The 72,089-nt window shown below is 42.3% G+C and overlaps 4 protein-coding genes across 4 annotated transcripts; 1 reads left to right on the plus strand and 3 right to left on the minus strand.

Annotated features, from left to right (window-relative positions):
• Window positions 1–1,212: 1,212 nt before the first annotated feature.
• Window positions 1,213–20,246, plus strand: LOC309493016 (uncharacterized protein). The gene is made up of 6 exons (XM_082162079.1): window positions 1,213–2,323; window positions 4,060–4,445; window positions 5,871–6,018; window positions 7,338–7,423; window positions 18,191–18,351; window positions 19,100–20,246. The coding sequence occupies exons 1-3, from the start codon at window positions 2,217–2,219 to the stop codon at window positions 5,951–5,953; spliced, it is 576 nt and encodes a 191-aa protein (XP_082018205.1). The 5' UTR covers window positions 1,213–2,216; the 3' UTR covers window positions 5,954–6,018; window positions 7,338–7,423; window positions 18,191–18,351; window positions 19,100–20,246.
• Window positions 20,247–21,435: 1,189 nt separating this feature from the next.
• LOC309493017 (AMP deaminase 3-like) lies at window positions 21,436–49,115 on the minus strand. Its single transcript, XM_082162080.1, has 4 exons — window positions 48,379–49,115; window positions 47,798–47,971; window positions 22,228–22,338; window positions 21,436–22,147 (listed from the first exon to the last, which is right to left on the minus strand). The coding sequence occupies exons 2-4, from the start codon at window positions 47,921–47,923 to the stop codon at window positions 21,977–21,979; spliced, it is 408 nt and encodes a 135-aa protein (XP_082018206.1). The 5' UTR covers window positions 47,924–47,971; window positions 48,379–49,115; the 3' UTR covers window positions 21,436–21,976.
• LOC309492898 (uncharacterized protein) lies at window positions 26,586–46,339 on the minus strand (the record flags this gene model as incomplete). The annotated part of the gene is made up of 2 exons (XM_082161938.1): window positions 46,262–46,339; window positions 26,586–29,650 (listed from the first exon to the last, which is right to left on the minus strand). The coding sequence occupies exon 2, from the start codon at window positions 28,254–28,256 to the stop codon at window positions 26,586–26,588; it is 1,671 nt and encodes a 556-aa protein (XP_082018064.1). The 5' UTR covers window positions 28,257–29,650; window positions 46,262–46,339.
• On the minus strand, window positions 34,330–38,938 carry LOC309492899 (uncharacterized protein; the record flags this gene model as incomplete). Its single annotated transcript, XM_082161939.1, has 2 exons — window positions 38,533–38,938; window positions 34,330–37,440 (listed from the first exon to the last, which is right to left on the minus strand). Exon 2 carries the CDS (start codon window positions 36,754–36,756, stop codon window positions 34,330–34,332), a length of 2,427 nt encoding a protein of 808 aa, XP_082018065.1. The 5' UTR covers window positions 36,757–37,440; window positions 38,533–38,938.
• Window positions 49,116–72,089: the final 22,974 nt, after the last annotated feature.

Here is a 72,089-nt window from a genome sequence, read left to right on the forward strand (position 1 = left end):
GTCATTATTGAAAATTGGCTTCCATAGTGATCAGTTGTCTCAGGGAATTTAGGAAAAACATCCGAGACAAATTTGGGTTACACTTTATTTTAAGGTGTCAGTGTTACAGTATAATTACACATTTTAATGCTGGGTAATATTAATTAACAACATGCACTTACATGGGATTAGGATTATGAATAGGTTGTGGTGTAAGGTTAGTTTCATGTAATTGTGCATCATTTACTGTTATGACTACAGTAAGTAGGCCTACATGTACAAAACTCAGGCACATTTTACCAATTACAAACCACATTAATTTTAATAACTACTATTCATTTTGTATTTAATCATTTATAAGTGATTATAATTGTTAATGTTAGTTAACACATTAACTACCCTAATTTTAACAAATGGACTGGCAAATCACAAATCACATTGCACTTGAATAAAGGTGTAATCTGCCGGTTGTCCTGCAGGTGACCTCATAACTCTGTCTTCTTATGATGCACTTAGAGATTCACGATTACTCCAGAGCACTCGTAGATCTACAATGATTTTCAAGTGCTACTTAAATTACAATGCTTTTGGGAAACAGACCGTAATATTACTGTAAGATCAGTCGTACGATCGTTTTTACGATGCTTTTGGGAAACGCAGCCCTGGATGATGACATCACTGTTTTCTGTAGCTGCTTAATATTAATAATGAAAATTAACCCTTTTTATAATTGATATAGGCTACTTTATACAGTGATTGAACAGAACTGAATCAACACTGAAGTGAATTCAGCAGAACAATGACACTATTTTATTTTTAGAGCAGATCTACAGCCAAATTGAACTCTGTTTGCATCATTGATCATTTTCCTGTTTATCCCTGTAAAGCTGCTTTGAAACAGTCCTTACTAGCCTATGGTGCTATATATTTAATGGTGACTTGACATTTGCAAAAGGAATTTATTTAGTGTTAAAGAGACTGAAAGAGAGTTTGTGTGTGAAAGAGAATGATGTTTTTCTTTTAATCATATATAGCCTACAGTAAATATAATTGACTTGTTATTTTGTGGTTTAAAAATTGTGTTGTTAAAGGTACATTGCGCAAATCTCTGAGTTTTTGCAGAACTATGCCCCATCTGGCGGCAAGCGAAACTATTTTTAACATGAAAAGTTGCGCAATGCACCTTTAATAATGTTACAGTTTTTCTCGATTGTTTACACACATTTTCTGAAAGCATGCCTCATATTCTCAGAACTCTACACACAAATCAAAAAAACACACACACCAAAACCCCTCAATTCTCCTGCAAAATTAAACTTTACATTCAAAACATTGTTATTTCTTATCAAAATGGTATTTGGTTTTCAAATGACACACACAAACCATCATATGAATAGACATTTATAAGAACCAGTTGAACACTGATGTGCTCAATGTAAAACACTATGATGAATGGAAAACACTTCTTCTCCATTCATCATAATGACTTAGGCCTTTTTTTTGTTCAGTGTTCACTTACTACAGACAGTACATACATAAGTGTGCTGTAAAATATTTGAGAATATTGTTTTTATACACAGAACACACAAATACATGGTAAAAAATACATTTTATTTTTCCCACAAAAACAATGTACACAGTGTACATCCCAACCAACACAAAGTTCTACATACAGTGGTCTACATACAAAACAACAGAAGAATTGAATGTATACAGTTACAGTAAAAAAAAAATTTTTAAATCCAATGTTGGCATCCATTGCTCCATTGAAGAGCTGACCTGTTGCCCTTTTATGCTAAAGCTCTGATTGCTAATTGTAAAACTGTGTGATGGGTGTTTGCCCATGTGATGAGTCAGTGTGCATATTTGAATGGCAGTGTGTTCCTTGTGAAAACAAGAGATTTTCTGCATGAAAATTGTGCCAAATGCAGAGAATTGTGTGTAGTGTTTTGAAAAAAGTGTGTTTTAGAACTGCAATTTGAGTGTAAAGCAGGAATTGTGCTTGTAGTTTAGCAGAATTGGTTCAGGGGGATGGTGAATGAGTTACATTGTGGTCATTGTGTCTCAAGTACCAGTATTTGATTGTAAACAATCGAGAAAAACTGCGCGGCCATGTGACGTCACAGGCGCGCCAGACAGTTCTGTTTATTACGTCACAGGCAGAGAGAAGGTCTGTCCAGCGATTATCAGAATTTGATACTTTTGTAGTGCAAACACTCTTTTGACACAGTAGTTAAATGCATTTTGAAAACGCAGCCTCGGAGATGGAGAGTACAGACTACGTGTTTTTGAAAGTAAAGCCCCGGACCCTGCCCAAGGACAGCGTCCAACGGTGTGAACCAAGGTAACTGACGTGAATGTCTTTTCAGCGTTTTTTTGGGTGCTCGAGCCCCTGCTCTTTTTCAAAATTAATCAAAAGTGTGTCTTGCTTCGGACGGGCGTCTAAAACTCCGGAGTAGTGTGTGTGGACGGCAGACGTGACTTTAACCGTATCAAAAGTTATGCGTTTTAAAATGAAAATGCTCTAACGTTAGTGTAAACGCAGGTATTCCACAGTCTGCTCGCGAACCGAGGCTCTCGAGCCAAATATAGTTATTTCAGTGAGTATAATGGCTCGACGGCAGGAAGGAATAACCAAACAATTAAAATAAAATTGTTTCCCCATAATATAGCCTATTAATTTCTTTTAAAAAAAGAAAGAAAGAATATTACTGACCCCAAATTGGAATGCATTTTCAATTTGCACACTGAATTTTGCTACATTCATTGCGGGACATTTAATGAAAATGCAATCGCAAGTGTCTTAACTGTAAGTGTAAATGCAATTTAAGAAAAATAACATTTAAATATTAATTTTGCTACAGTTTTTGCTTGACTAATTTTGTAACTTATAAAGTGTTAAAATATGTATTCAATTTACATATTAAAACTAGTAATATGTTTAATATGCAGATTTAAATTATATAATTGAAGTTTCATTTTGCACCAAACGTTGCACAAATGTAATGGAAAATGTAAATTTAAATACAGAAATGCATTGTCATTTTACACATTGCATTGTCATTTTGCATATTACATTTCAAATTGAATCCATAAAAATCAGAAGGTCTCCCTAATGATGTGCTCCATGCTCCATTCATTAGTGCCTTCGGTTTGATCTATCCTGGAGGAGATTTGCAAAACACCATTAATCTACTAGAAATAATGATTTCAGAATAATGCAGAATAATTCAAATATAACATTTTATTTGTCAGGTAAAAATGTATCATGCCAATTACACAAGTAAATGATTAAAAGCCAATTCAGAAATAATAAATACATGACATCAATTACTCAAAGATGACTCTTAAGAGTAAGCAATGCATTCCCGACAGAGACACAGTGGTGTGTGAGTGTGTTCCAAGTGTAAGACTTGGGAAAACACTGACACAGCACTGTATGGGCGTTTTACTGGTTACGAGTCAAGTCATCTTCATTTATATAGCGCTTTTAACAATGTAGATTGTTTCAAAGCAGCTTTACCGAGATAAACGTATAATTTAAGGTAACAGAGATTGTTTTGGCTTTATAGAGGTTCTTTAAAACCGCACATTAGAGTTACAGGTTTCCAAAGACTGCTCTGCCACTTACCATTATATACCCAGACCAAAACAAAAGGCTTGTACAAATATATATATATATTTTTTTGTTGTTTTGGGTCAATTCATGTACCCCGGGGGTAACACCTGGTTTCGGGGGAGAGGGGAGAATTATCAGATATCGTGAAGAGACACCGCCCAAAGAGGAGAACAGGATTCTCCTGAGTTTTCAATCTTTCTCGTAATACAGATGACTGCAATGAAATTAAGACCATTTTACCAATCGCACTGTGACATTTAAAATGATACCAAACATGAAAAGGAAAAACAATAGATTCACAAGTTACATCATATGTGATATAATATATAGACATTCTCAGTGAACTTTTAGTGACTTGAATCGGGGAAGGGAGTAGGGAGAGGGGGGATGCATATATGAACAAGGAGAGAAGTTTGGGCAATACAATAACCTATGCTCTTTCTTTGCGATCTTCTGTCCAGGTCTCATTGTATTAGTTTAAATGAGTACTTACCTGTGGAGAGGGAGATCAACGGCAGCGATGTGTTCGTGGACACATTAGAGCACTTGCCTGAGGAGAAGGAGAGCAGCAGATGCGATGTGTTCGTGGATGCATTAGACTACTTGCCTGAGGAGAAGGAGAGCAGCAGTGCGCTTGATAGTATGCTAATGCTTGATTACGCTCAACCATCGACCAGTGCTGCTGTGTTATCACAGCAGAGTCCACAAACACCCAGACAGGAGCCGACTCCAGCCACAGATGAGCTTGAGAATGAGCCAACGATCGATAACAATGCTGCTTATCATTTGGCCAGGACTTTTTTGTATTGTGACATCCCGGCAGATGTACCTGCGCAGAACAAACCAGGTAACTTAGGACATTAATACAAATCAAAACTCACATGTATGCAGAAATAAAAGTGGGACACGATTACTGGGTGACTTCTCACTCAACTCACACTTGGTAACAGTATGAATGAGAACTTAAGAATGCATATTTGTCATTTTAACTGAAATTAGGACTGGAATTGCTTAAGACATTGTCGGTCAGTGTTTCTGTAAAAAAAACCTAAAAAACAACAATAATACTGATAAGATAATAATACTACTACGAATTCTGCTACTAATAACAATATAAACCACACTAAGGATTGATGAGCTACCAGGTTCATGAATATTAATCACATCTTCATTTGCTCAAACTTATTTGCTGAAATCAAAACGATGAGATTGCCGTTTACGCATTAGTTTCTTGCTCATAAATGCTTAATAGTTTGAATAAATGAACTGCATTATTTTTACAGGACAATACAAATAATATAATTTACATGTAGCATGTCAATGGATTACTCGCGTTCTAGTTCGTACATATCAGGAGTTTCCGGTTAGAGAGTTCAGCGCACTTACATACACGAGAATGCAGATTATCACTGTGTTTTATGGGACACTCATTTTAGGTGGCGTTTGTTCAACTCATTGACCACAGTACATTGAAAGTAAACATAACCGGAAATAAGTGAGACGTACTATATCATTCAAATATTATAAAGTTGTTGTTGTAATAAAAAAATGCAGACGCCTATATTTAATATGAGTTGTTATTTTTTAACCTTTAATTATACCAGCTGACTGGGCTCTCTGTAGCCTATGTTTACAGCATTAGGTGAGATTTTCTTTCTTGAGAAAAATTAACATCTACTGTACCTAATGCGTATCCAAATTGAATCAAGATCGGAATAAAACCACAAGAATACCCCCCCCCACAATTCTCACTCCAAGCTAAACTCAAAAGTTGGCAGCCCTGTGTTTATATAAATGGACATAAATACAGATATTAAATAGAAGATAATAACTGTGTGACTTCTATGTAACTGCATATCAGGATTGTAATCTCTCTAGTGTTCTTGGAAATTGACTCAGCAGGAACATGAACTTAAATGCAAAACCTGCTCATTTTTCATAATAAATAGCAGCATAAAGCAGCTTAGGACAGTTTTACTAGTGAATCATTCAGCTGTAATCTGTGCTAAAAAAAAAAGATGTTTCGAATCAATGTTTGTTGACAGTGAGTCATTATTGCTTTGGTTCATGTTATTTATGCCATCTGTTATTTTCTCTGTTACTTTCGGTTATAAATCTGATTTGACATCACTTTAAGTAACTGCTTAAAATTCAGAAAATTATATTTGTTGTACTATTTTCATCTTTAATTGTATTGATTAGTACGTGCAGCTTTAATAGTCATTCACAGAGATGTTTCTAATAATTTGCTAATCGTTTTTCTTCATTTTAGAAAAAACTAAAGGAAGGAAGAAGAAAGCAGTGCGTGCCTTTTTCCGGAGATTTTGTAAGGCTGTAAAGAAGATCTTCCAATGATAGGACCCGAACAGTGTCCAGTATCTTGGCAAATCCCAGCCAATGCCTATCCGAGATGCAAAACGGTGAGTCATTATTACCTGGGCTCTGTTTATTCTTTTTCCAGCGGCTAGGACCACTCTGACTACCCTGAAATGTATGATATTTTTTCTGATCCCCTATTCTTGGTTTATATGGTTTGCTGCGTTTCCTGTTTTAAAAACGTCTTGCTCTGGGTGGCTTTTATTCTGTTTTATTATTCTTTTCTTTTTAACATGCTGTGTTCTAAGATCATACTCTGCTAACCTATGATTCATTTCAGCATGATATTTCTCTTGTTAGTTTAATTTTTCCGTCTCTACTCCTGTTGGTTCCTCACCTGATCTGCACAGATGTGTTCAGTCACAAACAGCTGCTGCTGGAGTTCAGTCTCATATATTAGCATGCTATATCAGAGCTGCCAACTCTCAAGCGTTTAGCGTGAGACTCACACCATTGGCCCTTTTCACACGCTCTCACAGCCACACATCCATTTTCTCACACAGAGAAAAATTGCGAACTAAAGAGGACACAACAGAAAAGACAGAGCCGGTTACTTTTGATATGACACAAATTCTCAGCTCTCAGATTCTGTCAATTTTATTACCAAATTCAAACAATGAATAGGCTACCGTTTTGCCGCTTTTAAATGTGACAGATCGCTGTACCGCCTCAGTTCAAGCGGCATGTGAACCGATCATCTCTCTTTACTAGCCTACTAGTTAATAGTAAATAAACACGAATGATCAATAGGTATGTTGAAAGATACAGTACAACTTACTGAAATGTATATGCCTCATACATAATATCGACCAATCAGTATTTTTCAACCGTGGAAAGAGGTCAATAAAATAGCTGGAGTAAGCTACGTCACATAACGTTACAATTACCTCAGGAAAGCCATTTAATGACCATAGCACGTAAGTTGGCTAGAAAAATTTACATGTATCTACTGTACCTAATACGTGTCCAAATTTAATCGATCGGAATAAAACCACAAGAATTAATTTGAAATTGTAAAATTTGTATCAAGCAATAATACAAGCAGTAGCCTATACCAATTATTGCACCATGCTGTCTCTAAACTTAATAAAATTATGTTTAGTTAGGCTACCAAATGTTTTGACAATCACAATAGCCTACACTTATTGTTTGTGATGCAAGTCTTTTTTTTTTTTACATCGCAAATGGATCCGAATGAAGAAACGTAAAAAAACACTTGACTGGTTTAATGCATTCGACAAAGCCAAACTTGCTCAAAGTTAATTCTCCTGTTTTTCTTTTTTTCTTTACATCTTCAAGCTCCATGTTAATAATAATAATAATAATACATTTTATTTATTTGACGCCTTTCTGGACACTCAAGGTCGCCTGAGGTAGATCCTGCTGAACCTGAGTTGGTGTGTCTGCCAGGCCAGGTCTGTTAAGATCTGGAGTGTCTGTGTGTCCCAGGTCCCTCCAGGATCAAGAGTTGCCGCCGGTGCCAGATCTCTCCAGTTTTGATGACAGTGAGTCATTATTACTTTGGTTCATGTTATCATGCCATCTGTTATTTTCTATGTTCTATTCTTTTTGTTATTACTTACAGTTATAAATCTGATTTGACATCGCTTTAAAGGGATACTCCACTTTAAAATGAAAATTCTGTCATCATATACTCACCCTCATGTTGTTTCAATCCTTTATGAATTTCTTTCTTCTGCTGAACAGAAAGGAAGATATTTTGTCATCGGGTCCAGGCGAAAACCTTGGGATAAACAAAGACACTAAAATTAGCGTAGGTGCCATTCTTATTATGATGTAACGAGTACATCAGGATTCATGGGAAGTGTTCCCGGTTCCAGGTGACCTAATCTATGCAGCCTAACATTGAATTATAGAAGTCTATAATGTATTATGTGAATGCTAGGTCAAAGAGATGTTTTTAGTCTAGCTTTGAACTGACAGAGTGTGTCTGCTTCCCGGACAATGTTAAGAAGACTGTTCCAAATTTTGGTGCTAAATAGGAAAAGGATCTACCGCCAGCAGTCGATTTTGATATTCTAGGTATTATTAACTGGCCGGAATTTTGAGATCGCAATAGATGTGAAGGACTATAATGCGTTAAGAGCTCGCTCAAGTACTGCGGAGCTAAACCATTTAGTGCTTTGTAAGTAATCAGCAATATTTTAAAATTGATGAGATGTTTAATAGGCAGCCAGTGCAGTGTTGACAGAACCGGGCTAATATGGTCATACTTCCAGCCACGTCCAAGTGATCTGAGGGCGCGCTGTGTGACGTTTGCGCAGACTGGTGCATAGATATATACACTAGATGTCGCCTTGGCTACTGCAGTTCATTGGAAAGAAACCGTAGCCAAGGCGACATCTAGTGTATATATCTATGCACCAGTCTGCGCACACGTCACACAGCGCGCCTCAGATCACTTGGACGTGGCTGTGTTCAAGAGGTAAAAACGATATAAATACTGTTCGTTTTCTCACACAAACCGCTCGTTTCGTGTCTTAGGTCATCAATGTGTATTTACGATGGGGAATTGTTTAATTTGGACGATGGGGAATTGTTTTAATTTGGACTCTGTGCATGCTCTTTGAGACAGTGACCACAGACCTGCATTATATGACTGACAGACAAGAATGGTTTGACCTAAAAATATCAAAATTGAAACTACTGCGGAAAAAAAGACACCTACATCTTGGATGCCCTTGAGGTAAGCTGAAACATACCAAAATTTAATTTCAAAGTGAACTATCCCTTTAAATGCACTCCCTGATGCGATACTGTAGTAGATGGTTGCATAATTTTGTCCCTGATATTATCAATCTTATAAGTGAAGAAGTTCATAAAGTCATTACTGCTGTGTTGCTTGGAAACTTCTGGGCTTGAAGCTTTCTTTTTAGTTAGTTTAGCCAATGTTTCAAATAAATACCTAGGATTATGTTTATTTTCTTCTAATAGGTTTGAAAAATAAGCAGATCTAGCAGCTTTTAAAGCCTCTCTATAAGTAATCGAGCTCTCCTTCCATGAAATCCGAAATACCTCTAGTTTTGTTTTCTTCCAGTTGCGCTCCATTTTGCTGGCTGCTCTCTTAAGGGTCTGAGTGTGCTTGTTGTACCACGGCGTTGGACTATTTTATTTAATCTTCTTTAAGCGCAACGGAGCAACTGTGTCTAAAGTGCTGGAAAAGAGAGAGTTAAAAGTTTCTGTTGCAATATCAAGTTCTTCTAAGCTATCTGGGATGCTGAGATGATGAAACTGATTAGGAAGATTATTGATAAAGCAATCTTTAGTGGCAGAAGTGATCGATCTAACATATTTATAACACGGAGTCGGCTTTGCAGCTTTGGCTAAATGTAATTTACATGAGACTAGATAATGATCTGAGATGGCATTGCTCTGCTGCAGAATTTCAACGGCATCAACATCTATTCCATGTGATAATATTAGATATAGAGTATGATTACGACAATGAGTAGGTCCTGACACATGTTGTCTAACTCCAATTGAGTTTACAATGTCTTTAAATGGCAATCCCAATGCATCTTTTTCATTATCTATGTGTATATTAAAATCACCAACAATTAGTACTTTATCTGCAGTCAATATTAATTCTGATAGAAAGTCCGCAAATTCTTTGATAAAATCTTTATGGTGCCCTGGTGGCCTGTATACAGTAGCCAGCACAAATCTCAAACGTGATTTATCGTTTACACTATATATTTTTACATTAAGCACCAACACTTCAAAAGAAGTATATTTAAAACTAGATTTCTTAGTGGTTTTGAAAATATTACTATAAATTACAGCAACACCTCCCCCTTTGCGTTTCAGACGAGGTTCATGTTTATAACAGTAATCTTGCGGGGTGGACTCATTTAAAGTAATGTAATCGTTTGGTTTTAGCCAGGTTTCTGTCAAACACAGCACATCTAGGTTATTATCTGAAATCATATCATTAAAGGGATACTCCACCGTTTTTTCATATTAAACTATGTTATTCCCTTAACTAAGACGAGTTGATACATACCTCTCTCATCTCAGTGCGTGCACTTAATCGCTCTGGTGCGCGGTGACACTTTGATAGCACTTAGCTTAGCCCAGTATATTCAATGGTATCTAACAGCAATGAATTTAGAAGTGACCAAACACATCAACGTTTTCCCTATTTAAAAACAGTTACACGAGTAGTTATACGACCAAGTAGGGTGACACAAAATAAAACGTGGCGCTTTTCTAAGCGGGTTAAAAAGGATAACTATAATGTATGGCGGAATAGCACTTTTGGGAGTACTTCGACTGCCCCAGGTCAGGTCTGCCCCAAAAACTTTTCCAATTGTCTATGAATTCTATATTATTACGCGGACACCAATTAGACAGCCAGCCATTGAGTGAACACAATCTACTAACTATCTCATCACTCCTGCGAACAGGAAGGGGGCCTTAGAATAATGATCTTAGAGAATTTACGATTAGCATTAGCCAGCACTTTTAAATTTGCTTTGATGTCAGGCGCTCTGGCTCCCGGCAAACATGTGACTATGGTGGCTGGTGTCTCTATTTTCACGCTCCGTGTGATCGAATCACCAATTACTAGGGCACAAGCAACAGAATTCTCAGTGGGTGTTTCAGTGAGCGGGGCAAATCGATTTGTTATGGTAATCGGAACGGAAGAGTTTTTTGATCCGCGACTAGAGCGATCCCTCACTGTCACCCATTTGCCTTGCTGCGCAGGCACTAATTCAGCCGGAACCACATCATGTAAAGAGTTCACTATGCTAGGCGCATCCAAAATAGTATCTAAAGCTCTAGCACTCTTACTATCCTCAATTAAAGTTTGGATGCGTGTCTCTAGTTCTGAAATCTTCTCCGTCAGCCTAACTGTCTCCTTGCATTTATCACATATAAATCCTATATTGCCGACAGAGAAGGCTATGCTAAACATGTGACATGAAGTGCAGGTGACAATAACAGGACAAGACATGACTCACCGTGTTTGTTGACTGATTCTTACTCACCTGGGCTTTTTATGAACTCAAAGGCGCAGGCGCGCGAGAGAAAAGATAAATAAATAACTGAGCGCACGGGTGGCGCGTTAACAGGCTAGCGAATTACTAGCGTGTTGTGCTAATAATAACGGAAGCTAGCGATGTCAGGTTAATTTGAGATGTTGGGTAAGCTGTATTTAGTAGTATAAACAACTAGAAATGATAGTAAATGATGGTTCAAAACAGAAAGAAATACGAGGCTAAGACAGAGCTTACAGCACCGAAGCAAACAAACTCACAGCAGGCAGCGAGGTAGACAGGAGCAATCGATCAGTGATGAGCAATCGATCAGTGAAAGCCTGATCTCCTTAGATGGAGATCAGGGGATGTATGGCCCCTCAACGGGTACCCGGGTGTCTCCCGGATAGGGTGCTGAAAACCACCACTGAAGCAAGAGCGCCCTCAACTAAGCGCCTCTACGCTCAGATATGGAGGGTGTTCTCTGGCTGGTGCGCTGCACGGAGCCTGGACCCCTACTCTTGCGAGGTACCAAGTATACTCACCTTTTTACAAGAGCTCATAGACACGGGTCACACCCACTCCACGCTCAAAGTATATGTGGCAGCCATAACAGCATTCCAAGCTCTTGTGGCCGGACAATCACTGGGAAGAAGCGACCTCGTCATCCGCTTCCTTAATAGCACTTTTGGGAGTACTTCGACTCGGCGCAGTAAAAAGTCACGCCTGATCCTCTTCCTCTCCCACTATTGACAGAAGTGAGAGGAAGAGGATCAGGCGTGACTTTTTACTGTGCCGAGTCGAAGTACTCCCAAAAGTGCTATTTAAGGAAGCGGATGACGAGGTCGCTTCTTCCCAGTGATTGTCCGGCCACAAGAGCTTGGAATGCTGTTATGGCTGCCACATATACTTTGAGCGTGGAGTGGGTGTGACCCGCGTCCATGAGCTCTTATAAAAAGGTGAGTATACTTGGTACCTCGCAAGAGTAGGGGTCCAGGCTCCGTGCAGCGCACCAGCCAGAGAACACCCTCCATATCTGAGCGTAGAGGCGCTTAGTTGAGGGCGCTCTTGCTTCAGTGGTGGTTTTCAGCACCCTATCCGGGAGACACCCGGGTACCCAAGAGCGCCCTCAACTAAGCGCCTCTACGCTCAGATATGGAGGGTGTTCTCTGGCTGGTGCGCTGCACGGAGCCTGGACCCCTACTCTTGCGAGGTACCAAGTATACTCACCTTTTTACAAGAGCTCTTGGACACGGGTCACACCCACTCCACGCTCAAAGTATATGTGGCAGCCATAACAGCATTCCAAGCTCTTGTGGCCGGACAATCACTGGGAAGAAGCGACCTCGTCATCCGCTTCCTTAATAGCACTTTTGGGAGTACTTCGACTCGGCGCAGTAAAAAGTCACGCCTGATCCTCTTCCTCTCCCACTATTGACAGAAGTGAGAGGAAGAGGATCAGGCGTGACTTTTTACTGTGCTGAGTCGAAGTACTCCCAAAAGTGCTATTTAAGGAAGCGGATGACAAGGTCGCTTCTTCCCAGTGATTGTCCGGCCACAAGAGCTTGGAATGCTGTTATGCATATTACCCTCCATATCTGAGCGTAGAGGCGCTTAGTTGAGGGCGCTCTTGCTTCAGTGGTGGTTTTCAGCACCCTATCCGGGAGACACCCGGGTACCCAAGAGCGCCCTCAACTAAGCGCCTCTACGCTCAGATATGGAGGGTGTTCTCTGGCTGGTGCGCTGCACGGAGCCTGGATCCCTACTCTTGCGAGGTACCAAGTATACTAACCTTTTTACAAGAGCTCATGGACACGGGTCACACCCACTCCACGCTCAAAGTATATGTGGCAGCCATAACAGCATTCCAAGCTCTTGTGGCCGGACAATCACTGGGAAGAAGCGACCTCGTCATCCGCTTCCTTAATAGCACTTTTGGGAGTACTTCGACTCGGCGCAGTAAAAAGTCACGCCTGATCCTCTTCCTCTCCCACTATTGACAGAAGTGAGAGGAAGAGGATCAGGCGTGACTTTTTACTGCGTCGAGTCGAAGTACTCCCAAAAGTGCTATTTAAGGAAGCGGATGACGAGGTCGCTTCTTCCCAGTGATTGTCCGGCCACAAGAGCTTGGAATGCTGTTATGGCTGCCACATATACTTTGAGCGTGGAGTGGGTGTGACACCGCGTCCATGAGCTCTTGTAAAAAGGTGAGTATACTTGGTACCTCGCAAGAGTAGGGGTCCAGGCTCCGTGCAGCGCACCAGCCAGAGAACACCCTCCATATCTGAGCGTAGAGGCGCTTAGTTGAGGGCGCTCTTGCTTCAGTGGTGGTTTTCAGCACCCTATCCGGGAGACACCCGGGTACCCAAGAGCGCCCTCAACTAAGCGCCTCTACGCTCAGATATGGAGGGTGTTCTCTGGCTGGTGCGCTGCACGGAGCCTGGATCCCTACTCTTGCGAGGTACCAAGTATACTCACCTTTTTACAAGAGCTCATGGACACGGGTCACACCCACTCCACGCTCAAAGTATATGTGGCAGCCATAACAGCATTCCAAGCTCTTGTGGCCGGACAATCACTGGGAAGAAGCGACCTCGTCATCCGCTTCCTTAATAGCACTTTTGGGAGTACTTCGACTCGGCGCAGTAAAAAGTCACGCCTGATCCTCTTCCTCTCCCACTATTGACAGAAGTGAGAGGAAGAGGATCAGGCGTGACTTTTTACTGCGCCGAGTCGAAGTACTCCCAAAAGTGCTATTTAAGGAAGCGGATGACGAGGTTGCTTCTTCCCAGTGATTGTCCGGCCACAAGAGCTTGGAATGCTGTTATGGCTGCCACATATACTTTGAGCGTGGAGTGGGTGTGACACCGCGTCCATGAGCTCTTGTAAAAAGGTGAGTATACTTGGTACCTCGCAAGAGTAGGGGTCCAGGCTCCGTGCAGCGCACCAGCCAGAGAACACCCTCCATATCTGAGCGTAGAGGCGCTTAGTTGAGGGCGCTCTTGCTTCAGTGGTGGTTTTCAGCACCCTATCCGGGAGACACCCGGGTACCCGTTGAGGGGCCATACATCCCCTGATCTCCATCTAAGGAGATCAGGCTTTCACTGATCGATTGCTCATCACTGATCGATTGCTCCTCTCTACCTCGCTGCCTGCTGTGAGTTTGTTTGCTTCGGTGCTGTAAGCTCCGTCTTAGCCTCGTATTTCTTTCTGTTTTGAACCATCATTTACTATCATTTCTAGTTGTTTATACTACTAAATACAGCTTACCCAACATCTCAAATTAACCTGACATCGTTAGCTTCCGTTATTATTAGCACAACACGCTAGTAATTCGCAAATGGGTGACAGTGAGGGATCGCTCTAGTCGCGGATCAAAAAACCACTCTTCCGTTCCGATTACCATAACAAATCGATTTGCCCCGCTCACTGAAACACCCACTGAGAATTCTGTTGCTTGTGCCCTAGTAATTGGTGATTCGATCACACGGAGCGTGAAAATAGAGACACCAGCCACCATAGTCACATGTTTGCCGGGAGCCAGAGCGCCTGACATCAAAGCAAATTTAAAAGTGCTGGCTAATGCTAATCGTAAATTCTCAAAGATCATTATTCTAAGGCCCCCTTCCTGTTCGCAGGAGTGATGAGATAGTTAGTAGATTGTGTTCACTCAATGGCTGGCTGTCTAATTGGTGTCCGCGTAGTAATATAGAATTCATAGACAATTGGAAAAGTTTTTGGGGCAGACCTGACCTGGGGCAGTCGAAGTACTCCCAAAAGTGCTATTCCGCCATACATTATAGTTATCCTTTTTAACCCGCTTAGAAAAGCGCCACGTTTTATTTTGTGTCACCCTACTTGGTCGTATAACTACTCGTGTAACTGTTTTTAAATAGGGAAAACGTTGAGGTGTTTGGTCACTTCTAAATTCATTGCTGTTAGATACCATTGAATATACTGGGCTAAGCTAAGTGCTATCAAAGTGTCACCGCGCACCAGAGCTATTAAGTGCACGCACTGAGATGAGAGAGGTATGTATCAACTCGTCTTAGTTAAGGGAATAACATAGTTTAATATGAAAAAACGGTGGAGTATCCCTTTAATGATATGATTTCAGATAATAACCTAGATGTGCTGTGTTTGACAGAAACCTGGCTAAAACCAAACGATTACATTACTTTAAATGAGTCCACCCCGCAAGATTACTGTTATAAACATGAACCTCGTCTGAAACGCAAAGGGGGAGGTGTTGCTGTAATTTATAGTAATATTTTCAAAACCACTAAGAAATCTAGTTTTAAATATACTTCTTTTGAAGTGTTGGTGCTTAATGTAAAAATATATAGTGTAAACGATAAATCACGTTTGAGATTTGTGCTGGCTACTGTATACAGGCCACCAGGGCACCATAAAGATTTTATCAAAGAATTTGCGGACTTTCTATCAGAATTAATATTGACTGCAGATAAAGTACTAATTGTTGGTGATTTTAATATACACATAGATAATGAAAAAGATGCATTGGGATTGCCATTTAAAGACATTGTAAACTCAATTGGAGTTAGACAACATGTGTCAGGACCTACTCATTGTCGTAATCATACTCTATATCTAATATTATCACATGGAATAGATGTTGATGCCGTTGAAATTCTGCAGCAGAGCAATGCCATCTCAGATCATTATCTAGTCTCATGTAAATTACATTTAGCCAAAGCTGCAAAGCCGACTCTGTGTTATAAATATGTTAGATCGATCACTTCTGCCACTAAAGATTGCTTTATCAATAATCTTCCTAATCAGTTTCATCATCTCAGCATCCCAGATAGCTTAGAAGAACTTGATATTGCAACAGAAACTTTTAACTCTCTCTTTTCCAGCACTTTAGACACAGTTGCTCCGTTGCGCTTAAAGAAGATTAAATAAAATAGTCCAACGCCGTGGTACAACGAGCACACTCAGACCCTTAAGCGAGCAGTCAGAAAAATGGAGCACAACTGGAAGAAAACAAAACTAGAGGTATTTCGGATTTCATGGAAGGAGAGCTCGATTACTTAAAAGCTGCTAGATCTGCTTATTTTTCAAACCTATTAGAAGAAAATAAACATAATCCTAGGTATTTATTTGAAACATTGGCTAAACTAACTAAAAAGAAAGCTTCAAGCCCAGAAGTTTCCAAGCAACACAGCAGTAATGACTTTATGAACTTCTTCACTTATAAGATTGATAATATCAGGGACAAAATTATGCAACCATCTACTACAGTATCGCATCAGGGAGTGCATTTAAAGGGATAGTTCACTTTGAAATTAAATTTTGGTATGTTTTAGCTTACCTCAAGGGCATTCAAGATGTAGGTGTCTTTTTTTCCGCAGTAGTTTCAATTTTGATAATTTTAGGTCAAACCGTTCTTGTCTGTCAGTCATATAATGCAGGTCTGTGGTCACTGTCTCAAAGAGCATGCACAGAGTCCAAATTAAAACAATTCCCCATTGTCCAAATTAAACAATTCCCCATCGTAAGTACACACTGATGACCTAAGACACGAAACGAGCGGTTTGTGTGAGAAAACGAACAGTATTTATATCGTTTTTACCTCTTGAACACAGCCACGTCCAAGTGATCTGAGGGCGCGCTGTGTGACGTTTGCGCAGACTGGTGCATAGATATATACACTAGATGTCGCCTTGGCTACTGCAGTTCATTGGAAAGAAACCGTAGCCAAGGCGACATCTAGTGTATATATCTATGCACCAGTCTGCGCACACGTCACACAGCGCCTAAACTCCCACACGTAATAATCTAGAATACTGTCTAACACTTGATGGCTGCTCTGTTAAGTCTTCGTCGTCGGTTAGGAACCTGGGTGTGCTCTTTGATACCAATCTTTCATTTGAAAGTCACGTGTCTAGTATCTGTAAAACCGCATTTTTCCATCTTAAAAATATATCTAAATTACGCCATATGCTCTCATTGACAAATGCGGAACAATTAGTTCATGCGTTCATGACCTCAAGGCTGGATTATTGTAATGCTCTAGTCTAGTGGGTGGTTGCCCTGCACGCTTAATAAACAAACTACAGCTAGTCCAAAACGCAGCAGCTCGAGTTATTACCAGAACCAGGAAGTATGACCATATTAGCCCGGTTCTGTCAACACTGCACTGTCTGCCTATTAAACATCGCATCAATTTTAAAATATTGCTGATTACTTACAAAGCACTAAATGGTTTAGCTCCGCAGTACTTGAGCGAGCTCTTAACGCATTATAGTCCTTCACATCTATTGCGATCTCAAAATTCCGGCCAGTTGATAATACCTAGAATATCAAAATCAACTGCTGGCGGTAGATCCTTTTCCTATTCAGCACCAAAACTTTGGAACAGTCTTCCTAACATTGTCTGGGAAGCAGACACACTCTGTCAGTTCAAAGCTAGACTAAAAACACATCTCTTTGACCTAGCATACACATAACACATTATAGACTTTTATAATTCAATGTTAGGCTGCATAGATTAGGTCAGCCAGAACCGGGAACACTTCCCATAAATCCTGATGTACTCGTTACATCATAAGAAGAATGGCGTCTACGCTAATATTAGTCTCTCTCTGTTTATCCCGAGGTTTACCGCAGTCCGCCGGATCCAGGCTGTATCCAGATCTGATGAAGGACCGGCGCTTGGACGCGTCGACAGCGCAGTCCTAAAATGTCAACTAGGCTCTTCCCTGTGAAGGCCTCCCTCCCCTCCCTTTACCTATCTACAGATAAAGCGTTGTCGGGATAATTCGGGTTTGCGTGGCTACGTGGAAGCGATAAAATTCTGTATTATTAATTTTAAGGCCAGACAAGTAGTATGTTGAGGGTTGATTTGTAGGGAAGGACTACACGCCAGCGCACATACAGTATATTCAAACGCACATCCCTATAGACTTAACTCGTAATACGCATGTGCACGCCATCAGCATTCTCGCTGGTTCGCGTTTTTGAAGTTAGCGCAGAAAGAACTTGACTTGACTTGACTTTGTACACATTTGTTACTTAGGCCTACTTTGCTAAAAATATATATAATATTTCTGATCATGGCATAGCTTTCTCCCCACCCAGGTAGGTTAATAAAGTAATGATTTAAAAAACACAAATGCTTGATAAGGGGCCTGGCCCGAGGATAGTGGCGGTAAATATCTGCCCGACCCGCGTTAGTCTCTGTGTGTCCCAGGTCCCTCCAGGATCAAGCAAACGCCGGATGCAGATCCTGCTGAACCTGAGTTGGTGTGTCTGCCAGGCCAGGTCTGTGAAGATCTGGAGTGTCTGTGTGTCCCAGGTCCCTCCAGGATCAAGAGTTGCCGCCGGTGCCAGATCTCTCCAGTTTTGATGACAGTGAGTCATTATTACTTTGGTTCATGTTATCATGCCATCTGTTATTTTCTATGTTCTATTCTTTTTGTTATTACTTGGTTATAAATCTGATTTGACATTAACTGCTTAAAAATCTGAAAATTATATTTGTTGTACTATTTTCATCTTTAATTCTATCGATTAGTAGGTGCTGCTCTAATAGTCATTCACAGAGATGTTTCTAATAATTTGCTATTCATTTTTCTTTATTTTAGAGAAAGCTAAAAAAAGGAAGAATATAAATGGAAATAAATAAATACAGATATTAAATATAAGATAATAACTGTGTGACTTCTATGTAACAGCATATCAGGACTGTGCTTGTAATCTCTCTAGTGTTCTTGGAAATTGGCTCAGCAGGAACATGAACTTAAATGCAAAACCTGCTCATTTTTCACATGTGTCAATTTCAGCCTGTTTACTGATTTTATTTGTAATCTTCACACTGGTTGGTTCCTCACCTGATCTGCACAGGTGTGTTCAGTCACAAGCAGTTCAGTATCATGCTGTTGTGTGTTTTTCAGGATCCTTTGACTCTTTACTGGCATCAGGATCCCATGGCATTGTCCATGAAGGAATTAGAAAAACAGATGCAAAACAAGTATGTTGCTCTTTCTGGATACACCAAACCTAACACCTAAGAAATAAGAATTTGTCCATTTTGATTTCATGGTGACTTTAAACCCCAAAGCTGTCTTGTATTTACTGTTATCTCTTTTCTGATTTGCAGCTGTTCCAGCGGCCTTACTGATCACGGTCACCTTTGCAGTCATGCTTGCTGTATTTATAGCACTTTGCAACAAAGCAACAAATTGACAATGGACATTTAATTAAAATGGACTGTTCTAAAAGTTATTCAAAGTGTTACTTTGCTTGAGATATGTTAATACACAAAAGTTTGAAATAATTATGATTATTTTAATGTCTTTGAAAGAAGTCTATAATTCTCATCAAGGCTTTATTTAATAAAAAATACAGTAAAAACATCAATGTTGTGGAATATTATTACAATTTGAAATATATGTTTTCACTTGTAATGTGTTTTAAAATGTAATTTATTCCTGTGATGGAAGGGTGTGTGTGTGTGTGTGTGTGTGTGTGTGTGTGTGTGTGTGTGTGTGTGTGTGTGTGTGTGTGTGTGTGTGTGTGTGTGTGTGTGTGTGTGTGTGTGTGTGTGTGTGTGTGTGTGATTTTTTTTTTTTTATTATAATTTTTTTTTTTATGGAAAAAACATTACAAAGAAAGTAAAATATAAATGAAAAGCACACACAAAATACAGGAGAAATTATTTACTAAATAATTTGTAGCCATTTATAAAATTGAAACATAAAAAGGAAGAAAAAAAAAATATATATATGCATATTGATCTTACTAAGTTATTTCAAGGAATAATTATGCTGGCCTCAGAAAACACACAACAGGCACTGCATCAAATAAAACTAAACAATGTTTCACACATTACAGATATTCAAAGTTTGAATATTTTAAGTTAATTCAAACAATGCATTTTGTTTCCCTTTTTAACATTATAACATTATTTGCTGCATTAATTAAAAAGGACAACCATGTGCAATGTTTTTATTTTATTTATTTTTCACTTAATGGTACACTATGTAACTTTTGGCCCTCTACCGGTTAAAAACAAAACTGCAGGCATTTTGCAGAAGAACATTGTTTTGGTTGTGCTTCGACTCTGCGTGACTGTGCAGATAAATGACCTTTTACAATAGATAATGCTTTACAATGAACTCTGAAAGCTACACTTTATCTGTTCAATAAAATAACGTACCTGTTGAGTAATAAATTCACTATCTCCACGTCACTTTTATGACATTTCAAATCCCTCAACCCTATCTCCCTAAAAAAAAAAAAACAACCCTAAAAAAAAAAAAAAAAAAGAACACAATATTGATTCTTGTTTTATTGAGCGATAGAGCTCTGTCGCGTTCTATTTTTGTCAGCTGACTTTAGTCGGGTTTATTTTAAAATGGGGGATTCCCGGGAGTTTGGAGATTTAGCTGCTTTCTCGGTCGTTGTGAAACTAACCTCTGTCACTCCCACATCAGACACGTGCCAAAATAGCCGGAGCAACTTCTCTCTATTAATGGATATGACGAGGCAAGCACGGGCGAGTGACGTTTGTGCGCAATTTTCGGAGATAAACATTCTGCCTGCTCTAACATATAAACACTTACAATAGGCTTTCAGTGGCGTGTAACACAGTCACTCCTACTAGCCAATAGGCTTTCAGTGGCGTGTAACACAGTCACTCCTACTAGCCACTTTGGCGTGTTGAATTTTATATATATTATATACATTTTTCAATTGTAGTTTTTTAAAAAGGCATCTGAAATAATAAACTAAGTGCAATGTAGTGTTTTCAAAATAATGACTTTTCAATGCATATCGATACTGAAATATCTGAAACACTTCCAATACTTATTTTCCACAGAAAAGATGCACAATACCAGCTGTGCTTTCTCACTCTCTCATCTCTCCGACAGCGAGTTACACACAAACCCGTCTCCTCTCACTCACTCGTTTCATTTGCTCCGGATGAATATAGTTGGTGCTTACAGGGCTTGAAATTACTGAAAGTATTGCACATCATTTTACTCATTCCCGCAGATTTTCTGCTCACACCCAAAGTGCGCACACATAAAGCAGCCTCTCAGTACTAAATCAAGTTATCTTCCGCTGCTTATTGCGCTTATACAGTCAAATACACAAAATAATGTCAAAATGCCAGTCTTGGCGTGTATTCACGTAAACATAGTTATGTTTTAAGTGAATGTAAACAGTTGAGAAAGAAAATGCATGTGCAACAGTATAATGGATCCGTGTGTCAGGTCTTAAAGTGACAGCAGCCTAATATTTCTATAATATTGAAAATATCTATATGGCAGTTTTCTCCCCATGGGATCAATGTCAAAATTGTGGACAGTGAAAGCACTGGTAACAGTGGCTGCTGAGCAAAAAAGTTCATTTCAAGCCCTGGAGTCAAGGTAAGACAAAAACACGTTTTGATGATGGATTGATTCTATTTAAATTTAGTTGATTCTTAACAAAAAAAAAAAAAAGCTACATAGTGTACCTTTAGTTACATTTTTTATTACTGAAAGGACAGTGGAGAATTTCTGTGAAATGAATTGGAGTTAGGCACGAGATGGGAAAGATGTGCAAGTGGTGCGAGAGTTTCGGTAGGATAATGTTTGGTTCAGCAGAGCAGGGGTGGAATGTTCCAGACAATTTGGATTGCCACAGAAGCATCTCAGTGTCTGCCTGACAACTAGGCTATTTCCAATTGCACATGTATACATGTATAGAGGACATAGTTCACAAATCTCCACAGGGGGGAGACACTGCCCATGTAATGTAATGTCAAGAATGCCAAACCCCCTTTGAAACGCCCATTCAAAGCATTGCATAGGCAGACGGCGGTGTTTACAAGAAGGCTGGGTATTAGAAATATGAGAAGCAGAGCAAGACTAAATAATAAACATTACAATTTTGATTCTTGTGCATCCATTCCTACAGTATATAAAAATAGCAACCATGCATGTACAGTATATGGGCACAGAGGGCTTAGCAGAGACGTACTGGACAGCTACTGTGACCCGACGACCTCTGACTTTACTGCGTCTACGAGGAAGCTGAGTTCATTACACATGGTCTCGTGTCTGTAGGCCATGCGGATCTGGGCTACATTTGTCCGCCGAATGTCATTCCCCTCTGGCCCATCCTTTAGGTAATTGACCCCAAGGAAGTACTTTTTCTCCTGAGGAAAATGGCAAAGGGCTTCAGTGTTGTGCTTAACAAATATTTATATAAATGTTATGAATTGAGGATGTGCACTACCTCGTGGGAAAGGCCACTCTGCAGGACACTGTTCCTGGCGATCTCACACACGTCACATGTGCTCAACTTCCACAGCTGGGCTGCAATAGCATACTCCTCCATTAAAGCCTCCTGCAGTACACATCATAAAACAATTACAAAGTTACTGTATATACACAAATTACTGTATATTTAAAAAGTATGTAATTCAAGCACAATTTCTCAAAGACGCAGACTTGTGTAGGCTGGAACTTCAAAATGCCAATTAATGGAAATAAAATGAAATAAAAACGCATTAAGTATATATGATTTACCTAAAAACTTATTATAAATATATAATTTTTCTTTACAAATTAAACTTAGAAATGGATTTTATTTAATTTTATTTACATTAAATGCATTAATTAATAAATTAACATTTTGAAGTTCAAAAAGTTCAAGCCACTTTGAGAAATTGTGCTGGGATTACGTGCTTTTTAAATATACAGTAATGAAATCAAAATGAGTAATTCTTGTTTTTTGGGAATATTGCAGTATTTAATATAAATAATCTATCAGTGCACATTATTATTATTATTATTATTATTTAAACAAAGCAACTTCCCCTCCCTCACAGCGACATCCCTTCTCTGATAAAGTGTTAACTGACGTGAGGGCGGGGCAACCTGTCACTCACATGAGATCACAACAACAGCAAACGACAACGATCCAATCAATTCTCAATGGACAAAATCAAGTCCCGCACTAAATACATTTGTTCTTGTTCGAGAAGTGTTTCACTCTGATATACATCACAATATGGAAGAAAAGACTAATGCAACTTCCATTTCATGCCGACATTAATTGAGAGGATTTAATTCAGTGATCTTTCTGCAAGTTACATCGCTACAGAAGTATGTGGTGACAAGTGTGTTGTGAGTGAGTCTTTGAATGATTCACTCAAGCGATTCATACAAAAACACTGATTCAGTCACGAATAAAACAAAACACGACTGGTGTGAGAAATTTTTTGTTTTGTTTATTGAGCTATCTTGGTGGCTCTTGGTCTCAACAACAGGACAGCATTTATTTCATAGGCTACTTCAGCCTCATGCCTACGGCCATAGAATTTGGATAATAATTAATCAACAAAAGGACCATCCGTGACTTCCTTTCCTTGCTTATTTTTTATTAGAGTATTTATTATTGAATAGTTTCAACTGGCTACAAATTATATTTTTTTAAATTCCATTCACAGTCCTGTTGGAACATTTATTGTTATATTATTTTTAACATTCTGCCCTCTAATTCATACCTTTTTTTCTTTTCTTTTTTTTTTACTAACTAAAAAGCCTTTTAATATTTCATCTTACTAGTTACTAGGATATCTTATTAGCAAATAGGGAGTGATATTTATATGCATTTTATGTAAGTTAAAATACCTCATTTAATTTCATTTTAAGCTATCAGAATTTCATCTTTCTTTTTGGCCATATAGGGCAGGCTAAATATCAGAAACTGAACCAAATTGCAAATTTTTCTCAGTTTTGTCAGTTTTTTCCTCCTCAAGTATGAGCTTCATATTCTCATTATATCATACTATAGGAGCCATAAAAGCCTGATGTATCAAATATGATACTGTATTTTTTTTTACTCTTTTTTAAAAATAATTTGGTATAAAGGTTCAATAAACCGTTCAGTTTCAAAAAGTGTATTTTTCTGACTATTATTTCATATGTCAGGCTTAACCTGGTTTATAAAATCTGTAGCGGCCCCTTGGATATATTCATCAAGACGCAGAGAGTTTCAAACGGGTGTCGATTTATTTCTTCCTCTCAATGAGCACCATGCATCACAAAACCATGAACACCGTGAAAACTACAGAAGAAACAGAAGAAATACAAAATGCTTCTATGTAGCTTCACAAATAATTTGCACATATATTATGTTCAAATATGAATCAAGTTTACACACAATTTCAACAGATGACCAATATGAAATATGGAATTTAATATGTTTTTAAGCCTTTATGACAAATGAAATATCACATGCTTCTTTTAAATGAAATACAATATATTATAATTGTTCACAGAAAGAATATGTTTTATATTGATGAAATGTGCAATAAACCCCTAAACAAATGAAGTATTGACATTCTCTTTTCCTTAAACAAAATCTCTTTTTGATAATACAAACTCCAGACATACAGACATACTCACAGGAATAAATTGCATTTTACAATATATTCACATATGTTATGGAAGTCATGTGGGTGGTAACATCTCGGAATTGAAACCTCTCTCAACCTCTGAAGCCCATTTATCCACTCCTCCCACCGTGGCCTCATATCTTCTGGGAGTGGATCATCCCATCCGATGCCTCTGTGACACAGCTCTTGAAGTATACGCTTTCCAGTTAGGCTGAATGGAGCGATGAATCCAAGAGGGTCATAAAGAGAGGCGATGACAGAAAGGCAACCACGCCGGGTTGAAGGCTGATCTTTCAAGCTGCTGCTAAAACTGAAAGTATCAGTTTCAATCGACCATTGAATGCCGAGTGCACGCTCTGATAGGGTTGGATCCAGTCCTAGAGGTTTGATGGTTGCTGCTCTTTCTGAGGGATCTAAGCAGGCGAGGGCTGCTTCCTCATTTGAGTTGAATTTATGGAGGCGTAGACCTCCTCTTTTGCACAACTCCTGTGACTCAATGATCAGTTTCTGGGCTTCCTCGACTGATGGGACGCTGACTAGCCCGTCATCAACATAAAAGTTTTTCTCCACAAATGTTGATGCTAGTGGATAAGTAGCTTTGTGTTGCCGTGCGAGATGTTTTAAGCCAAAGTTGGCACATCCTGGAGACGAGGCGGCTCCGAAGAGATGAACCGCCATCCTGTATTCCTGTGGTTCCTTCTCCAAATCTCCACCTTTCCACCAGAGGAATTTCAGATAATTCCGGGATTCAGGAGTGACGGAGAACTGATAAAACATTCTTTCGATATCACAGATGATCGCTACGGCCTCTTTCCTGAAGCGGCAGAGAACTCCTACCAGAGGATTGATAAGATCAGGCCCAGTTAGCAGAGTGTCGTTTAGAGAAACACCATGGAATTTGGCTGAACAGTCGAATACGACTCTCAGCTTGTTTGGTTTTCTGGGATGATAGATGCCATGATGCGGAAGGTACCACTCAGTCTCTCCTGCAAATGTTGTAGGGGCAGGCTCTGCATCACCCTTGTTAATTGTTTCTTCCATGAATGTTTTGTAATGATCATAATATTGTTTATTGGTCTTTAACTTCTTCTTAAGACACTGCAGGCGAACTGTGGCTAGCCTCTTGTTGTTTGGTAGGTTGGGTGGATTGTTGCCCTTGAAAGGGAGGGGCATCTCATAATGTCCGTCTTTCTTCTGTGTGATGTTGTCACTGAGGAACTGTATGAAATGAACATCGTTCTGGGACACATATTTATCTTCATAAGTTCTCTCTGTAAAGTCTGATTCTAGGGCTTTTAGAACATCTGTCGTCGATGGAATTGGCAGTTCCTTTACTGTGAGCCGATGCACAAAGCTCTGACTTCCTTGTCTGTCTAGGTGAGGATTTGATGAGCCTATGATACTCCATCCTAGTTTTGATCTCTGTGCAAATGGTTGATTTCTGTCTCCAATGATAACCTCAAGAGGAGCTAGTGCTGCTGGACAGTCATAGCCAATCAAGAGCCCTACATCACAGTCTTGAAGAGGTGGTAGCTTATCTGCCAAATGTCTGAGATGAGGCCAGAGTAAAGCTGTTTCCTTCGTTGGGACGTAAGACTTGTCCACCGGGATAAAGTCACGGCTGTAGGCTTGCTGCAATTGGATGTGGTTCTTAGAGTGCAGTCCTCGTACTTGTAGACCATGGACGTTCTTGCTAGATATGATTGTGTCAATAGCCGTCATAGTACTTAATTTTAATTTTACTGGTTGGGCATCAACATTCAGCTTGTCAAGTACATCTTCTAAGACAAACGTTGAGTCACTCTGTGTGTCCAGTATTGCGTACGTAAGTACTTCTTTGTGTGGCTCTTGTATTGAAGACACAAGGACTGGGACGATACTTGAGGTAGCAGAAACACGTTGTGTTGATGCATGGGATACAACCTTGTGCATTTCCAAGCTTGCACGGTTTTCTGTGGAAGTGGAGCTATTCGTTGTTGCTTCCACAGGTCTTTGTTTCTTGTCATCGTGCAAGCAGGTTGGGTGACGACGGCTGCATGTGTTGCATGTGTGTCGTCTCTTACAATCTTTGGTCATGTGACCCTTCCTCAAGCACCCAAAGCAGAGCCGATTTTCACAGATGAATGCCTTTTTATCTTCACCACTCTTTGCTGCGAAGGTGGGACACTTGGTGATGTTATGAGCTTCACTTTTACAGACAGAGCAGTGATTTTGGTTTACTGCTGTTTGTTTCTTGTTTCTCCTGAGTGAAACTCTTAGTTTGTGTATTTGTGTTGAGAGCTCTGGCTCTCTTTGGTGATCTTTCATCTGTGGCCTTGAAGTTCATCAACAATGGAGAAGCAATAGGGTTACAGGCTATCCGTGCCTCTTTGCTCAGGAACTTTGTGAAGCATGCAAGATCTGGATAGCTTCCGGATGAGTCAAGTTCCTCTACAACAATTCGACTCCACTTGCGCACAATCCATTCCGGTAGTTTTTTGAGCAACTTGTGGTTTTCCTCACAATCGTTAAGGATAGCTAGTCCTTTAACGTGGGAAATCGCCTCAGTGCAGCCTTGGAGGAAGTCAGCAAACTCTTGTAGTGCAAGTGGGTCGTTTGTGTTGATCTTTGGCCATCTCATGAGCTTATCTCGGAAAGCCTTTTGTATGATGAACGGGTTCCCATATCTGTCTTGTAAGACTTTCCATGCTCCATTGTATGCACTTTCCGAATCTCGATAAAAGAAACCTTCTACAGCTTTGCGCGCCTCTCCAGCAAGATAATTTTTTAGATAAAACATCTTCTCACTTGGTGGGAGGGGTTTTCTGTCAATAAGAGCTATGAATGACATCTTCCAATCTGTAAACTGTAAAGGGTCACCACGGAACATGGTTGGTTCAGGGACAGGCAAGCGGTTCATGCTTAGCGAGCTGGCGATTGCTTGGGCTAGACTGACAGACTCCTGGGACATTGTCACCTCCGGAGCAATTTGGTGAGGTTGGAATGATGCAGCATCAGGATTTAATCGAGGTTCAGTTTCCTTTCTGTAGCAAGCAGAGTTAGTTGTGTCATTAATCACCTCATCATGGTTCTCAAACCCTTCAAAATCATCATATGCTCTCACACGAGCTGCTGCTATGGCAACATCTTTTGCTGCTTGTAACTGCTGCAATTTGGTTCTCTCTTGTTCCAACTGTTGTTGCATTTCCACCTCTTTTTGTTTCATTTCTACTAACATTTTTGCCTCTTTAAGTTTCCATTCACCTTCTAACTTCTGAAGATGTGCTTGCTGTGCTTGGATTTCTTTCATGGCTTTTGATTGTTCCAGCTTAGCCGCAAGCTCGGCTTGTGCATCTACTCTACTGCTGTGGGTACTGGCTGAGCTGGAGTGGTTGCTCAGTCTCTCCGGTGACTCCACTGAGCTCACCGTTTCAGTTTTAGTGTGGCCAAAGACAGACCCATATTCATCTTTGTTTAATGTTTCTCTTACCCTTTCCTTCTCAAGTTGATCATTATAATCTTGGTTAACGGTCTCTAGACGAATACTTATGAGGTCACAAATGTCTTTTGTTAGCGTAACACAGGCATCCATTTTCTTTACAATCTCTGGTGTGGTGTTACTGTTACCAAGTATAGGTTCATACTGCTTGCTTACGTCATCACGCTTTGCTTGAATGTCTTGCTGTAATTCAATAAGGTCTTCTGATGAACAGAGGGTTTTTAATTTTGTCCTAGTCTCCCTTGCTACAAGCTTCCAAGAATCATAAGACTTGTTAAATGCTTTCTCACGTTTTCTGGTGTCTTGGTCATGCATCTCTTTGCCTTTCTCTGTTAGCTTTCTTTCACGTGAGCTAGACCTGCATGGGGTGTCTTTAAGTGACATCTTGTTTGTTTGTGCTGCTGCTTTAAGTCGAGTGTAGCCTTTGATTGTCCAACGCCCAAATTTTCACTTGTAAGCTGTAGTTATCTTTTACCACAGAGTAATGTTTATGCTGAGCATTAACAGATTATGGACATCTAAAGGATTTTTAGCTTAAAACAGTAGTAGCAACAAAAAACTCCCTTTCTACCTTTTCATAAATAGACATTACCCAAGCGCATGAGCTAGTTTCTTGAAATAATCACCAGTTTTAGAAGCGTTAGGAACTGAGAATTAGCTTGCAAGATATTTTGACCTTATAATACCATATTATTATTTAAGTCACTTCAGTTATGCTGCAAGGATGTGTGTAGAAATTGTCCCTTTTTAGCTTTTTTGCTCCTTGGCATCCAGTGTCTCTTTTTGCAGCTTTAGCTGTACCTTAAGCATGCTGTCCATTTTAAGTCTTGCCTGGGTGCATGAGTTGGATGCAAGCGAAGTAAACTGGATGGTATTAGGTTGGTGGATGGACCTCAGATGTGATGGCGTCAGCTTCTCACCGGGGACGGCAGGGCTGGTGCAGCGATGAGTTTTCACTGTAGCGGCCCCTTGGATATATTCATCAAGACGCAGAGAGTTTCAAACGGGTGTCGATTTATTTCTTCCTCTCAATGAGCACCATGCATCACAAAACCATGAACACCGTGAAAACTACAGAAGAAACAGAAGAAATACAAAATGCTTCTATGTAGCTTCACAAATAATTTGCACATATATTATGTTCACATATGAATCAAGTTTACACACAATTTCAACAGATGACCAATATGAAATATGGAATGAAATATGTTTTTAAGCCTTTATGACAAATGAAATATCACATGCTTCTTTTAAATGAAATACAATATATTATAATTGTTCACAGAAAGAATATGTTTTATATTGATGAAATGTGCAATAAACCCCTAAACAAATGAAGTATTGACATTCTCTTTTCCTTAAACAAAATCTCTTTTTGATAATACAAACTCCAGACATACAAACTCCTTCATACCTTATTCCGCTTCTCCAAGGGCGCTAATTCAAAGAGTTTCTGCCATCAGCTACCATGCTCTCTAGCTCGACACACCATCACAGTTCGGAGCTCTTAAAAAAATAACATGTACGAGCAATACAAAAATAAATTCAATCACAATGTAAACTCTTTCTTTACAAGATTCAAATGGATGAACACGATAAATAATTAAAGTGTTTACAAGTTTTACCGTTCTTCCGACGACGCGTGAGCACCACATTGTGAAGAGAGAGAGAGTAGCAGGAAGTTTTAGCGTCACAAAAAAAACTTTCCGAAGAAGAAGAACGGCGCTTTTCAAAATAAAAGCCTGAACAGACAAGGTGACAGTGTCGAACTATAATGTCTTTTTAACATATAAATGTAGCGCCTCTCTAGCTTGCTTCACTATAATGAGAGGTGGCTATCCTGAGTTCTTTAAATTTCTTTTCAGTCAAATATGTGAGTTTCACTAATAAATGTATCAGTATTCAACTTGTGTGTGTGTAATTATTAACTCATAGTATAAAATACTCTTTCCCTCTAAATAACTATTTAAGCAGTACTATTTACACTTTAAACAGAAATGAAATGTCTTTCAAGTACTTTTATCTTATAAATACTTTCACATTTAACTAAAAAATTACTCTTTTTCCTTAATCAACTTAAAGTATCAGTCAGTAACCACAACTGTTTTATAAAAAATGACAGATTTAGTTAGAAAAAGTGTCAGAAAGTAAAAAGGTATTAATAAACTCACTTTTCAGATCACAAAGGTATTTAAATTCACATTCAAACAATAGGGCCCAAGAAAATAAAATAGCCGGCAAAACTCTATTTTAAATTTGAAATACCCTTCAAATGTTCAAATGATGCAGGCCTGAATGTAGCTCGGGTACGTTGTAGCCTTAAACGAAATGGCTGCTTCACCACACAGGCCAAACAAAAAAAATGGTACCTTATATACTCAATGTAGATGTAAGCTCACACGGACAGGATCAAAGGCGTCAGTAACAGGAAACAGGACAAAGAGAGTTGAAGAGAAGAGAAGATGGTTGACGAGTAAAGTCACATGGTCGACGATACGGGCAAAGTCCACCACTCGGTAATGCTATCCGGCTCCGTCAGGGTCTTTGATCATCGTCACTCGCACAGTTCCACACAGGCTTAACTACTCGAGATCGCTGGCCGCTAGCTTGTTAGCAAAGTCCATGCAAAACACTAAGCACTAATTTCAGTCTTCGGGTGCAGAGTATGCCACTCACACTGACAGAATTATCACCATTAAAGTGAATGTAAGAGTCCTTGTTGAACACTTTCACTAAAACGGGTGCATTAGCTATATTAACATTAACCACGTTTCTCTTATCAGTAAACACACTCCCATCTCACGCGTCTCGCGATCCTCTTCCTCCCTTGTACTTTTTTAACCTCAAATACTATTTATTAAACTATGAAATTATTTATTCCAACTTTACTAATGATAATGATTTCAACAGGGTTACACCCTCCCCCTTTTAAATGTCTGCGTGTCCTCATCAGACACTAATAAACTAACAAAGGAGTCATAAGGGCATAATAACTAGTGTGTCTAGTGTTTTCCTATTTTAATGACTATCCCTCTGTGTACAATAGTCAAAGGCTCATCCCTTGATCTACCAGGCTCATCATAGGTAAGTCTAATAGTTGGCTTGGCAGTTCTCTTAGGTCTAGGCTCAGATCTGGGCTGCACTCTATCCTCCTGGACCTCAGATACTACTTGTTCAGACTCCGATCCAGCTTCACTAGTCTCTTCCAGAGCTACTTCTGGATCACACTCCTCATCCTCAGGTCCTGGTTCAGAGTTCTGATCAACCTCTTCTGGGCCTGAATCATTTTCATGTTCGGTTTCAGGGTCATCTTTTAATTCAATTACTGGCCTGGCAGTATTTAGCACCCTCGGGACAGGCTCTCTCCGATTGCAACGGTGAGTGACATAATACTCCATGTCAGAGGACGAATCAGAAAACTCCTGTAACTCTTGAACCTCTGGTCTTGAGTCCCTTTGACTTCTCTTACGAGTGTCTGCTCTGGTCTTGGGTTTCTCAGGCGGATCAACATCCTGGTCAGTGAAAGGCATTCTCACCAGCTGTCCAATCGGAAGAAGGTGGTCCCTGTGTATAGTCTTTGTCCCTAACCTTCCATCCTCCCGCTTGATCTTGAACACAGGTAGGTTTGGCATCTTTCCAACGACAACATACGGGTCAAGACTCCACTTGCTTTCCAGTTTGTGCTTGCCTTTCAAGCCTAGATTCCGGAGCAGTACTCTGTCGCCGATCTCTATGGACTGAAAGGTAAGTTGGCGATCATACAACCTCTTGTTTCTCTGGTGCCGTTTGTCTGCAGCATCAGAGGCTAACTTGTAGGCTTGCTTCAAGTCTTCCTTCAGCTTTGTGACATATCGGGTGTGAGACGCCTCTTCTATGCCATCTGGGGACGTTCCAAAGCACAGGTCAACAGGAAGTCTCGCCTCTCTGCCAAACATGAGTAGCTGTAAGGTGGTAAGCGGTAAGGTGAGTACCCTGTGGCATCACACTTAGTACTGTTGTACGCGTGGACCAGGTAAGGCACATGTTGACTCCACGTACGCTTCTTCTCCCGGCCTAATGTACCAAGCATAGAGAGCAGAGTCCGGTTGAACCTTTCTGGCTGCGGGTCTCCTTGCGGATGATACGCCGTTGTCCGCGACTTGCGTATCCCCATCAAGGTCAACAGTTCTCGGATCAGACGGCTCTCGAAATCTCTTCCTTGATCCGAATGGATCCTTGAAGGTAGTCCATAATGTATGAAATATTTCTCCATCAGAACCTTTGCCACAACATGGGCCTTCTGGCTTTTAGTTGGGAAAGCCTGGGCGTATCTCGTGAAATGATCCGTGACCACTAACACGTTACTTATGCCTTTGGAGTCAGGCTCCATGGAAAGAAAGTCCATGCACACTAAATACATAGGCCCCTGACTTACGATCTGGTGCAATGGAGCAGCTCTCTGTATGGGGGTCTTGTGAGTGACACACTCCCCAGAGTTCTTAATGTATTCTTCCACTTGCTTCGACATCCTAGGCCAAAAGAATCTACTTCGGAGCAGGTCAACAGTTCTTTCTTGTCCAAGGTGCCCCACGTCATCATGCATGGCCTGCATAACCATCTCCCGGAACTCTCTTGGCAGGATGAGTTGATTGACCACATCTCCGGATGGTCTCTTAGTGTACCGGTACAGCAATCCATCTTTCATTGACAGCTTCCCAACTTCTCTTTTCAATCTGGACAACTCAGGACTCATGTCCCCCTCCTCTGGCCAGTGCCCACTCTTGACGGCTTGGATGGCCGGTCCAATGGCTTCATCCTCTTCTTGAGCCTTTCTGAGACTCATTTTGGACATGAGTTCCAGGGACTTTAACTCCATGTGTGCTGGAAACGCATACAGGTCAGGGACACAGTGGGGAGATGCTCCAAGCTGAGCAACACAGACTGATGTACTAGGTGCAGACTCTGGTATGCAGACTCTCCGGCAGATGGTTTTCACTCCAGACTGAGGTATAGTCACCCAGCCATCGTCATCCTCCTCTGACATGTTCCTGGACAACAGGTCTGCATCAATGTTCTGTCGGCCTGGGCGATACTGCACATCAAACTCGTACGTCGATAGGGCAGCTAGCCAGCGATGCCCCACCGCATTGAGCTTGGCTGTGGACAGCACGTACGTCAGCGGGTTGTTGTCAGTACGTACGGTGAATCTTGCCCCATACAAATAGTCGTGGAATTTATCGACTACTGCCCACTTGAGAGACAAGAATTCCAGCTGATGTATGGGGTAGTTTCTCTCTGCAGAGCTGACTTTTCTGCTGGCAAAGGCAACTGGTCTCAAGCCTCCAGGGTGTTCTTGGTAAAGAACAGCACCCAGACCCTTCAAGCTTGCATCCACATGCAGGATGTATGGACGTTGTGGATTGGCAAATGCTAGGACAGGCGCATGTGTCAGACAGTGAATTATGTGATGAAACGCATCTATACAGGATTTGTCCCATCTTTCCCCGAATGGTTCTGATTCTTTCAAGTAGACTTTGTTCACATCTTGGTCATACTTCTTTCTCTTCTGAGTTGGAGCATATCCCTTTGTGAGTTCAGTCAGTGGTCTTACAATTTCAGAATAGTTCTGGATGAATCAACGGTAATAACCGCAAAATCCTAGAAAAGATTGCAACGTCTTCAAGTTTGTTGGCATGGGCCATGTAGTGACGGCCTCAATCTTGTTTGGATCTGGGGCAACTCCATCGGCAGACACAATGTGCCCCAGGTACTTGACCCTTGGCAGACAGATCTGGCACTTGTCCACTGAGAGCTTCAGCCCAACTTCACCGAGACGATCTAGGACCTTGAGCAGTCTCTCTTCGTGTTCCTCAAGAGTTTTTCCAAACACGATCACGTCGTCCAGGTACACCAGCACTTGTAAGAGGTTCATGTCACCGACAGCCTTTTCCATCAACCTTTGAAAGGTTGCTGGTGCCCCAGTAATGCCTTGAGGCATTCGTTCGAACTGAAAAAATCCTAACGGACAAATGAATGCCGTCTTCTCTTTGTCCTCTTCGGACATGGCTATCTGGTAGTAGCCCGAACGCAAATCCAGTACAGAGAACCACTGACTTCCTGTTAAAGCATTCAGCGCATCTTCAATGCATGGTGTTGTGTACTGGTCGGGTATGGTTCGGCTATTCAACAGTCTGTAATCTATGCACATCCTAATAGCCCCAGTCTTCTTTCTAACTACAATTATTGGGGATGCATAGGGGCTCCGCGACTCTGTTATGATCCCAGCCTGCAGCAGTTCTTGTAAATGCTTTCTCACGTCTTCAATATCTGCTGGGGCTAGCCGGCGTGATCGTTGACGGAAAGGGCGGGAATCAGAAAGTCGGATTCTGTGTTCTACTCCTCTCGCTAATCCCACGTCCCACTCGTGCATTGAGAAAACATGAGACTTTTGAGCCAGTTTCTTACATAATCTGTTCTTTCACTGTTCAGAGATGGGGGAGTCTCCAAAATTGATCATGCTCTCATCAAAGTCAGAGGAAGCAGTCTCCTTAGGGGGAATCGTCGCAACTGAATCAATGTGGTACACACATCCAATCACTGTTCCCACAGGTATGGAAGTTTCTCTTGAAGACTCATTTTTGAGTAGTATTCTCAAACTGTTGACATCCAATGCCCCACTGGGCACAACCATAGGATGAAAAATCACATCAGCAGGTAAGGCAGCTGCGGGTGAGGAGTCAATCATCAGGATTTCTTGAGCAACAGGCTTCCTCAGGTCAACTTTGCACACAACCTGAGTGTCACCATCTGGGGGTAAGACCAAGGGCCCTGGACCCATCCATCGGACACGGCCCGCCTCCTCCTCTTGGACCGGGACTGCAACACCCTTAAGAGCAGGTTGATCTTCCTCCACATGAACACGAAGGCCTAGTGTTCGGGTGACATCAATGCCATTATCTTTGCATTGATTCACCAAGCGTCTAACATGGCTCGCGTTGGTGCCCACAATGACAGACGTCTTATCTTCACTCCTGGGGTTAGGACATATGAGAGCTAGGACAGTTACAGTCTGACTGGTTCCTAACACCTCAGCTGGATACTCCACATCAACTACCACGTAGCCACGGTAAGGGTAGCTAGCTCCAGACTCACTTAAACCCCACAGGGAAAGACCAGCTACTGGCTGAATGGGGATATCAGACAAGTACTTCTGGTACCAGGGTTCAAAAATGATCGTCACCTGAGAGCCGCTATCTAATAGAGCAGTGCAGGGTTGTCCATTAACCTTCAGCGGCACTAGGCTAGGCGGCCCAACTAACCCATCAGGAACCTGCACACTCTCAGGCATGTCAGCTGTACTTTCCTTAACAGAACAGTTAACTGCATTAGTGGTGGCATCACTTGACGGCTGGTTGTTTTTGGACAGCTTCAGAGCTTGGATAAGTCTCTTGATAACTTTAGCCTGGTTTTCTGGGCTTTGACACTTCCTGGCAAAATGCCCACTCTCACCACATCGATAGCAGAAGTGTTCCTCCGATACTTTGAATGATCGTTGTGGGGAGCTGGCTACTGGTTTGGAGGTATTCACAGCTGAAACGGCAGCTTGAGGTTCAGCTACTTTATTTGTGACTTTCTGTTGCAAGCGCTTCATTTGTTTTTTCAAAGCTGCTATCTCACTGTCCGAACTGCACTCACTGTACACTACATTTGGGGGAATTTTCTCACTGCTAACTGACGTGTCTTGTGCTGGCTTAGACACGACAGCAGCAACCAAGGCCTTTAGTTCTTTGATCTCAGACTTCAAGTTCTGAATTTCAGTCTGTTTCACATCAGCATTCTGCCTTACATTTCCACCTTGCAGGACAGGAGTTATCTTCTTTCGTGAGGCCTCATATTCCTCTTCTGTGCGTATCTCCTTCAACAGCTGGAGAAAGGTGGGGGGCTTTGCTCTTCTCTCTCTCAGACGAAGGTTAACTAACATCAGATCAGAGGCTATCGCACCACGCAATAACTGGTCAAGTCTTGCTTTATCTGCACATCCAAGGGGGAGACCATCTCTCTGCACCACCCTATTCAACGACTGTTCTAGACGTCTGAGGAAGTCAGACAGCTTCTCACCTGGCTGTTGCTGCAGTAAACGAAATGCAAAATACAAGTCTTCTCCTGACTCTGCTGTCCCAAAAGCATGCTCTAGTGCCTCTAAGCAATCTTCGGGGCTCACATCAGGATCACTGGCTCGTGCTGCTTTTACAATGTCAAGCGCCGGGCCTCTGAGACTTTCCATCAGTCTCCGCCTCTTCTCTTTGTAAGAGCAATCACACTCTTCCACCATGAGGCGTGCTTGACCCACCCAGTGGTCGAACTGCTCTTCCCCAGCGGGGGTGGGTAACAAACCGGAGAAAGTTCGTAGGCGGCGATAGCTTCCATGCTCACCTGAGGACTTGGACGTCTTGTCAAGTAAATCACTCACAGCTCGCAGAATGGCCTCTGTTGACTTGGCAGCAGCCTCATCTTCAGGGAACAATGTGCGAAGGTCTTCAACATGTTTACCTGGAGCTTGTTGCATTCCAGACATATCAACTTGTGTACTGGCTCGTGTAGCTGCATCTGCTATGATAACAGGCCACGGCCCTCCACCATCAATAGGGAGCACTTCAAAGGGAACGATTTCGCCTTTTACTACTTCCTTACATTCACACAAGACCAAGTATCGGTTTAGTTGGCTGTTGAAAGTTCGGCCTCGGACTCGCACACGTCCCAAACACTTCACTGTTTGCATTGTCTCTTCTATTGCACTTGTGTCTACATCTTCTCGAATGAGCACCATGACTGCATGAGCCTCGTCTAATGCCTCGCCACGGCACCATCCCTTTAAGTCTGATACTAGCTCTTTCATACGTTCCATATTAGCTTATCAGTTAGCACTATTTAAAGTTTCAGAATGCTAATCTTCAATGTAAAATGTACAAAAACAAGAAACCCACACTATTAATCCCAGCGGTGCCTCCAATTTATGTAGCGCCTCTCTAGCTTGCTTCACTATAATGAGAGGTGGCTATCCTGAGTTCTTTAAATTTCTTTTCAGTCAAATATGTGAGTTTCACTAATAAATGTATCAGTATTCAACTTGTGTGTGTGTAATTATTAACTCATAGTATAAAATACTCTTTCCCTCTAAATAACTATTTAAGCAGTACTATTTACACTTTAAACAGAAATGAAATGTCTTTCAAGTACTTTTATCTTATAAATACTTTCACATTTAACTAAAAAATTACTCTTTTTCCTTAATCAACTTAAAGTATCAGTCAGTAACCACAACTGTTTTATAAAAAATGACAGATTTAGTTAGAAAAAGTGTCAGAAAGTAAAAAGGTATTAATAAACTCACTTTTCAGATCACAAAGGTATTTAAATTCACATTCAAACAATAGGGCCCAAGAAAATAAAATAGCCGGCAAAACTCTATTTTAAATTTGAAATACCCTTCAAATGTTCAAATGATGCAGGCCTGAATGTAGCTCGGGTACGTTGTAGCCTTAAACGAAATGGCTGCTTCACCACACAGGCCAAACAAAAAAAATGGTACCTTATAGGGATGGGGCCGATCCGATCCAGTATCGGTATCGGGACCGATACCAGCGTAATTCACGTATCGGATTTTCCCGATCCAACCTGCGGAGATATCCGATATCCTTGAGTCATGTCTGCGCTTTAACGTTGTCTGCTGAAATGACTGCAAAAGTGATTCCCGCCGGCTAGTCTGCTAGCTGGCTGCAAACTGCGGAATGGATTTCCTGAACGGAGGCGCGGCTCAATGAGACACAGAGTTATGAGACACGCCACCGCTCAGGAAATCCATTCCGCAGTTTGCGGCCGCTGTGTGGAAATTCTTCACACTGGAAACACCGCAGAGCAAGACAGCAAAATGCAATGTTTGCAAAGCCGTAATTCAGAGCTCGTTGAAGCTCCCTCGCGTCGTACAACACAACGAATGCAATCAAACATTTAAAAAAGCACCACGTTACTGTGCGTTCACACCAAACGCGAATAGCGCGTCAAATTCGCGTCTGCCGCGTCTAGTTGGACGCTTGAATATTTTGAATCCATTCGCGCGCCCAGAGCGAAATTGACGCTCGTAAAAAGCAAAAGTTTGAAGCGAAATTGACGCGCGTCTGAGGCGAAATCCGCTTGTCTGTTTGCACATGGCTGATGTTGATCGAGCATTCATCGAGAGAGTTACAGCATCGGAGCGAGGATCACCCTTTAGACAGTGTGTGTGTGTGTAAGATGTTTACACTTGCACTTTTCTTATATTTCAAGACTCAAGTATTTGACATTTTGGGAATGTAATAAATATTGACATGACCTACAGTTGCATATTTGTTTTCAGAATGGGATTTTTCCTGTTAACAGGATTTACTGTTTTTCTGACTTCCTTTTCTGACCTTATACTTACCATACATGCATAAATATGTAGGCCTACATATCATACTTGCCTGTTGAGAGGAGTTTATTTCAGCATCATATAAAATAAACAATAATGATAATAATAATATTAAAGCAAACACAGCTCTGGTATCGGAATAGTATCGGTATCGGCCGATATCCAAATTCAGGTATCGGGATCGGATCGGAAGTGAAAAAATGTGGATCGGTGCATCCCTAGTACCTTATATACTCAATGTAGATGTAAGCTCACACGGACAGGATCAAAGGCGTCAGTAACAGGAAACAGGACAAAGAGAGTTGAAGAGAAGAGAAGATGGTTGACGAGTAAAGTCACATGGTCGACGATACGGGCAAAGTCCACCACTCGGTAATGCTATCCGGCTCCGTCAGGGTCTTTGATCATCGTCACTCGCACAGTTCCACACAGGCTTAACTACTCGAGATCGCTGGCCGCTAGCTTGTTAGCAAAGTCCATGCAAAACACTAAGCACTAATTTCAGTCTTCGGGTGCAGAGTATGCCACTCACACTGACAGAATTATCACCATTAAAGTGAATGTAAGAGTCCTTGTTGAACACTTTCACTAAAACGGGTGCATTAGCTATATTGACATTAACCACGTTTCTCTTATCAGTAAACACACTCCCATCTCACGCGTCTCGCGATCCTCTTCCTCCCTTGTACTTTTTTAACCTCAAATACTATTTATTAAACTATGAAATTATTTATTCCAACTTTACTAATGATAATGATTTCAACAGGGTTACACCCTCCCCCTTTTAAATGTCTGCGTGTCCTCATCAGACACTAATAAACTAACAAAGGAGTCATAAGGGCATAATAACTAGTGTGTCTAGTGTTTTCCTATTTTAATGACTATCCCTCTGTGTACAATAGTCAAAGGCTCATCCCTTGATCTACCAGGCTCATCATAGGTAAGTCTAATAGTTGGCTTGGCAGTTCTCTTAGGTCTAGGCTCAGATCTGGGCTGCACTCTATCCTCCTGGACCTCAGATACTACTTGTTCAGACTCCGATCCAGCTTCACTAGTCTCTTCCAGAGCTACTTCTGGATCACACTCCTCATCCTCAGGTCCTGGTTCAGAGTTCTGATCAACCTCTTCTGGGCCTGAATCATTTTCATGTTCGGTTTCAGGGTCATCTTTTAATTCAATTACTGGCCTGGCAGTATTTAGCACCCTCGGGACAGGCTCTCTCCGATTGCAACGGTGAGTGACATAATACTCCATGTCAGAGGACGAATCAGAAAACTCCTGTAACTCTTGAACCTCTGGTCTTGAGTCCCTTTGACTTCTCTTACGAGTGTCTGCTCTGGTCTTGGGTTTCTCAGGCGGATCAACATCCTGGTCAGTGAAAGGCATTCTCACCAGCTGTCCAATCGGAAGAAGGTGGTCCCTGTGTATAGTCTTTGTCCCTAACCTTCCATCCTCCCGCTTGATCTTGAACACAGGTAGGTTTGGCATCTTTCCAACGACAACATACGGGTCAGGACTCCACTTGCTTTCCAGTTTGTGCTTGCCTTTCAAGCCTAGATTCCGGAGCAGTACTCTGTCGCCGATCTCTATGGACTGAAAGGTAAGTTGGCGATCATACAACCTCTTGTTTCTCTGGTGCCGTTTGTCTGCAGCATCAGAGGCTAACTTGTAGGCTTGCTTCAAGTCTTCCTTCAGCTTTGTGACATATCGGGTGTGAGACGCCTCTTCTATGCCATCTGGGGACGTTCCAAAGCACAGGTCAACAGGAAGTCTCGCCTCTCTGCCAAACATGAGTAGCTGTAAGGTGGTAAGCGGTAAGGTGAGTACCCTGTGGCATCACACTTAGTATTGTTGTACGCGTGGACCAGGTAAGGCACATGTTGACTCCACGTACGCTTCTTCTCCCGGCCTAATGTACCAAGCATAGAGAGCAGAGTCCGCTTGAACCTTTCTGGCTGCGGGTCTCCTTGCGGATGATACGCTGTTGTCCGCGACTTGCGTATCCCCATCAAGGTCAACAGTTCTCGGATCAGACGGCTCTCGAAATCTCTTCCTTGATCCGAATGGATCCTTGAAGGTAGTCCATAATGTATGAAATATTTCTCCATCAGAACCTTTGCCACAACATGGGCCTTCTGGCTTTTAGTTGGGAAAGCCTGGGCGTATCTCGTGAAATGATCCGTGACCACTAACACGTTACTTATGCCTTTGGAGTCAGGCTCCATGGAAAGAAAGTCCATGCACACTAAATACATAGGCCCCTGACTTACGATCTGGTGCAATGGAGCAGCTCTCTGTATGGGGGTCTTGTGAGTGACACACTCCCCAGAGTTCTTAATGTATTCTTCCACTTGCTTCGACATCCTAGGCCAAAAGAATCTACTTCGGAGCAGGTCAACAGTTCTTTCTTGTCCAAGGTGCCCCACGTCATCATGCATGGCCTGCATAACCATCTCCCGGAACTCTCTTGGCAGGATGAGTTGATTGACCACATCTCCGGATGGTCTCTTAGTGTACCGGTACAGCAATCCATCTTTCATTGACAGCTTCCCAACTTCTCTTTTCAATCTGGACAACTCAGGACTCATGTCCCCCTCCTCTGGCCAGTGCCCACTCTTGACGGCTTGGATGGCCGGTCCAATGGCTTCATCCTCTTCTTGAGCCTTTCTGAGACTCATTTTGGACATGAGTTCCAGGGACTTTAACTCCATGTGTGCTGGAAACGCATACAGGTCAGGGACACAGTGGGGAGATGCTCCAAGCTGAGCAACACAGACTGATGTACTAGGTGCAGACTCTGGTATGCAGACTCTCCGGCAGATGGTTTTCACTCCAGACTGAGGTATAGTCACCCAGCCATCGTCATCCTCCTCTGACATGTTCCTGGACAACAGGTCTGCATCAATGTTCTGTCGGCCTGGGCGATACTGCACATCAAACTCGTACGTCGATAGGGCAGCTAGCCAGCGATGCCCCACCGCATTGAGCTTGGCTGTGGACAGCACGTACGTCAGCGGGTTGTTGTCAGTACGTACGGTGAATCTTGCCCCATACAAATAGTCGTGGAATTTATCGACTACTGCCCACTTGAGAGACAAGAATTCCAGCTGATGTATGGGGTAGTTTCTCTCTGCAGAGCTGACTTTTCTGCTGGCAAAGGCAACTGGTCTCAAGCCTCCAGGGTGTTCTTGGTAAAGAACAGCACCCAGACCCTTCAAGCTTGCATCCACATGCAGGATGTATGGACGTTGTGGATTGGCAAATGCTAGGACAGGCGCATGTGTCAGACAGTGAATTATGTGATGAAACGCATCTATACAGGATTTGTCCCATCTTTCCCCGAATGGTTCTGATTCTTTCAAGTAGACTTTGTTCACATCTTGGTCATACTTCTTTCTCTTCTGAGTTGGAGCATATCCCTTTGTGAGTTCAGTCAGTGGTCTTACAATTTCAGAATAGTTCTGGATGAATCAACGGTAATAACCGCAAAATCCTAGAAAAGATTGCAACGTCTTCAAGTTTGTTGGCATGGGCCATGTAGTGACGGCCTCAATCTTGTTTGGATCTGGGGCAACTCCATCGGCAGACACAATGTGCCCCAGGTACTTGACCCTTGGCAGACAGATCTGGCACTTGTCCACTGAGAGCTTCAGCCCAACTTCACCGAGACGATCTAGGACCTTGAGCAGTCTCTCTTCGTGTTCCTCAAGAGTTTTTCCAAACACGATCACGTCGTCCAGGTACACCAGCACTTGTAAGAGGTTCATGTCACCGACAGCCTTTTCCATCAACCTTTGAAAGGTTGCTGGTGCCCCAGTAATGCCTTGAGGCATTCGTTCGAACTGAAAAAATCCTAACGGACAAATGAATGCCGTCTTCTCTTTGTCCTCTTCGGACATGGCTATCTGGTAGTAGCCCGAACGCAAATCCAGTACAGAGAACCACTGACTTCCTGTTAAAGCATTCAGCGCATCTTCAATGCATGGTGTTGTGTACTGGTCGGGTATGGTTCGGCTATTCAACAGTCTGTAATCTATGCACATCCTAATAGCCCCAGTCTTCTTTCTAACTACAACTATTGGGGATGCATAGGGGCTCCGCGACTCTGTTATGATCCCAGCCTGCAGCAGTTCTTGTAAATGCTTTCTCACGTCTTCAATATCTGCTGGGGCTAGCCGGCGTGATCGTTGACGGAAAGGGCGGGAATCAGAAAGTCGGATTCTGTGTTCTACTCCTCTCGCTAATCCCACGTCCCACTCGTGCATTGAGAAAACATGAGACTTTTGAGCCAGTTTCTTACATAATCTGTTCTTCCACTGTTCAGAGATGGGGGAGTCTCCAAAATTGATCATGCTCTCATCAAAGTCAGAGGAAGCAGTCTCCTTAGGGGGAATCGTCGCAACTGAATCAATGTGGTACACACATCCAATCACTGTTCCCACAGGTATGGAAGTTTCTCTTGAAGACTCATTTTTGAGTAGTATTCTCAAACTGTTGACATCCAATGCCCCACTGGGCACAACCATAGGATGAAAAATCACATCAGCAGGTAAGGCAGCTGCGGGTGAGGAGTCAATCATCAGGATTTCTTGAGCAACAGGCTTCCTCAGGTCAACTTTGCACACAACCTGAGTGTCACCATCTGGGGGTAAGACCAAGGGCCCTGGACCCATCCATCGGACACGGCCCGCCTCCTCCTCTTGGACCGGGACTGCAACACCCTTAAGAGCAGGTTGATCTTCCTCCACATGAACACGAAGGCCTAGTGTTCGGGTGACATCAATGCCATTATCTTTGCATTGATTCACCAAGCGTCTAACATGGCTCGCGTTGGTGCCCACAATGACAGACGTCTTATCTTCACTCCTGGGGTTAGGACATATGAGAGCTAGGACAGTTACAGTCTGACTGGTTCCTAACACCTCAGCTGGATACTCCACATCAACTACCACGTAGCCACGGTAAGGGTAGCTAGCTCCAGACTCACTTAAACCCCACAGGGAAAGACCAGCTACTGGCTGAATGGGGATATCAGACAAGTACTTCTGGTACCAGGGTTCAAAAATGATCGTCACCTGAGAGCCGCTATCTAATAGAGCAGTGCAGGGTTGTCCATTTACCTTCAGCGGCACTAGGCTAGGCGGCCCAACTAACCCATCAGGAACCTGCACACTCTCAGGCATGTCAGCTGTACTTTCCTTAACAGAACAGTTAACTGCATTAGTGGTGGCATCACTTGACGGCTGGTTGTTTTTGGACAGCTTCAGAGCTTGGATAAGTCTCTTGATAACTTTAGCCTGGTTTTCTGGGCTTTGACACTTCCTGGCAAAATGCCCACTCTCACCACATCGATAGCAGAAGTGTTCCTCCGATACTTTGAATGATCGTTGTGGGGAGCTGGCTACTGGTTTGGAGGTATTCACAGCTGAAACGGCAGCTTGAGGTTCAGCTACTTTATTTGTGACTTTCTGTTGCAAGCGCTTCATTTGTTTTTTCAAAGCTGCTATCTCACTGTCCGAACTGCACTCACTGTACACTACATTTGGGGGAATTTTCTCACTGCTAACTGACGTGTCTTGTGCTGGCTTAGACACGACAGCAGCAACCAAGGCCTTTAGTTCTTTGATCTCAGACTTCAAGTTCTGAATTTCAGTCTGTTTCACATCAGCATTCTGCCTTACATTTCCACCTTGCAGGACAGGAGTTATCTTCTTTCGTGAGGCCTCATATTCCTCTTCTGTGCGTATCTCCTTCAACAGCTGGAGAAAGGTGGGGGGCTTTGCTCTTCTCTCTCTCAGACGAAGGTTAACTAACATCAGATCAGAGGCTATCGCACCACGCAATAACTGGTCAAGTCTTGCTTTATCTGCACATCCAAGGGGGAGACCATCTCTCTGCACCACCCTATTCAACGACTGTTCTAGACGTCTGAGGAAGTCAGACAGCTTCTCACCTGGCTGTTGCTGCAGTAAACGAAATGCAAAATACAAGTCTTCTCCTGACTCTGCTGTCCCAAAAGCATGCTCTAGTGCCTCTAAGCAATCTTCGGGGCTCACATCAGGATCACTGGCTCGTGCTGCTTTTACAATGTCAAGCGCCGGGCCTCTGAGACTTTCCATCAGTCTCCGCCTCTTCTCTTTGTAAGAGCAATCACACTCTTCCACCATGAGGCGTGCTTGACCCACCCAGTGGTCGAACTGCTCTTCCCCAGCGGGGGTGGGTAACAAACCGGAGAAAGTTCGTAGGCGGCGATAGCTTCCATGCTCACCTGAGGACTTGGACGTCTTGTCAAGTAAATCACTCACAGCTCGCAGAATGGCCTCTGTTGACTTGGCAGCAGCCTCATCTTCAGGGAACAATGTGCGAAGGTCTTCAACATGTTTACCTGGAGCTTGTTGCATTCCAGACATATCAACTTGTGTACTGGCTCGTGTAGCTGCATCTGCTATGATAACAGGCCACGGCCCTCCACCATCAATAGGGAGCACTTCAAAGGGAACGATTTCGCCTTTTACTACTTCCTTACATTCACACAAGACCAAGTATCGGTTTAGTTGGCTGTTGAAAGTTCGGCCTCGGACTCGCACACGTCCCAAACACTTCACTGTTTGCATTGTCTCTTCTATTGCACTTGTGTCTACATCTTCTCGAATGAGCACCATGACTGCATGAGCCTCGTCTAATGCCTCGCCACGGCACCATCCCTTTAAGTCTGATACTAGCTCTTTCATACGTTCCATATTAGCTTATCAGTTAGCACTATTTAAAGTTTCAGAATGCTAATCTTCAATGTAAAATGTACAAAAACAAGAAACCCACACTATTAATCCCAGCGGTGCCTCCAATTTATGTAGCGCCTCTCTAGCTTGCTTCACTATAATGAGAGGTGGCTATCCTGAGTTCTTTAAATTTCTTTTCAGTCAAATATGTGAGTTTCACTAATAAATGTATCAGTATTCAACTTGTGTGTGTGTAATTATTAACTCATAGTATAAAATACTCTTTCCCTCTAAATAACTATTTAAGCAGTACTATTTACACTTTAAACAGAAATGAAATGTCTTTCAAGTACTTTTATCTTATAAATACTTTCACATTTAACTAAAAAATTACTCTTTTTCCTTAATCAACTTAAAGTATCAGTCAGTAACCACAACTGTTTTATAAAAAATGACAGATTTAGTTAGAAAAAGTGTCAGAAAGTAAAAAGGTATTAATAAACTCACTTTTCAGATCACAAAGGTATTTAAATTCACATTCAAACAATAGGGCCCAAGAAAATAAAATAGCCGGCAAAACTCTATTTTAAATTTGAAATACCCTTCAAATGTTCAAATGATGCAGGCCTGAATGTAGCTCGGGTACGTTGTAGCCTTAAACGAAATGGCTGCTTCACCACACAGGCCAAACAAAAAAAATGGTACCTTATATACTCAATGTAGATGTAAGCTCACACGGACAGGATCAAAGGCGTCAGTAACAGGAAACAGGACAAAGAGAGTTGAAGAGAAGAGAAGATGGTTGACGAGTAAAGTCACATGGTCGACGATACGGGCAAAGTCCACCACTCGGTAATGCTATCCGGCTCCGTCAGGGTCTTTGATCATCGTCACTCGCACAGTTCCACACAGGCTTAACTACTCGAGATCGCTGGCCGCTAGCTTGTTAGCAAAGTCCATGCAAAACACTAAGCACTAATTTCAGTCTTCGGGTGCAGAGTATGCCACTCACACTGACAGAATTATCACCATTAAAGTGAATGTAAGAGTCCTTGTTGAACACTTTCACTAAAACGGGTGCATTAGCTATATTAACATTAACCACGTTTCTCTTATCAGTAAACACACTCCCATCTCACGCGTCTCGCGATCCTCTTCCTCCCTTGTACTTTTTTAACCTCAAATACTATTTATTAAACTATGAAATTATTTATTCCAACTTTACTAATGATAATGATTTCAACAGGGTTACACAAAAATAAAATATTATATATTTTATAAACTGTGTAGGAAAATATTAATGCGATTTATAAGACATTTACAAAATCCATTATTGAATATATTTATTGAAAGTTTAGAGCATTATTTAAAATTTTAGGTGGTTACTTCAGGTAAATGTAAGAAATTGGGGTCCAGCTACACTCCTTAATAATGTTCCTAAACGGGGTTTTCACAGCGATGCCATAGCATAGAACAGCCATTCTCAAACTGTGGTCCGCGGACCACTAGTGGTCCGTGAGGGTACTGCAGGTGGTCCGTGGAAAGGCTAAATAAAATATAAAATAATATTTTTTTTACCTTCATTTTACCAGGAAATTCCCATAAAAAAAGAAAAGTAAAAAGAATATGTAGGCCTATATTGATATAACATTTTAATTAAATTGTCAAGTTATTGTGATTACTGAAATAGGCTAGTGGCGCTCGGCCGTGACATTCAAGTCCAGTGCCGTTAGAACCACAACATTGGTTCGGTGGATAGCAACAGGTTCTCTGAAGAGAAAAGGGCAGAGGCAAATATGTTCTCATTATCACATCACACGCATAGCCTTTAATGGTGCGTTCACAACGGACGAAATTTCGCTTCAAACTTTTGTTTTTACGCGCGTCAATTTAGCTCTTGACGCGCGAATTGATACAAAGTGGTCAAGCGTATCACTAGACGCGGCAGGCGCGAATTTCACATAATCCCTTTTTGAATTTGACGCGCTATTCGCGTCCGGTGTGTGAACGCACAGTTAGGCATAGGCAGTTTATATGAAACGAAATGTTTATAAATGGAATGAATAAGGCCTGTTATTATTTAATTTCCAGTTAGTTTCTTGATCTCGCGTTTCTGAAATGTTTTGCAGATGTGCTGTTAAGTGGACAAACTTTTTGAGGACTTGTAAAACTCTGAAGATTAATAATAATAATCCCCTAAAATCGCCAAAGGTTTTGAAATGTTGACTATATTCCAGTGTTCTTATTACTGTATAGATTTCATACTACATTGCTATGGAAATAAGCCTGTTGTTCAAATGAACCTGATTATGCCCTGGGCGCTTGAGTAGCCTAAATAAATAAATTAAATATGTGGCAGCCGTTGTGTGCAGTAAACTTTCCTTTAACAAGCCTGTGATGTGATGACCAGTTATAGTTTTAGTGCTAGTAAGCCTATTTAGAGGTGCAGATTAATTCAGGTAGGACTGTGTGTAGACATATTTTATTATGTGTATTATGAGGTGGTCCGCGAAAATTCTTGATTACAAATAGTGGTCCACACACTCAAAAAGTTTGAGAACCCCTGGCATAGAAGAACCATTTCTGATTCCCCTAAGAACCTTCCAGTGAACCGTTCTTAAAAGAACCACTTTTGTGAATCTAAAAATCTAAAGATAACTATAAAATAAACAAATTGTGCAATGGAAAGGCTCCATTGATATTTAAGGTTTTTCATGTAACCTGCAATGGCAATGAAGAACCTTTATATTAAAGAGTGTATAAGATGGTTGTAGTTTGACCTTGGTGTAGTGGAACTGCAAGGGGTCGTCAGTGGAGAGGGACACACACAGGCCTTTGTGTAGGAACTCTCGCAGTGGGTTCTTGGAGTATTCCAGGAACAGACTGTTGTTACTCAGAGGGGACATGGCAATGGGCACTTGGGCAAGATAGTACAGGTACTGCAGCACAGGACTCTGGAAAAGCACACACACACACACACACACACACACACACACACACACACACACACACGTGTGTTACGTGAGAAGATCAAATGCTCTGATCAGGCTCTTATATCCGCCTGCTTTCATTTGCATGTTTTTGTACAGCAGCAAAGGCTCCATTGATTCTGGGCTCATCACTAACACGTCACATCTGCATTTGCTTAATTAATAGACTCGGGCCAAGGATCTGAACTCTTTGCTGCCACCATAAATTAAAGTACAAGATATTTGCTCTCACAATTAATAGTCATCATTCATCTTGTCAGAATGATATTGCATTAGACTTTGAACTATAAAGTCAAAAGCGCACTGCATCATTTCCCTCATTTTAAAGAGCTGTTGAGCACTTTAGGTTGGACTAATCTTCTACTTCTAACCTTTTTCAGGTTTAAGCCATGAGAGATGTTGTCCGCGGTGAGGAAAGCTGAAACCAGGTGGGTGATAGAACCAGCTTCTCCACAGTGTGGACGGAACTGAAAGGTACTAAGACCACGTTCCCTGTGAAAACACACACATATGCAAGTTGAAAAATTTTGGGGGGGAAATTAATGGAAGATTATAGGCCCCCACTTGTTGCAAATATAATGCCAAAGTAAGAAATTATAGAGCAAATTTGAGAAATAAAGTTGCAATTACAAGAATACATACAATACACACTCATCGGCCACTTTCTTGGGTAAACCTGTTCAACTGCTCGTTAACGCAAATGTCTAATAGGCAAATCACATGGCAGCAGCTCAATGCATTTAGGCATGAGTAGGTACTATATTTAAATTGGAATTTATTTTCCGACCGCTACAAAGTACATTCTATAAAGTCTGAAAAAGGGTAGGATGAGTAAAATTCGGTGGTACTACATCCGCCATGTTGTTACCATCACATGAACTACCAGCATCAGCTGCGTCACTTCACTACCATTCATAAATCCTCTCCCATGGCCTCATGGGATAGCAAAGTGTCCATCGAATGCACACTTCAGAATCTCGACGAAAGTAGGCCATTCAGGGACTTTTTGCCGACTGATTTTTGAATACTATGTATTATGTAAGTAGTATGTAAGAGTACATACTACTCTTTTTAAGCATACTTTATAGAGAAGTATTCGATTTTGGACGCAGCAGAATCAGAATCAGAATCAGAATCAGAAAGAGCTTTATTGCCAAGTGTGCTTGCACCCACAAGGAATTTTTCTTGGTACTGAAGCTTCCAGTGCACATATACAAATACAAATACAACAAGAAACATAGTAATACAAATTCTAAGAATAAAATATATTTAAAAAAAATAAAATAAAAATAGTATAAAAAGTAAAAAAAAAAGGGGTCACAGTTGGGTTTAGTCTGAATAAACATTTACAGATTATGAACATATTTACAGTATTTTGAGAAGTATGAATAATATAAATATAAATATCACCTGAGTTAAAGAATATTACACTAGACAGTGGGAGTCTAGTGCATGTTACAGATTATGAACATATTTACAGTATTTTGAGTAGTATGAATAATATAAATATAAATATCACCTGAGTTAAGAGAATATTGCACTAGACAGTGGAAGTATTGCACTTACAGGCATATGCCTTGGGGGGCATGTTAAGTGTTCAGAAGGGAAATGGCCTGTGGAAAGAAACTGTTCCTGTGCCTGGATGTTCTTGTGGCCAGTGATCTGTGTCGCCGTCCTGACGGTAACAGTTCAAACAGGGGGTGTCCAGGGTGAGTGGAGTCTGTGATGATTTTACCTGCTCTCTTCCTCACTCTGGAAGAGTACAGGTCCTGGGGGGTTGGCAGGGGGGCACCAATAATCCTCTCTGCTGTCCGGACTGTCCGTTGTAGTCTCCTGATGTCCGATTTGGTAGCTGAACCAAACCAGACAGTGATGGAAGTGCTTAAAACAGACTCAATGACGGCTGAGTAGAACTGGATCAGCAGCTCCTGTGGCAGATTGAACTTCTTCAGCTGGCGAAGGAAGTACAGTCTCTGCTGGGCCTTTTTCACAATGGAGTCAATGTGATTTGCCCACTTCAGGTCCTGAGAGATGGTAGAGCCCAGGAACCTGAATGACTCCACTGCTTCCACAGTGCTGTTCATGATGGTGAGAGGGGGGAGTGCTGGGGATTTTCTCCTGAAATCCACAATCATCTCCACTGTTTTGAGCGTGTTCAGCTCAAGGTTGTTATAGCTGCACCAGACAGCCAGCTGTTCAACCCCCAGTCTGTAAGCAGACTCGTCACCATTTTGGATGAGACCGATGACGGTGGTGTCGTCTGCAAATTTCAGGAGCTTGACAGAGGGGTCTTTAGAAGTGCAGTCATTAGTGTACAGGGAGAAGAGCAGTGGGGAGAGAACGCACCCTTGGGGGGCGCCAGTGCTGATGGTGAGGGTCCTGGATGTGAGCTTCCCCAGTCTCACTCGCTGCTGCCGGTCGGTCAGGAAGCTGGAGATCCACTGACAGATTGAGGATGGCATGGAGAGCTGAGTCAGTTTGGCTGTGAGAAGATCAGGGATGATGGTATTGAAGGCCGAACTGAAGTCCACAAATAAGATCCGTGCATAAGTCCCAGGTCTGTCAAGATGTTGCAGGATATAGTGCAGTCCCATGTTGACTGCATCATCCACAGACCTGTTTGCTCTGTAAGCAAACTGAAAGGGATCCAGAAGGGGTCCAGTGATGTCCTTCAGATAGGCCAACACCAGTCTTTCAAACGACTTCATGACCACAGACGTGAGAGCGACAGGTCTGTAGTCATTAAGTCCAGTGATTTTAGGTTTTTTGGGAACCGGAATGATAGTGGAGCGTTTGAAGCAGCAGGGAACTTCACACTGCTCCAATGATCTGTTGAAGATCTGCGTGAAGACTGGGGCCAGTTGGTCAGCGCAGGCTTTTAGACAAGCAGATGAGATGCCGTCTGGGCCTGAAGCTTTCCTAGTCTTCTGTTTTTTGAAGACTCGGCTCACGTCCTCCACACAGACCTTAAGCTCAGGTTGGATGGCAGAAGGGGGGAGGAGAGGGGTTGCAGGAGGTGATGGTGGATGTGTGAAGTGCACATCAGAGCGGGTGTGAGGTGTGAGTCTGGGCTTCTCAAACCTGCAATAGAATGCATTGAGAGTGTCAGCCAGTTGTTGATTCTCCACAGATCGGGGGGATGGTGATTTGTAGTTGGTGATGTTCCTCAGGCCTCTCCAGACTGATGCCGGGTCGTTGGCTGAAAACTGGGTTTTCAGCTTTTCAGAGTAGCTTCTTTTAGCAACTCTGATCTCCTTTGTCAGTCTGTTTCTGGCCTGGTTATACAAGATTTTATCCCCACTTCTGTAAGCATCCTCTTTGGCATGACGAAGCTGTTTGAGTTTCCCAGTAAACCATGGTTTATCATTAGTGAATGATAAGAATGTCCTGGTAGGAATGCATGTATCCTCACAGAAACTGATATATGATGTTACAGTATCTGTGAGCTCATCCAGATCGGTGGCTGCAGCTTCAAAAACAGTCCAATCAGTGCAATCGAAGCAGGCCTGTAGATCCTGCTCTGCTTCGTTGGTCCATCTTTTTACAGTCCTTATTACAGGTTTAGCTGATTTCAGTTTCTGCCTGTAGGTCGGTATAAGATGAACCAAACAATGATCAGAGAGCCCCAAAGCTGCCCGTGGGACGGAGTGATACGCATTCTTTATCGTGGTGTAACAGTGGTCCAATATATTACTGTCTCTGGTAGGACATGTAACATGCTGTCTGTATTTTGGCAGTTCACGGGAGAGATTTGCTTTGTTAAAATCCCCAAGAATGATTAAAAGAGAGTCTGGGTACCTTTGTTCCATTTCAGCTATATGTTCAGCCAGCTGTTGTATCGCCGCGCTCACACACGCGTCTGGAGGAATGTAAACATTCGCGAGAATGAATGAGGAAAACTCCCGCGGCGAGTAGAAAGGTTTACAGTTTATGAAATGTGCCTCTAAATTAGGAGAGCACATCTTCTTCAGTGTTGTTACATCTGAACACCAACTTTCGTTAATGTAGAAACACAATCCACCACCTCTCGTTTTCCCCGTTAGTTCCGCGATGCGATCCGCTCGGAACAGCTGAAAGCCCGGCAGATGTAGTGCGTTGTCCGGTATGGCTTCACTCAGCCAGGTTTCAGTGAAGCACAGAGCAGCGGAGTTTAAAAAATCCTTGTTAGTGCGGGTGAGGAGAAGAAGTTCGTCCATTTTGTTAGGAAGAGATCGGAGATTCGCAAGATGAATACTAGGGAGTGCAGTGCGGAGGCCGCGCTCGCGGAGTTTAACCAGCGCGCCAGCGCGCTTCCCGCGTTCTCTTTCATCATCTCGTTTCGAGATCCACCTATGGGAAGGGCATCCGTACCTGACCTCTGCAGAAGCATCCAATTGCACCAAGTCTGGCTAGACAGACAGAAGCGCGCAGCCAATGCCAGGTAAGGCCACACCCCCTTACCTAAGGCATATAGCTGTCAGGCGCGCTGCTATTCCTCAGTTGACATTCGCTTCTCGCGATCTCTGCACTGACACAGTTCGGTTGGATTAACGTTACGCTGCTCACTTTCGAGTCTTCAGGAGGACATATCGCCAGATCAGCCTCCGCCAGACGTGAGTGACAGTCGTTTCTTCAGCCTATCCGCTGTGTTTTTTGCATCCGGAGCCGCCCGCGCTCTCGCTGTCCTTCACCTGCTCCTCCTTACATGGCTGCCCGCCACGGATTTTTCCGAGTTCTTCACCGCTAGCCCACCCATGGCTATGTGACCGTCTAAACAGCCGCTTCTCCGGGGAACAGCCTATCACGACGAGCCTGCCCGGCCGCGTGTGGTGCTCTAATCGCCGCTAAGGACCCTCTCGTTCTGCGCTGTTTGCTTGAGCTTAACACGCTCAAGAAGCTTTGGAGAACCCGGAGAATTGCGGTCATTGTAATTGCTGCACGGTAGCTTTTTACTAAGCCGGCTTTTAGTTGCACGACCCAGCGCGCCGTGCTCGGCCTTTCTGACTCGGATGGGGGACACGGTGATGATGACGCACTACCGGGGGACTCCCGGAGCGCCACCTCTCTAAATATTTGAGCTGACATCAGCCCAATCCGCATTCCCTGAAGAGGACATCTTCGCGGGAAAACCTCACTCTCGTTGACGAACCGGCCGGTTCCGGCGACGGGGATGACGCGGTCTTTTTAGCGTTCCCTAGGCTAGCGCTCACGCGGCTTTGCCTCAGTCCATCCTCCTGGAAGTTTGTGAGCGAGCGGCCGTTCGTCTCAACATTGTGTGGCAAGCTCCACAGAGCGCCACCGACCAGGATAGGAATATTTACGACGGGTAAGCGCTGAGACCACCGCCCAGTCTGAGGAAACAACTCTTAAAACTGGAGCGTCCCGCTAGACTGTTAACACGGTCTCACGGGCCTTGATGTGTTACGATTACGTGTTGAGGCTTTCAATTTATGCCTTCCTAGGAAGGCGGCCCCGAACGCAAGCGGCCTGCCTGTTGTTCGACCGTTGGGAGTAGCCTATCGAGCCCGCGTTCACGGGCCACGAGGACGTTTAGTGGACGTTGTGTGTGTGTACACCCCCCAAGCGGGGCTGTCGTGAGGAAAAGTACGTAGCAGTGTTACCACACTGCACGCACTTGGTTCCCCTCACCCAGTTATTAAAGGCTTCGGCCCCAGTGTTTCCCAACACAAAACACACACATTACTAAACAACACATTTAACAAACGAATCAAATGAATTCGTGCAGAATTATATATCTGCCAACATAGAGAGCCAATCTCTCTGATCCCATGCATGTCGCCCTGAGTCCGTCCACAAGAGGGCTCCATTGCCTCACAAATCAACTAGCTGGGCTCACACAGCTCAGTTGCGGCTGCCCAGCCATGTGTTTTTAGTGGACGTTGTGTGTGGAAGGCTTCGGCCCCTGTGTTCCCCAACACAAAACACACACATAACTAAATAACACTTTAAAACAAACGAATTAAATAAATCCGTTACAGAGAGAGTATCTCTCTCCGTGGATATTATTTTTCTGCCTGCAGTGTGTTTTTAGTGGACGTTGTGTGTGGAAGGCTTCGGCCCCTGTGTTCCCCAACACAAAACACACACATAACTAAATAACACTTTAAAACATACAAATTAAATAAATCCGTTACAGAGAGAATATCTCTCTCCGCGGATATTATTTTCCTGCCTGCACTTAAGACTGCCCAGTTCATGTGTTCAGGAGATATGTGTGTTTTCCGCCCACTTTCAGGCCTTGTGAGGGAAAGTTTAGCACAGTGGACACCACACTATGTTCCCCTCACTCTGTCAATAAAGGCTCCGGCCCCAGTGTTTGCCCAACACAAAACACACAAAGTTACGAATCAAATGAATTTGTTTTGGAGAGAAGACCTCTCTCCGCAGAGAAAACTTCTCACTGCAGAGGGAGGAAATCCCTCCGAACCCCTGCATGTCGCCTCTAGTGTGCCCACTAGATGGCGCCTTTGCATCACGAATGAACCAGCTGGGCCCATACACCCCCGCTCCGGCCCGAGCGGGGGCGCTCTCGAGTCACGAAGCGGCTTGGCAAGCCATTTCAGCGCCCGAGTGGGTTTTGCGTACCGTAACCTAGGGTTACAGGCTGCAGTTTGCAATAAAACCTCCACTTTTCAACGGTGTTCTCTCTTCTTACACAGAAGAAAATGCCTCACACATTCTGAAAGAGGAAATTTCCTCCCTCCTAAACAAGGGAGCGATTCAGATGGTGCCACCCAATCTTATAAACCATGGTTTTTTTTCCTGGTATTTTTATGTTTCCAAAAGGCGTGGTGCCCCCCCGCCCTATATGGACCTTCGAATGTTGAACAAACATTTGAGGAAATACAATTTCAGAATGTGACACAAGGCTCTCTCGCCCGTGCCATAAAGCAGAACGACTGGTTCACATCAGTCGATCTGAAAGATGCTTTCTTTCACATAAGTATCTACCCTCCACACAGGAAATATCTTCGTCTCGCCTACCAAGGCATTTGTTACGAATTCACAGTTCTTCCGTTCGGGCGAAATTTGAGTCCCCGAACTTTCTGTCTGTGTGCGGAGGCGGGCGTGGCGCCCCTGAGACTATCAGGGCTGAGAATTCTGAATTACATATACGATTGGTTCATCATAGCCAAATCGAAGGAGAAGGTGTCGCTGGACACCGGCCGGGTGCTCGCGCACATCACATCCCTCGGGTTCAAGGTGAATGCGAGCATAAACAATCTGACTCCCAGTCAGAATGTCTTTTTCCTGGGCTTGGAATTGAACTCAGTCTCCTTGCGAGCGCGTCTCTCTCAAGAGCGCGTTCGCTCTCTGATGAACTGTCTGTCTCAGTTCAGAGAAGGGGCGAGAGTACAATATCGCACATGCCTCAGGCTGCAGGGTCTCATGGCTTCATCTATCCAAGTTGTGCCGTTGGGTCTCCTGAGAATGAGAGCGTTCACGAAATGGGTTTTGTCACTACATTTCAGCCCGATTCGCGATCTCTGCCGCTCGGTAACAGTGACGCGCGCCTGCTCGGCGGCCCTGCGCCATTGGGAGAGCGAGAACTTTACGCTCGGGGAACCCCCTTGGGACGGTTACGATGCGGAAAGTTGTGACGACAGATGCGTCCTTAACAGGCTGGGGAACCACCCAGGAAGGCAGAATGGTGAACGGTCTGTGGCTGAGCAGACTACGTTCAGCGCACATGAACTATTTAGAGCTTTTACCATTTGGAAAGCTCTGAATCATTTTCTGCCTCGCCTGCAGGGACATCCCGTTCTAGTACGGTGCGATAATACCACGGCAGTGGCTTATATCAACCGTCAGGGCGGCATGCGCTCGTCGAAACTCCACGCTCTAGCTTACAGGCTGTTGGTGTGGAGCAGACGGGTTTTTCTGTCATTACGCGTGACTCATGTTCGGGCATTCTGAACAGAGGCGCGGATCTGCTATCGAGGGGAAACCCAATCTAAGGGGATTGGCGTCTTCACCCGCAGATAGTGGAGATGTTATGGATGAGATTTAGACAGGCAGCCGTAGATCTTTTCGCCTCGCGCGAAAACCACCATTGTCCTATGTTCTTCTCGACTAAAGGACGTGGACGCGCCCCTCAGGGCAGACGCACTGGCCCACCCATGGCCCAAAGTGCTGCTGTATGCTTTTCCTCCCCTGTGCCTGATTTTTTCACACTGGCCAGGGTGAGAGAGCACGGCCTGTCTCTCATTCTGATAGCACCCAGGTGGCTCAAAGCCCCGTGGCTGGCAGAGATAATCCCTCTGTTGTACGCCGAGCCATGGCGCCTTCCCCCTCGCACGGACATACTGTCCCAAGCCAACGGGGAGATTTACCACCCCCACCCGGACAGGGTGACTCTCTGGGCCTGGCCTGTGAGAGGACGAACCTAAATGCACTGGGGCTCCCGCCGCGTGTAATCGCCACTACTCAGAATGCCAGGGCCGTTTCCACACGATCCCTATATGGCTGGAAGTGGCAAGTGTTCGAAGGGTGGTGTGATGGGCGTGGTCTCACATCTTATCAGTGCTCGGTGCCTGATATTTTGTGTTTCCTGCAAGACCTCATGGAAAGAGGCAGGTCCTTTTCCACCATTAAGGTCTACCTGGCTGCGTTTTCAGCCTGTCATGTGGGTTTTGAGGGCTCCACCGTCAGGCAGCACCCTCTAACCCGCAGTTTTATGAAGGGTGCACGCCGCTCTTTGCCGGTCATCAGGAGATCTGTTCCAGGGTAGGACCTCTCCATGGTGCTGGAAGCGCGGTCTCTTTATCCTTTTGAGCCTCTGGGAAGTATTTCCCTTAAGCTGCTGTCCCTCAAGACAGCTTTGCTCTCGGCCTTGGCATCTGCTAAACGGGTCAGTGAGCTACATGCACTCTCGGTTCAACCCTCGTGCGCCAAATTCTCCCTAAGTGGAGATAAGGTTTCCCTTAAGCCTAACCCGGCCTTCATGCCGAAATGCTTCCCTGTGTTCACTTCGGAGGTTTTGGAGCTATCCGCTTTTCACCCTCCACCCTTTGCCTCTTCGGAGGATCAGGGGCTGAATGCTCTGTGTCCCGGTCGCGCTCTGCAAGCATGTATGACCAGGACAAGTGCTTTCCGCAAGAGCGACCAGCTCTTTGTTTCAAGGGCTCCCCCGCACAAGGGGAGTCCCATTTCAAAGCAATGCCTCTCACATTGGCTTGTGGACGCTATACTATGGCTTATGAAGCAAAGGGAGTGCAGCCCCCAGGGGGCATCAGAGCTCATTCTACAAGGGGCTTAGCCGCCTCTTGGGCTTTGTTCAGGGGAGTGCCACTGCAAGACATCTGCTCCGCGGCCAGCTGGGCCTCTCCTCATACCTTTGAGCGTTACTACCGGTTGGATGTCACCAGAACCTCGGTGGCACACTCGGTCCTAGGGGTAGGGTCCTCTTAGCCCTTTCCCACAGCCCCGTTGGGTTAACCAACGAAGAGTGAATGGGCCGGCTGGCCATGTTCATTCCTGTCACCAAGCATTCGCATTCCTTCTTGGGTTTAGCTATGTGCATTGGTGGTGCGGGGGCCATTATCATGTATGGGTCTCATGCATGTTTCATGCCCTGCTTGTCCACAGCAGTTTAGCGTGGCATCACCCTTGCAGGGTCATGTTTGTGGGACGTGTCAGGCACCGCCTCTCTGAGGTGACCGTCCTTCTCTGGCCTTCAGAACCTCACTGTGAGTGTATTGGGCAATCGGGGAGCTGTCCATGTCTCTCCCATAGGTGGATCTCGAAACGAGATGATGAAAGAGAACAATAGGTTACTGTCGTAACCCCGGTTCTCTGAAACATCGAGTGGAGAGATCCACCAGCTTCGCCCCGCTTGCCGCACGAGAAGCGAATATACTTACTGAGGAATAGCAGCGCGCCTGACAGCTATATGCCTTAGGTAAGGGGGTGTGGCCTTACCTGGCATTGGCTGCGCGCTTCTGTCTGTCTAGCCAGACTTGGTGCAATTGGATGCTTCTGCAGAGGTCAGGTACGGATGCCCTTCCCATAGGTGGATCTCTCCACTCGATGTTTCAGAGAACCGGGGTTACGACAGTAACCTATTGTTTGCGTCTGACCGCGCGTTTGAACAACACCGCTGCCCCTCCGACGAGAATGTCCAGTAAAACGTCTGAGTAATCAAAATCTGTGAAAAAGTTGTCTGGTGTGTGTTTCCTAATGTCCAGTAGTTCGTCTTTGGTGAAACTGATAGGAAAAGAATGACTAAACGCAGAACAAACCAACAAAAACAACACAATAACTGGAGAGCTCCACACCGAGGCAGCCATCCGCGGCGCCATCTTGAAACATGTGCGCCGGTCAAGCACAGGTCAAGACGATCTGCTGACATTCAAACTGAACATAAGAATGGGGATGAAATGTGATTTCAGTGACTTTGAATGTTGCATGGTTCTTGACACCAGACGGGCTGGTCTGAGTATTTCAGAAACTGCTGATCGACTGGGTGTGAATATTGCTAGAGACAAAATACGCTATGAATATAGCATACAACATAACAGCTGCTGTACAGTATTCAGAGGGCACTTCTAAGTCCGACTGATTTCGCTGATTTTTATGGCCTAAAATGATCACATTTTCTGCTGCTTTTCAAAAAAAAAAAAAAAGTGCCGATTTTATTACACTTAAAACCCACCAATAATCATGATGTACTTATGTAATTACTGTTAGTGACAGTAAGATTACAGCTAATATTGTTGTGCATAACTACTGAATGGTGGTTCTGGTCCCCCATGCACAGGCTTTGCCAAAGATACAGAATTGTGTTAGACACAATAGCTTGCACAGTGTCACTGAATTAGCATTGCATGTAATTAGTCAGTGACACTAATTATATACTGTATATCTTTACCATATAAATATTATATCATTGTCTATTGTCCCTCTCCATCACTGAAATAGGCCTGCCCCATATCAGAACTTTTCATTCCTTTTAAACACTTGTATGTAAATCTGACGGTGTTGAAATCCCGGTGCTCCGTATGGTAAGTGCATCCCTGCTCACTTTATAATGGAATTCACTGCAATACAAGGGCAGGACACTTCAACACCTACCTCCCTCCTACAGTTATTTCAAGATCTATCCACTCTTCCTTTGATTTAATTTGTCAGGTTGATATAGTTAGATGAAATTATGATTTTTTCAACATGAAGCCAGTTATTTTGGTTGTAACCACATAAAGAATATTATTTAGGCTATCTGGAAAAAACAAACATTTATACCTCTTCAATGCATTCAGAGGCCCTGGGTTACTGACCCCCATTGATCCATTGAAGCTGAAATTAAGATATACTAAGTAAAAGTCAGAATTATGACAAAAAGTCAAACTTATGAGATACAAGTCATAATTATGACGTTAAAAAATCATAGGAAATCATGCTTTGATAAATCATAATGATTCCGCAAAAGTCAAAATTATAAGATAAACTGATCACTAATGGTCAGTTTATCTCATAATTTCTCATAATCTCTACACAAGAAAAAAATCATGCTTTGGTAAATTATAATGAGATTAATAAAAAGTCACAATTATGAGATTTTTTATTTTTATTAGGACATTAAATGTCAAAATGATTAGATACTAAGTCATAATTGTGACAAAAAGTAAACAAATTATGAGATACAGTAGAAAGTCAATTATTACAAAGGGTTTAAATTAAAAGATACTAAGTAAAAGTCATAATTATGACAAAAAGTCGAATGAAGGTATTTTAAACTTGCAAATATATCATGCAAATAGTAGGCTATGCATGTTGTTTTTTTTTTTCTTGTGTAGAGATTATGAGAAATTATGAGACAAACTGATATAGTGAGTATCTGACGTAGTATCTCATAATTTTGACCTTTAATGTCATCATTTTGATTTAATCGTTTCAACTGTCTGTCATTATTGAAAATTGTCTTCCATAGTGATCAGTTGTCTCAGGGAATTTAGGAAAAACATCCGAGACAAATTTGGGTTACACTTTATTTTAAGGTGTCAGTGTTACAGTATAATTACACATTTTAATGCTGGGTAATATTAATTAACAACATGCACTTACATGGGATTAGGATTATGAATAGGTTGTGGTGTAAGGTTAGTTTCATGTAATTGTGCATCATTTACTGTTATGACTACAGTAAGTAGGCCTACATGTACAAAACTCAGGCACATTTTACCAATTACAAACCACATTAATCTTAATAACTACTATTCATTTTGTATTTAATCATTTATAAGTGATTATAATTGTTAATGTTAGTTAACACATTAACTACCCTAATTTTAACAAATGAACTGGCAAATCACAAATCACATTGCACTTGAATAAAGGTGTAATCTGCCGGTTGTCCTGCAGGTGACCTCATAACTCTGTCTTCTTATGATGCACTTAGAGATTCACGATTACTCCAGAGCACTCGTAGATCTACAATGATTTTCAAGTGCTACTTAAATTACAATGCTTTTGGGAAACAGACCGTAATATTACTGTAAGATCAGTCGTACGATCGTTTTTACGATGCTTTTGGGAAACGCAGCCCTGGATGATGACATCACTGTTTTCTGTAGCTGCTTAATAATATTAATAATGAAAATTAACCCTTTTTATAATTGATATACTTTATACAGTGATTGAACAGAACTGAATCAACAATGAAGTGAATTCAGCAGAACAATGACACTATTTTATTTTTAGAGCAGATTTACAGCCAAATTGAACTCTGTTTGCATCATTGATCATTTTCCTGTTTATCCCTGTAAAGCTGCTTTGAAACAGTCCTTACTATATGCCTATGGTGCTATATATTTAATGGTGACTTGACATCTGCAAAAGGAATTTATTTAGTGTTAAAGAGACTGAAAGAGAGTTTGTGTGTGAAAGAGAATGATGTTTTTCTTTTAATCATATAGCCTACAGTAAATATAATTTACTTGTTATTTTGTGGTTTAAAAATTGTGTTGTTAATAATGTTACAGTTTTTCTCGATTGTTTACACACATTTTCTGAAAGCATGCCTCATATTCTCAGAACTCGACACACAAATCAAAAAACACACACCAAAACCCCTCAATTCTCCTGCAAAATTAAACTTTACATTCAAAACAATGTTATTTCTTCTCAAAATGGTATTTTTTTTTTCAAATGACACACACAAACCATCATATGAATAGACATTTATAAGAACCAGTTGAACACTGATGTGCTCAATGTAAAACACTATGATGAATGTAAAACACTTCTTCTCCATTCATCATAATGACTTAGGCCTTTTTTTTGTTCAGTGTTCACTTGCTACAGACAGTACATACATAAGTGTGCTGTAAAATATTTGAGAATATTGTTTTTATACTCAGAACACACAAATACATGGTAAAAAAATATATTTTATTTTTCCAACAAAAACAATGTACACAGTGTACATCCCAACCAACACAAAGTTCTACATACAGTGGTCTACATAAAAAACAACAGAAGAATTGAATGTATACAGTTACAGTAAAAAAAAATTTAATAATCCAATGTTGGCATCCATTGCTCCATTGAAGAGCTGACCTGTTGCCCTTTTATGCTAAAGCTCTGATTGCTAATTGTAAAACTGTGTGATGGGTGTTTGCCCATGTGATGAGTCAGTGTGCATATTTGAATGGCAGTGTGTTCCTTGTGAAAACAAGAGATTTTCTGCATGAAAATTGTGCCAAATGCAGAGAATTGTGTGTAGTGTTTTGAAAAAAGTGTGTTTTAGAACTGCATTCAGTGTAAAGCAGGAATTGTGCTTGTAGTTTAGCAGAATTGGTTCAGGGGGGTGGTGAATGAGTTACATGTTGTGGTCATTGTGTCTCAAGTACCAGAATTTGAGTGTAAACAATCGAGAAAAACTGTAAGCAGCGGCTTCGCGCTTGACGGTCATGTGACGTCACAGGCGCGCCAGACAGTTCTGTTTATGACGTCACAGGCAGAGAGACGGTCAGTCCAGCGATTATCATAATTTAATACTTTTGTAGTGCAAACACTCTTTTGACACAGTAGTAAAATGCATTTTGAAAACGCAGCCTCGGAGATGGAGAGTACAGACTACGTGTTTTTGAAAGTAAAGCCCCGGACCCTGCCCAAGGACAGCGTCCAACGGTGTGAACCAAGGTAACTGACGTGAATGTCTTTTCAGCGTTTTTTTGGGTGCTCGAGCCCCTGCTCTTTTTCAAAATTAATCAAAAGTGTGTCTTGCTTCGGACGAGCGTCTAAAACTCCGGAGTAGTGTGTGTGGACGGCAGACGTGACTTTAACCGTATCAAAAGTTATGCGTTTTAAAATGAAAATGCTCTAACGTTAGTGTAAACGCAGGTATTCCACAGTCTGCTCGCGAACCGATGCTCTCGAGCCAAATAATAGTTATTTCAGTGAGTATAATGGCTCGACGGCAGGAAGGAATAACCAAACAATTAAAATAAAATTGTTTCCCCATAATATAGCCTATTAATTTCTTTTAAAAAAAGAAAGAAAGAATATTACTGACCCCAAATTGGAATGCATTTTCAATTTGCACACTGAATTTTGCTACATTCATTGCGGGACATTTAATGAAAATGCAATCGCAAGTGTCTTAACTGTGAGTGTAAATGCAATTTAAGAAAAATAACATTTAAATATTAATTTTGCTACAGTTTTTGCTTGACTAATTTTGTAACTTATAAAGTGTTAAAATATGTATTCAATTTACATATTAAAACTAGTAATATGTTTAATATGCAGATTTAAATTATATAATTGAATTTTCATTTTGCACCAAACGTTGCACAAATGTAATGGAAAATGTAAATTTAAATACAGAAATGCATTGTCATTTTACACATTGCATTGTCATTTTGCATATTACATTTCAAATTGAATCCATAAAAATCAGAAGGTCTCCCTAATGATGTGCTCCATGCTCCATTCATTAGTGCCTTCGGTTTGATCTATCCTGGAGGAGATTTGCAAAACACCATTAATCTACTAGAAATAATGATTTCAGAATAATGCAGAATAATTCAAATATAACATTTTATTTGTCAGGTAAAAATGTATCATGCCCATTACACAAGTAAATGATTAAAAGCCAATTCAGAAATAATAAATACATGACATCAATTACTCAAAGATGACTCTTAAGAGTAAGCAATGCATTCCTGACAGAGACACAGTGGTGTGTGAGTGTGTTCCAAGTGTAAGACTTGGGAAAACACTGACACAGCACTGTATGGGCGTTTTACTGGTTACGAGTCAAGTCATCTTCATTTATATAGCGCTTTTAACAATGTAGATTGTTTCAAAGCAGCTTTACCGAGATAAACGTATAATTTAAGGTAACAGAGATTGTTTTGGCTTTATAGAGGTTCTTTAAAACCGCACATTAGAGTTACAGGTTTCCAAAGACTGCTCTGCCACTTACCATTATATACCCAGACCAAAACAAAAGGCTTGTACAAATATATATATATATATTTTAGTTGTTTTGGGTCAATTCATGTACCCCGGGGGTAACACCTGGTTTCGGGGGAGAGGGGAGAATGATCAGATATCGTGAAGAGACACCGCCCAAAGAGGAGAACAGGATTCTCCTGAGTTTTCAATCTTTCTCGTAATACAGATGACTGCAATGAAATTAAGACCATTTTACCAATCGCACTGCGACATTTAAAATGATACCAAACATGAAAAGGAAAAACAATAGATTCACAAGTTACATCATATGTGATATAATATATAGACATTCTCCGTGAACTTTTAGTGACTTGAATCGGGGAAGGGAGTTGGGAGAGGGGGGATGCATATATGAACAAGGAGAGAAGTTTGGGCAATACAATAACCTATGTTCTTTCTTTGCGATCTTCTGTCCAGGTCTCATTGTATTAGTTTAAATGAGTACTTACCTGTGGAGAGGGAGATCAACGGCAGCGATGTGTTCGTGGACACATTAGAGCACTTGCCTGAGGAGAAGGAGAGCAGCAGATGCGATGTGTTCGTGGACGCATTAGAGTACTTGCCTGAGGAGAAGGAGAGCAGCAGTGCGCTTGATATTATGCCAGTGCTTGATTACGCTCAACCATCGACCAGTGCTGCTGTGTTATCACAGCAGAGTCCACAAACACCCAGACAGGAGCCGACTCCAGCCACAGATGAGCTTGAGGATGAGCCAATGATCGATTACAATGCTGAATTAACGATCGTTTACAATGATGCTTATCATTTGGCCAGGACTGCTTTGTATTGTGACATCCCGGCAGATGCACCTGCGCAGAACAAACCAGGTAACTTAGGACATTAATACAAATCAAAACTCACATGTATGCAGAAATAAAAGTGGGACACGATTACTGGGTGACTTCTCACTCAACTCACACTTGGTAACAGTATGAATGAGAATTTAAGAATGCATATTTGTCATTTTAACTGAAATTAGGACTGGCATTGCTTAAGACATTGTCGGTCAGTGTTTCTGTAAAAAAAAAAAAAAAAAAAACGAACAATAATACTGATAAGATAATAATACTACTACGAATTCTGCTACTAATAACAATATAAACCACACTAAGGATTGATGAGCTACCAGGTTCATGAATATTAATCACATCTGCATTTGCTCAAACTTATTTGCTGAAATCAAAACGATGAGATTGCCGTTTACGCATTAGATTCTTGCTCATAAATGCTTAATAGTTTGAATAAATGAACTGCATTATTTTTACAGGACAATACAAATAATATAATTTACATGTAGCATGTCAATGGATTACTCGCGTTCTAGTTCGTACATATCAGGAGTTTCCGGTTAGAGAGTTCAGCGCACTTACATACACGAGAATGCAGATTATCACTGTGTTTTATGGGACACTCATTTTAGGTGGCGTTTGTTCAACTCATTGACCACAGTACATTGAAAGTAAACATAACCGGAAATAAGTGAGACGTACTATATCATTCAAATATTATAAAGTTGTTGTTGTAATAAAAAAATGCAGACGCCTATATTTAATATGAGTTGTTATTTTTAACCTTTAATTATACCAGCTGACTGGGCTCTCTGTAGCCTATGTTTACAGCATTAGGTGAGATTTTCTTTCTTGAGAAAAATTAACATCTACTGTACCTAATGCGTATCCAAATTGAATCAAGATCGGAATAAAACCACAAGAATACCCCCCCCCCCCCCCCCCCCCACACAATTCTCACTCCAAGCTAAACTCAAAAGTTGGCAGCCCTGTGTTTATATAAATGGACATAAATACAGATATTAAATAGAAGATAATAACTGTGTGACTTCTATGTAACTGCATATCAGGATTGTAATCTCTCTAATCTAGTGTTCTTGGAAATTGACTCAGCAGGAACATGAACTTAAATGCAAAACCTGCTCATTTTTCATATGAACTAGCAGCATAAAGCAGCTTAGGACAGTTTTACTAGTGAATCATTCAGCTGTAATCTGTGTTTGTTGACAGCGAGTCATTATTGCTTTGGTTCATGTTATTTATGACATCTGTTATTTTCTCTGTTCTATTCTTTTTGTTATTACTTTCGGTTATAAATCTGATTTGACATCACTTTAAGTAACTGCTTAAAATTCTGAAAATTATATTTGTTGTACTATTTTCATCTTTAATTGTATTGATTAGTACGTGCAGCTTTAATAGTCATTCACAGAGATGTTTCTAATAATTTGCTAATCGTTTTTCTTCATTTTAGAAAAAACTAAAGGAAGGAAGAAGAAAGCAGTGCGTGCCTTTTTCCGGAGATTTTGTAAGGCTGTAAAGAAGATCTTCCAATGATACGACCCGAACAAAGAGCATGCACAGAGTCCAAATTAAAACAATTCCCCATTGTCCAAATTAAACAATTCCCCATCGTAAGTACACATTGATGACCTAAGACACGAAACGAGCGGTTTGTGTGAGAAAACGAACAGTATTTATAGCGTTTTACCTCTTGAACACAGCCACGTCCAAGTGATCTGAGGGCGCGCTGTGTGACGTTTGCGCAGACTGGTGCATAGATATATACACTAGATGTCGCCTTGGCTACTGCAGTTCATTGGAAAGAAACCGTAGCCAAGGCGACATCTAGTGTATATATCTATGCACCAGTCTGCGCAAACGTCACACAGCGCGCCCTCAGATCACTTGGACGTGGCTGTGTTCAAGAGGTAAAAACGATATAAATACTGTTCGTTTTCTCACACAAACCGCTCGTTTCGTGTCTTAGGTCATCAATGTGTATTTACGATGGGGAATTGTTTAATTTGGACGATGGGGAATTGTTTTAATTTGGACTCTGTGCATGCTCTTTGAGACAGTGACCACAGACCTGCATTATCTGACTGACAGACAAGAACGGTTTGACCTAAAAATATCAAAATTGAAACTACTGCGGAAAAAAAGACACCTACATCTTGGATCCCCTTGAGGTAAGCTGAAACATACCAAAATTTAATTTCAAAGTGAACTATCCCTTTAAATGCACTCCCTGATGCGATACTGTAGTAGATGGTTGCATAATTTTGTCCCTGATATTATCAATCTTATAAGTGAAGAAGTTCATAAAGTCATTACTGCTGTGTTGCTTGGAAACTTCTGGGCTTGAAGCTTTCTTTTTAGTTAGTTTAGCCAATGTTTCAAATAAATACCTAGGATTATGTTTATTTTCTTCTAATAGGTTTGAAAAATAAGCAGATCTAGCAGCTTTTAAAGCCTCTCTATAAGTAATCGAGCTCTCCTTCCATGAAATCCGAAATACCTCTAGTTTTGTTTTCTTCCAGTTGTGCTCCATTTTTCTGACTGCTCTCTTAAGGGTCTGAGTGTGCTCGTTGTACCACGGCGTTGGACTATTTTATTTAATCTTCTTTAAGCGCAACGGAGCAACTGTGTCTAAAGTGCTGGAAAAGAGAGGGTTAAAAGTTTCTGTTGCAATATCAAGTTCTTCTAAGCTATCTGGGATGCTGAGATGATGAAACTGATTAGGAAGATTATTGATAAAGCAATCTTTAGTGGCAGAAGTGATCGATCTAACATATTTATAACACGGAGTCGGCTTTGCAGCTTTGGCTAAATGTAATTTACATGAGACTAGATAATGATCTGAGATGGCATTGCTCTGCTGCAGAATTTCAACGGCATCAACATCTATTCCATGTGATAATATTAGATATAGAGTATGATTACGACAATGAGTAGGTCCTGACACATGTTGTCTAACTCCAATTGAGTTTACAATGTCTTTAAATGGCAATCCCAATGCATCTTTTTCATTATCTATGTGTATATTAAAATCACCAACAATTAGTACTTTATCTGCAGTCAATATTAATTCTGATAGAAAGTCCGCAAATTCTTTGATAAAATCTTTATGGTGCCCTGGTGGCCTGTATACAGTAGCCAGCACAAATCTCAAACGTGATTTATCGTTTACACTATATATTTTTACATTAAGCACCAACACTTCAAAAGAAGTATATTTAAAACTAGATTTCTTAGTGGTTTTGAAAATATTACTATAAATTACAGCAACACCTCCCCCTTTGCGTTTCAGACGAGGTTCATGTTTATAACAGTAATCTTGCGGGGTGGACTCATTTAAAGTAATGTAATCGTTTGGTTTTAGCCAGGTTTCTGTCAAACACAGCACATCTAGGTTATTATCTGAAATCATATCATTAAAGGGATACTCCTGGGTTTTTTCATATTAAACAATGTTATTCCCTTAACTAAGACGAGTTGATACATACCTCTCTCATCTCAGTGCGTGCACTTAATCGCTCTGGTGCGCGGTGACACTTTGATAGCACTTAGCTTAGCCCAGTATATTCAATGGTATCTAACAGCAATGAATTTAGAAGTGACCAAACACATCAACGTTTTCCCTATTTAAAAACAGTTACACGAGTAGTTATACGACCAAGTAGGGTGACACAAAATAAAACGTGGCGCTTTTCTAAGCGGGTTAAAAAGGATAACTATAATGTATGGCGGAATAGCACTTTTGGGAGTACTTCGACTGCCCCAGGTCAGGTCTGCCCCAAAAACTTTTCCAATTGTCTATGAATTCTATATTATTACGCGGACACCAATTAGACAGCCAGCCATTGAGTGAACACAATCTACTAACTATCTCATCACTCCTGCGAACAGGAAGGGGGCCTTAGAATAATGATCTTAGAGAATTTACGATTAGCATTAGCCAGCACTTTTAAATTTGCTTTGATGTCAGGCGCTCTGGCTCCCGGCAAACATGTGACTATGGTGGCTGGTGTCTCTATTTTCACGCTCCGTGTGATCGAATCACCAATTACTAGGGCACAAGCAACAGAATTCTCTGTGGGTGTTTCAGTGAGCGGGGCAAATCGATTTGTTATGGTAATCGGAACGGAAGAGTTTTTTGATCCGCGACTAGAGCGATCCCTCACTGTCACCCATTTGCCTTGCTGCGCAGGCACTAATTCAGCCGGAACCGCATCATGTAAAGAGTTCACTATGCTAGGCGCATCCAAAATAGTATCTAAAGCTCTAGCACTCTTACTATCCTCAATTAAAGTTTGGATGCGTGTCTCTAGTTCTGAAATCTTCTCCGTCAGCCTAACTGTCTCCTTGCATTTATCACATATAAATCCTATATTGCCGACAGAGAAGGCTATGCTAAACATGTGACATGAAGTGCAGGTGACAATAACAGGACAAGACATGACTCACCGTGTTTGTTGACTGATTCTTACTCACCTGGGCTTTTTATGAACTCAAAGGCGCAGGCACGCGAGAGAAAAGATAAATAAATAACTGAGCGCACGGTTGGCGCGTTAACAGGCTAGCGAATTACTAGCGTGTTGTGCTAATAATACCGGAAGCTAGCGATGTCAGGTTAATTTGAGATGTTGGGTAAGCTGTATTTAGTAGTATAAACAACTAGAAATGATAGTAAATGATGGTTCAAAACAGAAAGAAATACGAGGCTAAGACGGAGCTTACAGCACCGAAGCAAACAAACTCACAGCAGGCAGCGAGGTAGACAGGAGCAATCGATCAGTGATGAGCAATCGATCAGTGAAAGCCTGATCTCCTTAGATGGAGATCAGGGGATGTATGGCCCCTCAACGGGTACCCGGGTGTCTCCCGGATAGGGTGCTGAAAACCACCACTGAAGCAAGAGCGCCCTCAACTAAGCGCCTCTACGCTCAGATATGGAGGGTGTTCTCTGGCTGGTGCGCTGCATGGAGCCTGGACCCCTACTCTTGCGAGGTACCAAGTATACTCACCTTTTTACAAGAGCTCATGGACACGGGTCACACCCACTCCACGCTCAAAGTATATGTGGCAGCCATAACAGCATTCCAAGCTCTTGTGGCCGGACAATCACTGGGAAGAAGCGACCTCGTCATCCGCTTCCTTAATAGCACTTTTGGGAGTACTTCGACTCGGCGCAGTAAAAAGTCACGCCTGATCCTCTTCCTCTCCCACTATTGACAGAAGTGAGAGGAAGAGGATCAGGCGTGACTTTTTACTGCGCCGAGTCGAAGTACTCCCAAAAGTGCTATTTAAGGAAGCGGATGACGAGGTCGCTTCTTCCCAGTGATTGTCCGGCCACAAGAGCTTGGAATGCTGTTATGGCTGCCACATATACTTTGAGCGTGGAGTGGGTGTGTCCATGAGCTCTTGTAAAAAGGTGAGTATACTTGGTACCTCGCAAGAGTAGGGGTCCAGGCTCCGTGCAGCGCACCAGCCAGAGAACACCCTCCATATCTGAGCGTAGAGGCGCTTAGTTGAGGGCGCTCTTGCTTCAGTGGTGGTTTTCAGCACCCTATCCGGGAGACACCCGGGTACCTAAGAGCGCCCTCAACTAAGCGCCTCTACGCTCAGATATGGAGGGTGTTCTCTGGCTGGTGCGCTGCACGGAGCCTGGACCCCTACTCTTGCGAGGTACCAAGTATACTCACCTTTTTACAAGAGCTCATGGACGCGGGTCACACCCACTCCACGCTCAAAGTATATGTGGCAGCCATAACAGCATTCCAAGCTCTTGTGGCCGGACAATCACTGGGAAGAAGCGACCTCGTCATCCGCTTCCTTAATAGCACTTTTGGGAGTACTTCGACTCGGCGCAGTAAAAAGTCACGCCTGATCCTCTTCCTCTCCCACTATTGACAGAAGTGAGAGGAAGAGGATCAGGCGTGACTTTTTACTGCGCCGAGTCGAAGTACTCCCAAAAGTGCTATTTAAGGAAGCGGATGACGAGGTCGCTTCTTCCCAGTGATTGTCCGGCCACAAGAGCTTGGAATGCTGTTATGGCTGCCACATATACTTTGAGCGTGGAGTGGGTGTGTCCATGAGCTCTTGTAAAAAGGTGAGTATACTTGGTACCTCGCAAGAGTAGGGGTCCAGGCTCCGTGCAGCGCACCAGCCAGAGAACACCCTCCATATCTGAGCGTAGAGGCGCTTAGTTGAGGGCGCTCTTGCTTCAGTGGTGGTTTTCAGCACCCTATCCGGGAGACACCCGGGTACCTAAGAGCGCCCTCAACTAAGCGCCTCTACGCTCAGATATGGAGGGTGTTCTCTGGCTGGTGCGCTGCACGGAGCCTGGACCCCTACTCTTGCGAGGTACCAAGTATACTCACCTTTTTACAAGAGCTCATGGACGCGGGTCACACCCACTCCACGCTCAAAGTATATGTGGCAGCCATAACAGCATTCCAAGCTCTTGTGGCCGGACAATCACTGGGAAGAAGCGACCTCGTCATCCGCTTCCTTAATAGCACTTTTGGGAGTACTTCGACTCGGCGCAGTAAAAAGTCACGCCTGATCCTCTTCCTCTCCCACTATTGACAGAAGTGAGAGGAAGAGGATCAGGCGTGACTTTTTACTGCGCCGAGTCGAAGTACTCCCAAAAGTGCTATTTAAGGAAGCGGATGACGAGGTCGCTTCTTCCCAGTGATTGTCCGGCCACAAGAGCTTGGAATGCTGTTATGGCTGCCACATATACTTTGAGCGTGGAGTGGGTGTGACCCGCGTCCATGAGCTCTTGTTAAAAGGTGAGTATACTTGGTACCTCGCAAGAGTAGGGGTCCAGGCTCCGTGCAGCGCACCAGCCAGAGAACACCCTCCATATCTGAGCGTAGAGGCGCTTAGTTGAGGGCGCTCTTGCTTCAGTGGTGGTTTTCAGCACCCTATCCGGGAGACACCCGGGTACCCGTTGAGGGGCCATACATCCCCTGATCTCCATCTAAGGAGATCAGGCTTTCACTGATCGGTTGCTCATCACTGATCGATTGCTCCTGTCTACCTCGCTGCCTGCTGTGAGTTTGTTTGCTTCGGTGCTGTAAGCTCCGTCTTAGCCTCGTATTTCTTTCTGTTTTGAACCATCATTTACTATCATTTCTAGTTGTTTATACTACTAAATACAGCTTACCCAACATCTCAAATTAACCTGACATCGCTAGCTTCTGTTATTATTAGCACAACACGCTAGTAATTCGCTAGCCTGTTAACGCGCCACCCGTGCGCTCAGTTATTTATTTATCTTTTCTCTCGCGCGCCTGCGCCTTTGAGTTCATAAAAAGCCCAGGTGAGTAAGAATCAGTCAACAAACACGGTGAGTCATGTCTTGTCCTGTTATTGTCACCTGCACTTCATGTCACATGTTTAGCATAGCCTTCTCTGTCGGCAATATAGGATTTATATGTGATAAATGCAAGGAGACAGTTAGGCTGACGGAGACGATTTCAGAACTAGAGACACGCATCCAAACTTTAATTGAGGATAGTAAGAGTGCTAGAGCTTTAGATACTATTTTGGATGCGCCTAGCATAGTGAACTCTTTACATGATGCGGTTCCGGCTGAATTAGTGCCTGCGCAGCAAGGCAAATGGGTGACAGTGAGGGATCGCTCTAGTCGCGGATCAAAAAACTCTTCCGTTCCGATTACCATAACAAATCGATTTGCCCCGCTCACTGAAACACCCACTGAGAATTCTGTTGCTTGTGCCCTAGTAATTGGTGATTCGATCACACGGAGCGTGAAAATAGAGACACCAGCCACCATAGTCACATGTTTGCCGGGAGCC

This window comes from Leuciscus leuciscus (genome assembly GCF_965113295.1).
Source record: "Leuciscus leuciscus genome assembly, chromosome: 2".
NCBI lineage: Eukaryota > Metazoa > Chordata > Actinopteri > Cypriniformes > Leuciscidae > Leuciscus > Leuciscus leuciscus.

Excerpts from the sequence above, each read along its gene's own strand:
- LOC309493016 (XM_082162079.1), top strand. The coding sequence starts at position 2,217 with ATGCATTTTGAAAACGCAGCCTCGGAGATGGAGAGTACAGACTACGTG. Across the intron at positions 2,324-4,059 it reads GTCCAACGGTGTGAACCAAG|GTCTCATTGTATTAGTTTAA; the intron begins GTAACTGACGTG and ends TCTTCTGTCCAG. Across the intron at positions 4,446-5,870 it reads ACCTGCGCAGAACAAACCAG|AAAAAACTAAAGGAAGGAAG; the intron begins GTAACTTAGGAC and ends TCTTCATTTTAG.
- LOC309493017 (XM_082162080.1), bottom strand. The coding sequence starts at position 47,923 with ATGTCCCCTCTGAGTAACAACAGTCTGTTCCTGGAATACTCCAAGAAC. Across the intron at positions 22,339-47,797 it reads TGCAGTTCCACTACACCAAG|GAGGCTTTAATGGAGGAGTA; the intron begins GTCAAACTACAA and ends TGTGTACTGCAG. Across the intron at positions 22,148-22,227 it reads AGAGTGGCCTTTCCCACGAG|GAGAAAAAGTACTTCCTTGG; the intron begins GTAGTGCACATC and ends CATTTTCCTCAG.